Below are 72,089 nucleotides of genomic sequence, written 5' to 3' on the forward strand. Positions count from 1 at the left end.
CACCCTCCCTATGAATAACTCCCTGTGCTCTTTTGAGCATGCTCAGATGGAATCTGCCATCAGTGTGGTAGAACTCTCTTCATAAGAGCATATACAAATTGGGGAGTCTGGGTGGGGCAGTAGGTTAAGGGACCAACTCTTGGTTTTGGCTCAGAGCATGATCTTGCAGTTCATGAATTTGAGCCCCGCATTGGGCTCTGCACTGACAGTGCAGAACTTGCTTGGGATTTATTCTCTCTCCCTTTCTCTCTGTCCCTCTCCTGCTCTCTCTCTCTCTCTCTCTCTCTCTCTCTCTCTCTCAAAAGAAATAAAATTAAAAGAAATAAAAAAAAACAAGTATATATATATTGAAGGTTGAAATTAACAAATATTGACCAAGTTCGTGGCTGTACAATTAGGATGATAATTAAATAACGGATGTGTGAAGAATCAGGCAAGTACTTATTTGGCATGAACCCAATAAAGAGGTTTCTTGGTAAGAAACAAAAAAGTTTGCCAGAAATGAAAGCCCATAGCAGTGCTACTATAGCCTGATGTATCACAGCAAATAAGCACACACACATGCACAAACAAAAGGAAGCCCTCTTTACGCTAATGCCCCAAAGTACTTTAATGGGTCTTTGGAACGAGCAAAGTAGGTTCATGGGTGTCCTTTATAAGTTGGGTCTACCAAACAGGCCTGGTTACTAACAGAGTAAGAAAAGGATAGTTCTATAACATGAGTAATTGAATGCTCAAAGGAGTTCTTAGATGGTGAGCAAATTAGTGGATAAAAAAATAAGGTAAATTTGTTACATTTTTCTTCCTTGTTTACTATAGTAGAAAACATATATAGAAATACAAAGCTGCAGAGTTCTCAAAATCTGGGAACAACACCCTCCTATTCTCCTTTAATTTAGGACTTTATTGTCCAAAATCAATGAGCTGTTTATCTTCACTGACTGTTCTACAGGACACAAGGCATTTCTGCTAATCAGTGAAAGTATTTTGTGAGTATCTCTGGACTGAAGTTTCAAGACATAGATTGAAAACATGAAGTTCAGTTGTTTCTCAGATAATTTTCCTTTCACTTTAAAATCAAGTTATTTATAATACTTACCAAAGAAAACAACACAAAGAAGCAACATGTAATAAATCTGTTAAAAGAGATGATTTTTTCCAGTGAAAAAATATGAGAAATTTATCCTTACAAATTCACTATCATGAAAATTATATATGTCCAAGAAATAGAAATATTTTACATTGACCTTGAAAAGGGTATTCAAGAGCCTAAAGTCATACACAAATACACAGACATGCACACAGAGACATTGAGGAGACAAATGACAGACCACCCTGAATCCCCTTTTCTAAATAGGTAAACAGCACTCTCATTCATGAGAGAGGCCTATTGGACAGAAAACACCTTCACGAGGGCAGAGAAAACCTGCGGCAGACCACCAACTCCATGAACTCTAGTTCTTTATGTAAATAAATAAGTAAATCAGTAGGTAAGTAAAGTTGAAAGAAAGAAAGGAATAAAGGGAACAAAAACTGAGAAAACCCGGGCAAATTTATGAAAGCAATGAAGTGTACAAACAAAACCACAGACCCCCAAAGGAAACAGGAATAATTCAGGGAACTAAATATAATTAAGTCAAAAATAAAATAAAGCAAGTTTCTGAATTAGAATTATCAAAACTTGAGAATTTATATCCACACAAAAACCTGCCCAAGGGTGTTTATAGCAGCTTTATTTATAATTGCCCTAACTTGAGAGCAACCAAGATGTCCTTCAGCAGGTGAATGGATAAATAAACTAGGGTACAACCAGACAATAGAACGTTATTCAGCACTAAAAAGAAATGAGCTATCAAGCCATGAAAAGACATAAAAGAACCTTAAATGCATATTAATAAGTGAAAGAAGCCAATCTGAGAAAACAACATACTGTATGATTCCAGCTACATGACATTCTGGAAAAGGCAAAACTATGGAATCAGTATATAAACATCAGTGGTTGGCCAGGGTGCGAGAGACGGGAGAGATGACTGTAAAAAGATTAGTGGTTTCCAGGGATTAAAAGGAGGAGGAAGGAATAAATAGACACAGTACAGAAGATTTTTAGGGCTGTGAACTACTCTGTATGATATGGTGATGTGAATATATATCATTATACAGTTGTCCAAGCCTACTGATGGACACCAAGAGTGAACCCTAATGCATACTAGGGACTTCGGGTGATAGTGATGTTTTGGGTGATAATGCTAATTGTAAGTTCATCAGCTGTAACAAATATACCACTCTGGTGGGGATTGTTGATAATGAGGGAGACTATGCATGTGTGGTGCAGGGGATATATGGGAAATGTCTATACCTTCCATTTAATTTTGCTATGAGATTAAAAGTGCTCTAAAAATGTATTTAAAAAAGAAAAGGAAATACAAAAAGTAATTAATCAAGCACAATTTGAGAATGTAACACTTATATTACTCATAAAATACTGTTCACTTATATAAACAAAATCATAATCTATAATTCATAATCTATTGTTATTAGATATAATGTTAAGATACTGAGGCAATATACAGAGTTAACAGAATATTAAGATATACAGGAAGGGTGCAGAGCAAATCTGTATGTCTACATTGTGTAGAAGTTCTGTGGTTTTATTTTTCAACACCCTTAACCTATCCATAGAATTAGAATTTCTGGGAAGACTCTCTCCACTTGATTTCCAGAATACCACACACTTCTGGGATTTCTTCCACTTTTCTGGCACCCCTTCTTCACCTCCCCTGCTGTTACCAACTCATCTCTTTAATCTCTAAATGCTGGGCTGTTCCTGGCTCTGTTCTTGCATTCCATCTTTTTCTTTCCACACTTAAATTCTCTTGATGATCTCATCCAAGTTCATAGCTTAGAATATCGTTAATAATAATTACTCTCAACTTTTTATCTCTAGCCCAGACCTCGCTCCTGAACTAAAGTCTCATATATCCAACTGGTTACTTGACATCACTACTTTGTTATTTAATAGGCCTTTAAAAGTTAATATACCCTCCAAACAAACACACAGCTAGCCACACATGCTCTTCCCATAGACTTTCCAAAACAGGAAAGAGCATTTCCATTCTACTGGGTATTCAGTTACAAAATGTTGTGACTTATCTTTGACTTTTTTCTTTCTCTCTTCTTTCACATCCAATACACCAGCAAAATGTGTCCATTCTATCTTTGAAGTATAGCTAGAATTTGACAATTTCCTACCACTTCTGCTATTGCTACCAGGATTAAGCTCTCATTGTCTCCCACCTTGATTATTATCCTCTCTGAAATCTGTTCCCAACACAGTGGCCAGGCAACCTTTTGAGAATATGAGTCAGATGAAGTATGTGACTTCAGCGTCTTCCCCTCTCACTCCGAGTTAAAAGCTGAAACCCTGCAAAGCTGTGCAAAGTCCTACACGACTACCCTCCATGTTTATACTTGACCTCTTCTCCTCCACCTTTACTTTTTCTCACTCTGTTCCAGACACTGTATACTCCTTGGTCCTTGATACTCCAAAAATATAGTAGGCAAAATTGTCACTTGCTGTTCCCTTTGCATGAAATGCTATTCTTTTCAGTATCTATATAACTTGTTCACTCACTTGTTTAGGTCTTTTCTCAAATGTCACGTTCATCATGAGACTGGCTTGCAGCCCCACTAATACTTCCTACCTTCCTAGAAGCCTCCCCTCTAGTGAATGAATGCAGTGAGCAATATCTGACTTTAAAAGTAAAACATCAGCTTTGAACACTTGTTGAGGGATGGTGTCACTAGTATATAAATAAAAGAATTAGAAGTTTGGACCTTACCATTTACCATACATTCCCTCAGGGTTTTGCTGTGGTGAATAAAGAGCACAATTAGATGGGACTAATTAATAGCTTAAATTTATTAGGATCACAAAACTTCCATAAGAGAAATGTGATAAAAATTGTATCTGAGATCCTTAACAAAATATTAGTAAATTGAATCTAAAAAGTATAAAGGGAACCAAGTGGGATTTATCCCAGGAATGCAAGGCTGGTTCAACATTCAAAAATCAATGTAATCCATCACATCAAAAGAAAAATCACATGACCATATCAATACATGCAGAAAAACCATTTGACAAAATACAGTACTGACTCATGGTAAAAACTCTCAATAAATTAGGAATAGAGGGAAACTTTCTTAACTTGATAAAGACTATGTGCAAAAACCCTACAGCTAACATCATACCAAATGGGGAGAAACTTAAAAACTTTCCCACTAAGATTCAGAACAAGGCAAGAATGTCCTCCCTTAATTCCTTTTCAAAATTGTACTGAAAGTTCTTGCTAATGCAATAAGGAAAAAAAAGAAATAAATAGTGTACAGATTGTGAAAAAAGACATAAAACTGTTCACAGATGACATGATCATCTATACAGAAAATCTTAAAGATTTGGCAAAGAAAGAAAGAAAGAGAAAGAAAGAAAAAGAAGAAAGCAAGGAAAGAAAGAAAAGAAAACACACCCTCCTGGAACTAATAAGACATGGGAAGGTTGGAGGATCCAAGGTTAATATACAAAAGGCATCTGCTTTCCTATATACCAACAATGAACAAGTGGAGTTTGAAATAAAAACACACCATGTACATTAGCACCAACAAAAATTAAATGCTTTAAATACTTTAGTATAAGGGGTGCCTGGGTGGCTCCATCAATTAAGCATCTGACTATTGGTTTCAGCTCAGGTCATGATCTCATGGTTCCTGAGTTTGGGCCCCACATGGGATTCTCTCTGTCCCTCTGTCTCTGCCCCTCCTCCACTCATGCTCATGTGCGCTCGCTCTCTCTCTCTCTCTCTCTCTCTCTCAAAATAAATAAACTTTATAAAAAAATAAATACTTTAGTATAAATCTAATAAAATATATACAAGGAAAACTGAAGAAGTGATTAATGAAATCAAAGAGTAAACAAATTGAGATATTCCATGTTCATGAATAAGAAGAGTCAAGATTGTCAAAATGTCAATTCTTTCCAACTTAATCTGTAGAAATTCAATGCAATACCAACAGAAATTCCAGGAAGTTATTTTATGGATATCAGCAAACTGATTCTGAAATTGTTTTGTCATCGTCGTCGTTGTTGTTGTTTAGAGAGAGAGAGGGAGAGAGCCCAAGCAGGCTCCACGCTCAGCGCAGAGTCTGATGCGGGGCTCAATCCCACATCCCTGGGATCATGACCTGAGACAAAATCAAGAGTCAGACACTCAACTGACTGAGCCAACCATGCACCCTGATTCTGAAGTTTATGTGGAGAAGCAAAAGACCCAGAATTGCCATTATATTACTGAAGGAGAGAACCAGATTAGAGGAATGATACTACCTGACTTTAAGACTTACTATAAAGCTGCAGTACCAAGACAGTGTGGTATTGGTGAAAGAATACATAGATCAGTGGAATAGAATGAGGAGCCCAGAAACAGACCCTCATAAATACAGTCACCTGAGTTCTGACAAAAGAACAAAGGCAATACAATGGAGCAAAGATACTCTTTTCAACAAATGGTGCTGGAACAACTGGACATGCCAAAAAAAAAAAAAAAAAAATCTAGACACAGATCTTACACCCTTCCTAATAATTAACTCAAACTGGACCATAGACCTAAATGTAAAACACAGAAGTATGAAACTCCTAGAAGACAACAAAGAGGAAACCTAAATGACCTTGGGTATGGCATTGACTTTTTAGATACAACACCAAAGACATGGTCCATGGAAGAAATAATTTAATTTAGACATCATTAAAATTGAAAATTTCTGCTCTATGAAAATTGCTGTCAAGAAATGAAGAGATAAGCCAGAGTAGGAGAAAATATTTGCAAAAGACATATCTTGTTAGGATGGAGTGGCAACATTTTAAGCTCCTTACACGTGGAACTGCTGTAGTTTACTTTGGTGTTGGGTATGAGGTACGGACCTAACTTTATTTTCTTTTAAATGGATGTGCAGTTTTCTCAGCATCAATTTTAATGATTATTTTTAGATATGTAGATTACAGTTTCACTTAATCATGATCAAACTTCAAGACGTATTTGAAATTATTTGTGACATACTTTTCTGTTTATGTATGTGTCCATTCATGTAGTAATGCCATAATGTTTGAATTGTAGTAGCTTTATAGTAAATTACATAGCTGCCTATGAGTAAACAGATGCCTTCTAATAAGATTTATTACTTGTACCTGAATGCCTCCCGATTATATTCTTTTTATCAAACTCTTTACTATTTACTCAATTTAAATTCAGAACTGATACATATTAAAAACTGAACTAAAATGGCTAACATGTTTTAGTTTTTCTTTATATTCCTAGATTTAAAATATGGAAGAGTAATAGAATGCAACATTTTTAAAACCTCTAATGACTCACATTTCCTATCTCTAATTAAAACAAAATACCCTGTGGAATACCTTTGCATCATTTACCCAGTTTCATTAATTCTGGCTACCAAAGTTAATTTAAATTCACTCTTGTAAAATGAGAGCTCAGTATCAGCTTTTTTTTTTCTTTTTTAGCATACTCAGAGAGACTTCCAAATAGTTATCTGCTAGGTGGTAAACAGGAAACAGCCTTGCCTATTAGAAATAATCTTAGCCAATAAATGTTATTTATGTTCCATGTAGGAATAAAGATGTTAATCTGAGATCACAAAAGGATCTTTTTGTTAAAGCTAAAAGCAGTTCTTCTGTGATTAGTTGCATATCCAAATATTACCCAATTTCTTTCATCTTCTCTGACAATTGTACAGAAAGAAAACTAGATACAAGAATGCAAGTCAAATCCACTATAAATGAAACTGCACTACAGCCCCTGTATCTTCAGTGATTTCTAGATGATTTCTGTGCTCAAGCCTTCATTATATCCTTTATTCCTAAATAGAATTTTAAGAAGTTAGCCAAGACCTAACGAGAACAACTGATTTTGATTTTGGCAATTTGAAGCCAAATCCCAAATTTGCATTTTGATCATTTAGGAAAGTGCCTTCACTACTATACTGAGCCTCAGGGTCCACATTTGGAAAAGGGTAAAAATAACTGTTAACATGGCTTCTGTAAGGACTGAAATGCTGATACATCTGGAAATACCTGTCATTCTGAGTGGGTATTTTTAAAATGTTGACTACAATTTTCATACATAAATACAAGAAAGAAGCAGACAAAAATGTCCCATCATCATTTCATTACCCAGACAAACCTCTGTGGTTTGCTGATACGAAAACAGCCTTTTCTCTTTAAGTAATTTTCTTTGTTCTGGTTTCTGAACACTCCCTTAAACTGCTTTTGGAGGTAGAGGATGAGATTTCAGGAGGTTTTATTCAGATTCTTTATGCCTTTACTTTGGGAAAGAATAGTTGTTGTGCTGAGCCCTGCCAGGTCAGAGTATTGGAATATTCTCTCTTCCTCCTCCTAGATGGCCACTGAGAATTGGTATGGGTTAAGCCTTTCTTTGATTTGATTGTGGTTAGTATATTTGTCTCCTGGATTTCTAAAACATTTTTCATGTTTGCTTGTTCAGACTGAGAGGATTGGGGGCTGTATTTTTAAAAGATAATCCCTTCATTTCGGAAGACCTTTTCAATTGTGATGGTGGATGAGCACTGGGTGTTGTATGAAAACCCATTTGAGAATAAATTTTATATATATATATATATATATATATATGTAAATTGCGATGTTGCATATAAAATAGTTAACATATTCTGGACTCTATATTTTGTTTTTTAGCTTTTTTCCTCAGTCTCTGGACCAATAATGGCTAAGAGTAAAAGGAATTCTGATCCAGATACTATAGGAGTATATAGGATATGAGGAAAAATGAAAATTGGAAAATTTTTTTTCTCCTTCTCCTTCTCCTTCTTTTTTGTCACGTACCTCAGTCACCTCACTTTGTTTTTCGAGCATGGCCTCAGAAAAACCCTAATTTGATTGACTGCACAGTGTTGGAGTAGTTGATTGCTAGGAGCAACCAAGATCTAGACAACCTTATGTAGAGGCTACTTGAAATTATATTCAAGAGGAATTGTCCAGCCAGTCAGTCTTCTCACTTGCATTGTAAAATGAATTCCTGATGCCTAAAAAAAATGGACTTATGTTCACTTGGAATAGAAAATGGCTATTTACCCCAGAGCATCTGTCTCTCTCTATGTATTTTTAATGCCTAATGGGAATATCTTAAATGACCTCCTATCTTCTTGTTTTTTCCTTAACTTTACTTAAAATTGTGACCATTAAAAAAATAAGTTTATTTATTTTGAGAGAGAGAGAAAGAGAGAGAGCAAGGGAGGGACAGAGAGAGAACGAGAGAGAGAGAATCCCAAGCACTGGCAGTATGGAGCCCAACGCAGGGCTCAAACCCATGAACCATGAGATTGTGACCTCAGCTGAAATCAAGAGTTGGGTGCTTAACTGACTAAGCTACCCCAGGAAACCCAGATTGTGATCATGTTTTAACGTAAAAGAGGGCAATGTTAAAAACTAATGAAAAAGACATTCTCAGTAGTCTAAGGTTCAGGGTAACTTGGCAGAAAAAGAACCTGAATGGTAAAATTGTATACTGGTATGCTTGGCTATTGTGACATTTTACATATGAGTTTCTCTTACTTGAAGTTACAAGATACTACATGACTAATAATTAGTAATTTTCTGCTTGCTAACTATATAGCCCATTGAAAACCATTTTGATTAATTATTTGAAAGTCATAGGAAGGAACCCCCATGATCTAACTTTCGAACAAGTAGAGTTGCAACATAAAGCTATGACTCAAAATTAAAAAGGAAATTTGAAATTATGTGTTCATTTTGGCATCTGAGTCCAGGTGTATGTCAGTAAAATGAGTTGTCTTTAAGTGAAATGGGTGGTCAGCAATATATATATATTTTTTAAGATGAGAAGCTGAAAGACACTATTGCCAAACAAAACATCTGCAGTGTTAACATCTATATTTGAGCATCTTTTCATTTTCCCAAGGGGTGCAAGTGATAAGAAGTAGGAAAGAAATCCACTTGAATAAAGCTTTTCAAGATGGATGGAACAGAAAACATTCCCAGAGGCAGGTCAAGTTCAACCCAAGAACAACTCTCTGAGTGCTTTCACAACTAGTTAAAATACAAGACCAATAATACCTGAGCTCTCAAATCAGTGCTGAGATCCAGCAGAATGTTGTTAATATTGATATGGTTAATATACATCAAACAGGATTCCTTTAATTTTCTGAATCGAAAAATTCTCCACAGTGTTGACATTTCCTTACTGAACTCCCAGGATTGTTTGGTTTCAAAGGCTGTTGGGCTCAAGACGCATTTTGTTTTAAATAATCCTTCATAAAAAATTCAGCTTTCAGTCTAATATGATTGAAACTCAGCTTGAGTGTGTTTTATAATGCATTGAACTGGAAAGACTATGGGCACTGAATTATTCAAAACATGGTAGGCGAAGGAGTGATATGTGTTCTCATATGGGGAGGAGGTGATCAAAGAAATCAGTGAGACTTGATATGTCTTGTTATCTCATTTTATTTACCTTTTAGAACTCCTCCAAATATTAGAGGAAAGAAATCAATATCAATTTTCACCTCTGTCACGTTCCACACTTCCATTATTAATGAATGTCAAATTTGACCACAGTTCTCTCTACCACCTGCTCTGCAATAATATTTCTGAGCCTTTATTAAAAATGTAAAATTGTCATTGAATTTCCAAATATGATTCTCCAGTGGCTAATTCAGCTTGTTTTATTAATAAGCGGGTTCTGATGAGTAATACTAATTTAATATGCCTGCATGTAAGATTAAACTATAAATTATTCCTGCTGAAGGTGATGAGATATGACTGCTATGTGGTTGTTGGGCAATAACCTTCCTGAGTTAACCCTGCAAGCACACAATTGTTGGAAGAAACTGTTACTTCCTGTTGTAGCAAACCTGACATCACGTATGTTTAGCAGAAGAGTATGTACAAACGCACACAAACATATGGTGGTATGTGAAAAAACACATATGCACACTGTACATGCTTACATGAATTTCCAAGTACAGTCCTCCAGAAAGAAAAGACTTTACTAATGATTCGAATTTTTATAGTTTACTAATTTTATCCATACTAAAATCCTTCATGAAATCACTTACCCTTTTGTTATTCACGCAGTCCTTTGAATTTTGAGATGCTAAATATAAATGAAACAATTATTAGAGTCCTAGTCCACAAAAGACTCTTGGTTACAAAGAACCTGGTGATTAGAGGTCAAAGCTGCCACAGAATAATTCCATACTCCAGAGACCATTTAAATACCCCCTTAAGGATAGAATGTTCCTATCAAGAAACTAGCTATCTTTCATTTATACTAAAAGGACAGAACAGTGGGGGGCTGTGGTTTGGTGAGTGCAGGAGACTTTCTCTGCTTTGTACAATAAGCCACAAACAATACATGGAATAGCCTGAGGCCTTTTATTTGTCTTTTGTACCACGCTCTTTCATATAGTGCTCCTGATCAATTACACTTAAATCAACAAGAGTTGCTTGAACATTTGACAGTTGTGTTCTCCATACAACCTACCATACCCTAAAGCATTTTTGAGGGTTACTGAGACAAAACTAATTCAAAAAGTACTCCCTCCAAATTTTTTCAGGTGGCATCAATGAAGTAAGTTAGAGGAAAAAAAACTACACCTTGATTTCCTGGCCTGCCAATCTAAGGCCAGGCAAGCATACACCTTTATAGCAAAACAGAAGTAGTTTGTAGTTGAGAATTTGATTTCCGTGGTCTTATATAAAAAGTAAGTAGAGACTTTATTTTTCTGTAATCCTTTTTTAAAGAGTAAATATAGTTTATCCATAAGAGATCATAAAAATTAGTATCTTTAAATCTCTAACATTTTATCAAATGCTTAGCAATTTTTTGTTGAATAGATGGAATACACACACACACACACACACACACACACACACACACACCCTACCATTCACAGCCCTAGAACTTACGCATTTACTTTACCTACCAAGACTAAATGGTAGTTTGATCTGTAAATACAATAAACCATCAGATCACAGTAGAATCATAACATATTTGATATCGGAATGAATTCATTGTTCTTGTGTAAAGAGGGAAATACCTTTGTTTTTTCTCTTCTTTCTTGTATCCAATAACTGCATCTTGGATGGAGGGGTTTTTCTTGTTTTTTTGTTTTGTTTTGTTTTTTACAGTTTGCCTATTTATTTTTGAGAGAGATCTGTGTGTGTGTGTGTGCACAAGCACACGGGAGAGGGGCAGAGAGAGAATCCCAAGCAGGCTCTGCTCCACTAGGGCAGAGACAGGTATAGGGCTTGTACCCAAGAACCAGGAGATCATGATCTGAGCCAAAATCAAGAGCCAGTGCTGAACCATTGGAGCCACCCAGGCACCCCTCCTTGATTTTAATCTAAAGGAGAAATGTTCACTTTTGTTAATTGGAAATCGGTAACCTCAGGAGGCAGAGCCAAGTACTGTTTTTATTCAGCTGAATTTGCATTTCCAGTGATAATTCAAGGTTTAATAGGATTTCCTCTGCCACTCCAAAATCTAAAAATAAGCTTCTCACCAAAGTTTCTTGATAGTCCGTTACCTATTCTATGGCAAGGCAATTCAGAACTCAGATACAACGATGTCTAATGTCTTCTATGATTTGTTAGTCAATGGATAGCTATTGAGTTAAGACAGAGTCCTATCATTGCTTAGAAAAATATTTTGATTATGAAATTTAATATAGACCCCCTTTTATAGACTAACTTGGAAGTTTAGTATCAGAGGATTTTATGAATGTACCAAGGAGAGAGGACCCAGGGTTAGCCCATTCCCACAAGCCCATAATAAATATTTGCTCCATGGGAAAAAAATAAATAAATGAAGATATAGTGTAGGAGAGACACTTGACAGATGATTGACGTTACTGGGAGGTAGTAATGCCCAAACTCATCTGTGATCAAACACTTTGAGGCATCCTTTTAAGGGTAAACTTCTTACAAATAAGAAGGGAAATTTCGGTTATGAGGATATGTCCAGTTTCAGCCGTGACATGCAAAAAGCTTGTAAGTTGTCATTTTGTCCTTACAAGACAAAGGTGGACAAACTGACTTACTTTTTTTGGACCCATAGGAGAACTAAGTTTGTAGGATAAACTGCCAGTCCAGAATCTAGAGAAACAGACAACTCTAGAAAGTCACAGGGGAGATCTGCTGATCTAGAGCAGAAGTGCCGGAACTATAACACTTAAATAATAATCTTAAAACTCACTGGAGGCTGAGTATGGACTAACACAAAGGTGAGAAACTCTGGTGGCTGCAGTCTTTGGAGATCCCCCCACTTTTGTGGGCGCTGCTTCTGGGAAGTCCACCAGGTCCTCCCGGTGAATGAAGATGAGAGGAATATCCTCTCCCGGCTCTGGCAGCAGAGGGGAAGATTAACCATTATCAGATACACCCAGAGATTTTTCCATAGCAAAGGCCCACTCTTCAAGACAAAGACTTTGTCAGAGCTTCAACAGAGTGGGGGTTAAGGGCCTTCCTCCACTCCAACCCCTTCTACACCTCTTTCTCGCCTAAGGAGAGAGGCTCATAGTCAACAGGAGTCAGAGAAACACTGCAGCCAGAGAAGAGTGAGGGATGGAGGTTAACACAAAACAAAACAAAACAAAAAGCTTGTATCACTGGGTATACACCTGTGAAGGTCACATCCCAGAGACACAGACCTAATGAAAGATTGAGATGCAATCGAAAGGTTAAAGAATAACCCCTCACCCTCTCACCTTAGTAGCACACTAACAGCCTTCAATGTAATAACTGTGGATTACAGCTGAAAGAGCTGCGGGGCGTATACACTGCCTCCGAGGGAAAGTTCTCAGGGAAGCCCAAGGTCTATAACTGGGAGACAAAACCAAGGGCACTAATGTTGGAGCCTTGAGCAGCTACAACTACAGCAAATGTTAAACACAGCACAACTTCTGGCCAGATTAGCATAAATTCTCAACACTAAAGGCTCATTTACCTCAGCTCATATTACTTGACCCAGCATATCTGGTTTCAATAAATAATTACAAGACATACCAAAGGGCAAAACAGACCAAACAAACAAAAACAGTGTAAGGAGACAAAGCAAGCGTCAGGAAAAGACTCAGAGATGATACCAATATTGGAATTATCAGGGAATTTAAAATAACTGATTAATGTGGTAAGATTTCTAATGGAAAAAGTAGAAGTGGTGAGTGATACAGAGAAATGAACACTCTAAGAAAGAATCCGAGGAAATGCTAGAAATAAAATTACAGTTACTGAAATGAAGAATGCCTTTGATGGCCTCATCATTAGACTTCACATAGCCAAGGAAGGAATCAGTGAGGTTGAAGATTTGTCAGTAGGAATTTCCCAAACTGAAATATGAGTGTAATACACTCGGAATACTAGAAGGACAAGAGAGAGGAAATATTTGAAGTAAAAATGGCTGAAATATTTCCAAAAATAATGAAAGACACCACACCATAGATACAGGAAACTCAGACAACACTAAGCAGGATAAAAAAGATAATAAATAAAATAAAATAAAAATAAAATGGGAAATAACCCTACATGCCTAGTCATTTCATATTTAAACTGCTGAAAATTAAAAACAAAGAAATAATCTTGATAGAAGCCAAAGGGGGGAACACTTTATCTGTATAGCACACAGGAGGAAAAACTGTTTTCCCTCTACCTATCCTGGGTCATTCATTGTTTGAGTCCCTGATTAACAGACTGACAAGGGGCACCTAACTAGTTCAGTGGGTAGAGCATGCGACTCTTGATCTCAGGGTTGTGAGTTCCAGTCCCACAATGGGTGGAGAGGTTACTTAAAAATAAGACCTTTAAAAAATAGATTTCGCAGGATACAAAATCAATGTACAGAAATCAGTTACATTCTTATACACTAATAATGAAGCAACAGAAAGACAAATAAAGAAACTGATCCCATTCACAATTGCACCAAGAAGCATAAAATACCTAGGAATAAACCTAACCAAAGATGTAAAAGATCTGTATGCTGAAAATTATAGAAAGCTTATGAAGGAAATTGAAGAAGATATAACGAAATGGAAAAACATTCCGTGCTCATGGATTGGAAGAATAAATATTGTCAAAATGTCAATACTACCCAAAGCTATCTACACATTCAATGCAATCCCAATCAAAATTGCACCAGCATTCTTCTCGAAGCTAGAACAAGCAATTCTAAAATTTGTGTGGAATCACAAAAGACCCCAAATAGCTAAAGTAATTTTGAAGAAGAACCAAAGCAGGAGGCATCACAATCCCAGACTTTAGCCTCTACTACAAAGCTGTAATCATCAAGACAGCATGGTATTGGCACAAAAACAGACAGATAGACCAATGGAATAGAATAGAAACCCCAGAACTAGACCCACAAAAGTATGGCCAACTCATCTTTGACAAAGCAGGAAAGAATATCCAATGGAAAAAAGACAGTCTCTTTAACAAATGGTGCTGGGAGAACTGGACAGCAACATGCAGAAGGTTGAAACTAGACCACTTTCTCACACCATTCACAAAAATAAACTCAAAATGGATAAAGGACCTGAATGTGAGACAGGAAACCATCAAAACCCTAGAGGAGAAAGCAGGAAAAAAAACCTCTCTGACCTCAGCCGCAACAATTTCTTACTTGACACATCCCCAAAGGCAAGGGAATTAAAAGCAAAAATGAACTATTGGGACCTCATGAAGATAAAAAGCTTCTGCACTGCAAAGGAAACAATCAACACAACTAAAAGGCAACCAACAGAATGGGAAAAGATATTTGCAAGTGACATATCAGACAAAGGGCTAAGTATCCAAAATCTATAAAGAGCTCACCAAACTCCACACCTGAAAAACAAATAATTCAGTGAAGAAATGGGCAGACAACATGAATAGATACTTCTCTAAAGAAGACCTCCAGATGGCCAACAGGCACATGAGAAGATGCTCAACGTCGCTCCTCATCAGGGAAATACAAATCAAAACCACACTGAGATACCACCTCATGCCAGTCAGAGTGACTAAAATGAACAAATCAGTAGACTATAGATGCTGGCGAGGATGTGGAGAAACGGGAACCCTCTTGCACTGTTGGTGGGAATGCAAACTGGTGCAGCTGCTCTGGAAAACAGTGTGGAGTTTCCTCAAAAAATTAAAAATAGATCTACCCTACCCTATGACCCAGCAGTAGCACTGCTAGGAATTTACCCAAGGGATACAGGAGTGCTGATGCATAGGGGCACTTGTACCCCAATGTTTATAGCAGCACTCTCAACAATAGCCAAATTATGGAAAGAGCCTAAATGTCCATCAACTGATGAATGGATAAAGAAATTGTGGTTTATATACACGATGGAATACTACATGGCAATGAGAAAGAATGAAATCTGGCCTTTTGTAGCAACATGGATGGAACTGGAGAGTGTTATGCTAAGTGAAATAAGTCATACAAAGAAAGACAGATACCATATGTTTTCACTCTTATGTGGATCCTGAGAAACTTAACAGAAGACCATGGGGGAGGGGATGGAAAAAAAAAAAAAAAGTTAGAGAGGGAGGGAGCCAAAACATAAGAGACTCTTGAAAACTGAGAACAAACTTTGGGTTGATGGGGGGTGGGAGGGAGGGGAGGGTGGGTGATGGGTATTAAGGAGGGCACGTGTTGGGATGAGCACTGATTGTTGTATGGAAACCAATTTGACAATAAATTTCATATTAAAAAAAATAGATTGACAAAAGATTAGTGAAAGACAAAGATGTGTATTAATATGTACATGGCTCACATACTTGGGAGTACTCAGTGATTAGTAACTCAAAGAGGTGGTTAGAATTTGCGTTTATATAGCATCTTACCAAAAATCCCCAAATTTGTAGAGAAATGGCAAGACAAAGGAAAAGAACTTTGAGTATCTAAGGCAACATGTTGTGAGAGGGTAAATGTATAGGGAAACTAATGATAGACAAAGACTAGTTAGTATGTTATGTGGATTCCTCTGCTGAAATCTCTGGGTTGTTAGTTGCCTTTGATGATTAACTTCTGTCTTTCCTGGTAGAGATACGGGAGGGGCACCTTTACAAATTTATGTCCTGCTTTTAGGCAATTGGAGGAGGGCAGAGAGCTTTTCTTGTGTCTGTTTCTTCTCAATTACCATCAGCTGCAAATAATCCTGTGACAAAGTGGCGTGTTTTGGGGTGGCATATTCTGCTACCCTTCAAGAGAAAAAAGGAGAAAAACTATAGGGACTTCTAGTCAGAAACCTTGCAAGCAGGAAGAGAATAGAGTGACATATTTAGAATGTTGAAAGAAAAAAAAAAAAACAAAAACTGCTCACCTTGAGTTCTTTACCCAGAGAAATTATCCTTCAAAAATAAAGCAGGAATAAAGATTTTCTCTAACAAAAATTTTGAGGGAATTCATCAGCAGACTTGCCCTGTGAGAAATGTTCAAAGTTCTTCAGAGAGAAGAAAAGTGATATGGATCAGAAACTCAGATCTACATAAAGCAAAAGGAGCATTGGAGAAGAAATAAATGAAGATAAAATGCAATGTTTTTCTTAATGGACCTAAATATACCTGTTCAGAATAATAGCAACGATGTATCAGATGGTAAGAAAAATGAAGTTACTCTGTTTAAAACACCTGCACTCTACCTGAAGCATTTATAGTGTCAATTTGAAGATGGGCTTAGATTAGTTAAAAATACATATATTTCAAACTCCAGCGTAACCACTAAAGTTTTTTTTTTAAAGAAGTATAATTGATACAGTAAGAGGAGATAAAATAGAAATATAAAACATGCTCAGAGAAGGCAGGAAGAGGGGAAAATTCAACTGTGCAAAAAGAGATTGGAGAAATGAAAATTTTTAAATAAGAACAAAAGCAAGTTGAATAGAGAAGATGCAAAATTGGAGTGAAAAGAATGCATTTCCTTTTTTATATTTTCTTTTGAGAGTCTTTCAGTTTATATAATATATTACTCTTTTGTTCTTTTCTTGCCTCACAGGATGGGGTATAAGACTCAGTCACCCACAAAATACTTTGTAATCTTTTGATCAGAAACCTTATGAAAACAAAGTAGCATTTTGATACCAGTTGCTGGCTCCGGGGTGGGGAGGATATGTAACAGGCAGAAAAATTAAAAGGAAAAGAAAAAGAAGGAAAATTGGAAGAAGGCAGAATCTATAAAACTAATGCTAAAGACAACAAAAGCTATGTCCACTTAAAACATTATGTGTACTTAGAAAGTGGAAGTCCACTCAAGCTGGTTTTTTAATCTTTGCAATGGCAAACTTCAAACATGACTGTTTTCATTTGCCTGTCTGGTAGACTGAATAGAATCATAGACTATCTCGTTCCCGTTGAAACCACTGAACTGGTTGTTCATGTGGACTCAAGCACGATTTAAGTTGCTTGAGTGCTTATGCAAGTCCCAGAGGGTGGGGGTTTGAAGGAGAGAATAGCAGAGGGCAAGGCTGAGGAAAGGGAATCCCACTGCGTTGCTGGAGCTGTGGGCCAGAATAAACAATGTGCTGTGACCTATTTAGCAAATGAAAACGCAAACCAGAGAAAGCGGCCAAGGTCAGGGACACACGTCCCCTCCTGCTGAGATGATTTGGGATGTTCAGAACAAGAAAATGAATAGCTCACATAAGGGAGTTTCCTTGAACTCCCCTGGGCAATAAATCACTGACTATAGTGAAGTTTCTGCTTTTCTAAAACTTCGTTAAATAAATGGCAGTGGCAAGCTGGGGTTTAGTTTATATGTGGTTTCTTTTTTTAGACTAAAGGCAAATCTGATGAAGAAGAATTCTTCCCCGGGTGGGCCTGTTTATGTTCAAGCCTAGATTGCCTTCCCCTCTGCCTGTCTCCCAAGGTCACCAGAAGGCTCTGAAACCAGACTTCAGACACATCCTGGTGAAATCCTTGGACTTGATGCTTATTACACAGTGCATATTTTCTAGGTGATTTTGTATCCTGAAGTCATTTAATTGTAGTCTGGGCTTTATGCTTACCAGGAAGAAGAGGAAAAGAAGTCAAACTCAGTATCCCAACATCATGGACAGCCCTTAGAATAAAGTAAAGAAAGATGGTTTTGGTGGATATCTATCTTATCTATCTATCTATCTACGTACTTACCTACCTACCTACCTCTCTGTCTATCATCTGTGGGTATTTTAGTCCTAATTCTCATAACATAAGCATAGAAAACTAATCATTGGAAATTGGATTTTGAAAGTGTCCTTAGGAGATGAAATTATAAGTGATAATTCTCTTTTTTATATTTTGTTAGTATTTTCAAAGTTTCTAACATTTTATAGCAGTGATGTCCAATAGAAATAAAAATATATGAGCCATATATATTATGTTAAATTTTCTAAAAAAAAAAAGAATTGGGTAAATTAAATAATATAATGCATATAACTCAATAAATCCAAAATATTATCATTTCAGCATGTAATTTGCACAATGTTATTGAATATTTTCAATTTTTTTAACAACTCTTCAAAATCTGGTGTGTATTTTACACTTCAAGCACATTTCATTGAGAATTGCCATATTTCCAGAGACTACTGCCTACTGTATTGGGGAGCGTGGTTCGACAAGAAAAATAACAAACTTTATATGTGTAGAATCATATAAATATGTTTATATCATACACACATTCATACACACACACAGAAAATGAGGATGTGAGGATGACAAAATAACATAGACATGTGTTTCCTAAGCTGTTTTATGAGACCCTAGTAATTTGATGTCAAATGAGATGTTATTGGATAGAGAACGCATTTAAAAAACATAATTCTTCCAAAATCAAAGAAATTTGGAAACTCTAGGATACTCAAAATTAAATCCGCCCACCCTTTTTAACTATAGGGCTTCTCATAGCTTTAATATGCTAGTGTGCTTTATAAATCTCTAATGAGGAACAGGGTGTACTACTATTTCATGAACTTTTAGACAAGACCCCTTTTTTTTTCATGGAACATCTTGCAGGACATGGAATGGTTTTAGAAACTCTGACATAGAAAAGTTAGTAAATAAAAGATGTATAAAAATATACAGTGAGTTGGTGTTGAAATGCTACAGTTCATTGGAAATACTGTGATTGTGTGTGTGTGACTCTGATTATTCAGTGTATTTGTTTAATAATTCCTCTTCTTCCATATATTTGCACACGTGCTATTTTAGCTTCACAATAGTTCTGTGATGCAATGTAAAATAAGTAAACTAGAGATTGCCGCTTCTATTTTACATAGGATCGAAGAAGGGTCTCCGCATGCTAAGTGCCTATTGTCACACTGTTAATTATTTGCAGAATCAGGAATTTTGAATTTAGAATTTATCTATCTTGCTTTAGAAGTTTTCTCTTAAACTAAATTATGTTTCCTCTAGATTCTCATTGTAATGTTTATATTGACATAAATTGAATTCAATGGCTTCATAGTAGAATGGGGCATTGCTGTTACTCTGTTGCCCAGATGATGCCTTAATTAGATAATAAAATGCCTTTAGCTTCTGAGAAAACCACAAGCTGCTTGCCATTAATTTTATGTAGGACTTCTTGTATCATTAATAATTGTTCCTCTTCCCCTCTTTTTTTTTTTTCTACAAATAATCTTGATCTGTGAACCTGGTTTTTCTCAAAGAGGGTAAGCAGAAATAAAATGCAGAGCCTTAAAGAAGCTCAAAGCTTGAGCCAAAAATGTATATTGGGACTAAGAAAGCTAGCATAAATAGAAAGGTATTTATTATATTATTATATTTTCAAGCAGAATGATTTTACAAATTGATGTGTTGGAGAGTTGGATTGTCCTCAGGTCAGTGCAATGAAGACAGTAGTCTTGTTTGCCCAAGGAAATAATTTGAGCCAAGTCAGGAAGTGGTCCTACCACAGATATGTAAAATGAAATCTGAAACCATCATTTTAAATGTAAGTGTGCATTAATTTGCATTTAGCAACAGCTGCCCCTGAACCATGCCAGGGATGAGCTGGAAATGTTGACACAAAATGAACAAACCTTTTAGAATGTCTAAAATTAAGAAAGAGTTGTATTCAAGCCTACATTAGGACAGCTGCCTGGGAAACATTTTTTCACAGGGAAGAAAGGGCTCTGGAGAATGATCAGTTTTTACAGGATTATATACTTTTTTACGTCTTATAAAAGCTGAAAAGATTATAGATTAGCATGTAGGCAAGAATCATGAGTTTTACCATGAAGGAATGCAGGGAATAGAAGCATCGATCGATGTCTTAAGGACAAGATGGTTTTCCTTTAGGCTACGCATTCACAAAGCAGATGTACAATGCATGCGTGGTGGGCCATCCATCAGTCTTTTGCTTTGAACAGAGTTTTTGTACATTCGTGCTTAGAAAGAATTCTAAAATGGCTTCCCCATATATCAGGCCCTTAGAGAGTTTTTCTCTCATCAGAAAGAACGTTTAAAGACCAACTGGACAATTCCTTCAGGAAAAAATTAATTATATTTGCCGAGTCCCTTCCAACTTTTATTTGCCTTTTTTCACACTTATCTAAACTTAAGTGAGACTAGACTTGTTTGGTTGGTTTTTGGGATTCAGATACCAGTTTTGTTTTTTAAGACATATATGTTCTTGATTCTAAAGAAAAAATATGTTCATTGCTTAAGAATTGAAAAATACAAAGAAAAAAATAAAAATTACCCAAGCCACACCTTCCTTAGATAAGGAGTATTATTTGATATAATAAAACACCGTAGCCTTTATAAATATGCACACACACATACAGAGAGACACATTGGAAGATAGCAGTTTTGCATCTTGCTTATTTCAGTGAATATCAGTGATTTTTAGTGACATTAATAGTTTTGAAAACTATTTCTAAACATAGCTGTATAGCTTTTCAACATAATTGAATCATTAATTTTATTTAACTATTTTATGATTGTTATGTAATTTCAAAATTTTCACTTTTTATAAAAAATACTGCATTGGACATCCTTTTATTTGTCCCTATTGATTCATATGTATATTTTTAGTAGATGCCAGGAGATAGGAACTGCTGCATTTGCCAATATCAAACGTGAACTTTCATTCATTTTACTGTCTGTGATGGTTAGTTGTATGTGTTAACTTGAGTAGTTTAAAGGAGACCCAGAGAGCTGGTAAAACATTATTTCTTGGAGTGTCTGTGAGGATGTTTCTGGAAGAGATTAGCATTTGAATCAGTAGACTGAATAAAGAAGATCCCTCTCACCAAATGAGTGGGTATCAGCCAGTAGATGGAGGCACAAGTAGAACAAGTCAGAGGGAGGGGAAATTCTCTCTCTTCTTGAGCTGGGATGTCCATTTTCTCCTGCGTTCAGACATTGGAGCTCCTGGTTCTCAGGCCTTCAGACTCAAGACTGAAGTATACTACCTGCTTTCCTGCTTCTCCAGGTTATAGAGGGCATATTGTTGCATACTTAGCCTCCGTAACCACCTGAACCAATGCCCATCCACCTCCTCTTCCATATCTCTCTCTATCCTATTCTGTTTCTCTGGAGAACGCTGACTAATATACTGTCCTGTTTAGCACAGGAGCGGCTGCGTCACCCGTGGAAGCCTCCACTTTTACATCCCTCTGCTTACATCCCGTCCTCTCCTACTGCCTACCTCCTACCTTTTCTTTTTCAGTTGCTTTTCTCTTTTGAAGTTTCAGACGTTCTCTCTCAAATATGCCCTTCCCAGTAGTTTCTGAGATCTGCTTCAATCTTTCCACCAAAAATAAATACAAAGCAAAAACTCAAAGTTCTCACCTCAACCACTAGTCCATCTCTAGCTACTGACTAGCCGACTGTCTCTTCTGAATTCCACTGAAAGAGCTGCATTTTGGTAAAGTCACTGTCTAGTTTTATTTATCTTCATCATGTTTGCTAAGTAGTAGCTCTTTTTGCTGAGCCCGTTTCTTCCCTTGTCATTCAGAAAATGCACCTCTGTTTTTTTTCCCAACCGCTCTAGCTATAATCTCTTTGTCCCACATGAAAAACTATATTCTTCTAACTGACATTTAATGTTGGAATTCCTGATGGCTCAGTTCTAGGCTCTCCTCCTCTTATTTAATAGTCTCTTTTCTGAAACCTCGCTCCAGCCTACATCTTGAATTACTACCTGTACGTAGATGACTCACATTCCTCTCCCTTAGACCAGAGTTCTTTTCTGAATACGTATCTACTTGGTATCAGTTTTTCAATGATTCAAAGGGAAATCACTCTTAACCAGTCTAAAATGAACTTAGTGTCCCCCTAATGTAGATTGAAGTATTGGTGTTTGGATCCAATGACCAGGAAAATTCTTGAAATGTTTTTGGTGCAAAAAGGTGGTTTTATTAAAGCACAGGGACAGGACCCGTGGGCAGAAAGAGCTGCATTATAGGTGTGAGGGGTGACTGATTCTATAAGATTTTCTGTCCTATGGAGGGGAGGGTGATGTTAGCATTCCAGGAAATTGAGTCTATGGGTTTCTGAAGGTTTGGCTATTGATAAGATTGCTTTTTTCCCTTGTAAGTCCTTAAGACAGTTGCGAACTGATGGAGACTCCTGTCCAGCATGACTGTGATCTCCATTGGTTAACCACTTGTTTTTCCCTTTCCTTAGTTCTTGGGCAGCCAGGAGGGCCTGAAGATTGTCCCCCATATCCCACCTGGGTAGGTGGCTGTGGGGTGTTAGTTTGTGCTTTGCCCTCAGCTCACCTTTTGCTCCCTCATCACTGCCCCCACCCCCCCGCCACATACACGCACCCAAGATGTGTGTTTTGTATCTTCTATTGTGTATCAGAAGCATTTACATCTCAGTGAATGACACCACTGTGTGTCCACATGTCCAGAACTTTAGGATGGCATCATCTGTTTTTCATCATTCATCTGGAGCCTCTATTATTGATGCTATATCCTAAATATCTCTCAAATCTGTCTACTTCTGTGTCTCGCATCCTGTTTTGAATTCCTGTCACTTCACATCTGTAATACTATACATTCATTATTGCATTTTTCCCATTTGTTCCCTGTACTGCACTTGGGAGTGATCTGTAAGAAACACAAATGACCATGACACCACCCTACGTAGATTAGAAATCTTCAGTGACTTCCCCTTTCTTTTAGGATTAAATTGAAGCTCTTTAACAATGCCTACCTAATATTTTTGACTCTGTTTTTCTTGTCTTCTACTACATTTCTCTAAGTCTCTCTGATCTAGTCACTCTGGATCAGGGTTTTGTACTCCCCACTTCCAATCCCGTGAATGTGAACTTCTGATACTTTGACCAGGCATTTCATCTAGTTTAGGACCATTTGTCCTTCAGACAGTAAAATTCAAGTATCACTTCTTCAAGCATCTTAAACTAAGCCAAATCCCTATTTTATAATTTCAAAGCAGCAGTCTGTCTCTTTCATAGGGCTTATCACAGGTGTAGTTATTACATTTATTGGAGTGACTATTTGTATCTACTTCTAAACAAACTACATGTGGACAGAATTCTATCTGATATGTTTCCTTCATCTAGCTAAACCCAGCAAAACTGGCACAGAGCCTACATGGATCGATTCGATACTTGGAGAGTACATAACTAAAAAGAATCCTAAAAGTGGGGCTATTCAACCAAAGGATGTGACTGTGTTAGGGTTCATGACGCATGTTACCACCTTGGTTTCCGGAAACTTTGTAGGAATGTACTGATGCAGTTTTTTAAGGGTATTAGTCGGATTATTTTATGCAATAAAACAAACTGTGTAAAGTGTTCAGAGTGTAAAAAACCAGCCCAGCAGGTGATCCAGGTGTGATAGTCCTTGCTACTCACCCTCCCAAGTCCCCAGACACTTAAATCAAGCAAACAATGCATAAATAACAGATTTAAAGTTGAAAGGGACCTCATAGTTTGCTCAGGTTACTGGTAAGTCTTGCCAGACTCTGTGGAATATTTTGATTCTGGTTTTCAAAACAGTATATTTAAAAGTTAGTTTTTAATCTGGTTATTCCCCATGGCATAGTGAAGTGATTTAAATCAAGGATTGCAAATATCTTTCATCTCACACAAAAATTCCTAATAATTGCCAATGATGTCTAAAGATCTGTGTTTGGGGAATTCTGGGGCTCTCTGGGGAGTATGTTCTCTGGACAGGAAAGGTAAGAATCAATGTGCAGATGCCAGGATTTGCCATCCTTTTAAGTCCTTTGAGGTGAGTGATGTTCGTTTTCCTTTTTTTTTTTTTTCTTCATATATTCAGTGGGGTCTCAGAGATTGTTGGGGATTGGTTTGGCCATGCTAAATATTTTTAATCTCCGAAAAATTATTTAGACCAGAATATACTTAGGAATTTTGTTGGAAATTTGGCATCTATAAATGTTTTGTTACAAACTCTCCCTTAAGACAAGTTTAATGATTTGTTTTAAAATCAATACTATGATTTGCATTCCCCCCTCCCTGCTTTTCTCACACAAATATACAGTCCCTGTAAAAAAAATAGTAAGTATAGGTAAGGGGATGTAATTTCCTTTCTACAATGCAGCTATCCTCTTTTCATGTTGTGGTGTGTAATTCAAGACTTGTAATGGCAAAAGGTCACACATTTTTATTTGCTTCATTTTTATAATAAAAGATGTCTAGAAAGTCAGATTATTATAAAAAAAGATTTGACTGAATTCTAGGTAAATCAGAAATTTTCTGTGTTATTGTATTAGATACAGATAAAGCAGTTTTTAGATACATAATGGAGGAACAATTAGCAAATGTATTATTCAATTTCTGTATCCAATTAAAAACATCTTAGGCTTTGATGAAAGTGATAATTTTCTGGTAAGAAATGTAAGGTTTGTCTAAACACATTATCTGGTGAACGCTAGATCTGTCAATGCTAGTGAACACTACGTTTTATTTTATAAATGATTACACAGAGCCCGTGATGAAAGCTATACCTTCTGGTTAAGAACACCATTGGTTGCAAAAATATATGGATAATTCTTCCATTCAGATTTCTGTAGTAAAGATTAGTGCATCCATCACATTTGGCTGTGATGTTTTTTTTTGTTTTGTTTCGTTTTTTTTTTTTTTAGAAAAAGAGAGTGTACCAGCAAGGGAGAGGGGCAGAAGGAGAAAGAGACAGAGAGAGAGAGAGAGAGAGAGAACCAATCTCAAGCAGGCTCCATGCCTGATGGGGGGCTCAATCCCACAACCCCTGGGATCATGACCTGAACCAAAATCAAGTGTTGGTTTAACAACTGAGCCACCCAGGCACCCCTAGCTGTGACATTTCTAAATGAAGATAGCTAAATATGATGAGATAGGAGTTTTGGGGTCACTGCTGTTCATTTTTGCAAATATGCTAGTGTTTCCATTGCCCAGATACCAGTAACATAGGCCAGAGGTACAGGAACACAGTTTGGGGTCATAACTCTCTATGTATTTTAAGGATCCCAGGCTTCCCTAGAGAAAACTTCTTGATGAACTGAGCATGATTGGTAATTAACTTGAAAGCTCATATGAGTGTTCTCTCAGCCATCAGCTATAAGCACATCTGTTTTGGGGGGCCTCTCTTTTCCTCTTAAGGAATTTCTGTGTTTCCCCTGCTCATACTCCTGGTTGCCAGCACCTGCTTTCCATTGATTTCCAAGTAGACAGTGGTAAAACATCTGTAAGAAAATGACAGTTAACCTTTCCTGATGAGAGAATTGTTGACCGATACTTGCACGTTGAGTCACCTCACGATTTATTGTTTAAAATTGTTCTTATTCTGACTCTCAAGGTACCTAAGAGTTAGTTTCTGTGCTAGTATACTCAAACTTAGCATCTTAACATAACTCTGCAGTTATAAATAATATTTTCCAATAATACTTAATGTTCTATTCTGATTATACATGTCTGAAATCAATGTTGGCCACTCTCTTTCCATATTGTGATGTGAAAGGTTGATCTAGATGTTTTATATTGCATTTCTATTTCTAATACTCTTTGAATTGATCATTCTGTTACTCTGTTTTACTGTAGCTGTATTATTGGCTCCTTTATTTTTTTTTAATGTTTATTTATTTTCAAGAGAGAGAGGGACAGAGCGCAAGCAAGGGAGGGGCAGAGAGAGGGAGACACAGAATCCAAAGCAGGCGCCAGGCTCTGAGCTGTAAGCACAGCTGACTGAGCCACCCAGGCACCCCTGAGCTCCTTCAGATGCGTATGGTGTATCTCCCCAAGAGCCTCATGTGATGCAGTTAAACAGTTGGAAATTATTGCTTGATTTTTTTTTGATTTTCCTAAATCACAAGGCCCAGCTCAAATTCTCTCTTAAATAAATTGAAGAAAAGTGGCCACAGCTTTTCAAATAACATGATTATTCATAGTACATTTTTCCAAAACAACCTTTTTCTGATAGGTCTGAAAAACATTTTAAGATTGAAACATGCTCGGGACACCTGGGTTAAGCGTCTGACTCTTGATTTTGGCCCAGGTCACATCTCACAGTTCGTGGGATCAAGCCCTGCGTCAGGCTTCACGCTAACAGTGCAGAGTCTGCTTGGGATTCTCCCTCCTTCTCGCTCTGCACCCCCCCCCCCCCACTCGTGTTCTCTCCCCCCCCCCTCACTTTGTCCCCTCTCTCTCTGTCTCTCTTTGTCTCTCTCTCTCTCTTTATCAAAAATAACTAAATAAACTTAAAAAAAAATGATTAAACCGTGCTCATCGATACTGTGGGGCTGGTTGGACTCCAGCAAGGTGATGTGCCTCACACCTCTCTTGTCCATTTTAATAATCACGATTGAACCGGTCCTGTTATCACCCGCCTTGGGCATGGGGAGCTGAAATAATCAAAGTGCATTCCAATTACTTTTGTGTGTGCAGGTGCATGTGTGTGTGGGTGTGTGTTCATCTAAGCGCAGATGTTGCTGTATAAAAGAGAGATGGCGTTGTTTCATGGACCATCAGGTAAATCTGGTTGTGGGAATGGTAACAACAAAATTTGAGGGTTCAGTCACAGAGCTTTGGAAATCAAGAATACTTCTATGTGCCAATCTTAGTGTTGTTTATTCACTTGGCATGGAGAATTGAGTCTCATGTCTCTCCGTGAATTCTTTCTTTCTTTCTTTCTTTCTTTCTTTCTTTCTTTCTTTCTTTCACGGGGCAGTGGTATTGGTTTGTTGTTGTAGGCACACAATAGTTGCGTTAGGAATAGCATTTTGAAAAAGCATCCACTCTCTAGAACTACATAATGGCTACTCCCTTGTCTGTGACTGAATTTGGTATCTTTCACCATAAATTACCATCAGTAATCAAAGAGGAGATCAATTTGCATCTTAAAATAAATGACTCACTGTGTACAGGAGCTTACATTATGCCCCATATCTCTTAAATATGTTAACCAGAGTAATTTCAGCAATATGTGGGTATCCGGTATTATCTTCCCTTCCCTCATCACCACCAACTTATCCTTTATTTCACCTACAAAGGATACTTTTGGGCTAACGTGCAGAGAGGAAAGAAAGATTTGAGAAACTCTCAATCTTTTGATTAGTTCTCATACTGTGAGAACTCAGTGATGCTTGAAATATAGCTGGGGTAGAGGTGTGGTGGAGAGCAGGGCTGTCCTTTCCTCATAGTAAATATAAGTGTGGTTACTCTGAGAATCAGGTTTTCACAGGACTTGAAGGACTTTAAACTGTTGGGCTGAGACCTCACTTTGTGCATTGTTAGCAGACAAGTTTCATGCCAGTGTCTCCTACATAAATACCAATTGAGTTTTGTTGAAATTGGCCACAAGTATATTTCATTCCATTATACATATAATAGAAACAATGAAAAATCTTTCTCCCTCTTAGGCTTTTCTATTGCTGATCTAAAATACCTGGGAAAAAGCCTATCTAAATCTAACCATCTAATCTAAGAAAAGATTGGTCTCTTTTACTAGTTTAATAAGGGCAGTTTCGGTGTTCACTGATGCTGAGCCACTATAATGATGTTAAAGGAGGGATGTGATATCAACAGGAAAATTGCACATATACATACACTTGCACACACACATATGAACGTATATAAATCTTAGCCACTATCTTCTGATATTTCCCATCTCTTTTTAAAGGATCCCTCTGTGAAATCAGATGGATAAATAGACAGATATAAATATATATCATGAGTGCTATATCTTCATATAAATACCATGTGTCAGTGATATGCGTGTATATGTGTAGTGTGTGTGTTTGCATGCATGTATGTGTATTCATTAATTCATGACTTTTATGAATGAAACAATGACTTTCCCACCTTCAGCTATATTATTTATTTTTAATGTTTATTTTTGAGAGAGAGAGAGAGAGAGAAAGAGAGAGAGAGAGAGAGAGTGCTAGCAGGGGAGGGGCAGAGAGAGAGGGGGACCGAGGATCTGAAGGTGGCTCTGTGCTGACAGCGGAGAACTCACGAACCATGAGATCATGACCTGAGCTGAAGTCAGACATTCGGCTGACTGAGCCACCCAGGTGCCCCTCAGCGCTACTATTTTTAAGTAGCAACGTGTTTCACAGTAACAGAAAGACCATAAAGCTGAAAGAGAGGGAAAGAGTTGCTATTGTAATATTTGCAAACCTACGAATTGGTGTGTTTACCTTTTTGGTATATATCTTCTTTATGAAAACGTGTGCAAAGAGTTCACCTTTGGGCACACGCCTAAAATTATTTCTTCTTTATCAAGGATATGATTTGCATATTCCCCTCAGAGAAGCTCCTCAAAATGTAGGAGTAAATCCATGATATCACTTTGCGTTGATGCCACTGCAACCCAGAATTGATGATTCTTTACAGGAACCAGAGGGAATGATTTCTTTTGATACCTTAGAGATTATTTGATGAGGAATTATTAAAACCAAACAGTTAGTTAAATTCCCCAGAGTGAACTTCAGCTCCCTTTGACTTGTGAACCTCTCCTCGAGCTCAGAAAATTCCCCTAATGTGGATAATTACACTGATGGCTGGCCTGAGAAAATAGGCCACTGAAATGGGCTTTGTGTGATTCTGTTAATTGCTGCTGTAGACAAGCAGCCTGGCCCTTTATTCATGCCTCGCAAACCTTTCATCAAATGAGTAGATTATTTCTAATGCATATTAGATAGGATGAACTCATCTTCCAAGAAGGGCATTAATATCTGGTATCTTTTTTTTTTTTTTTTTTCTTTCGCCTCACTGAAAGAACTCCCTTTAAATGCAACTTCAGCGTTGGGTTGGTTTTGCTAGAGATGTGCCTTAACATTCTTAGCATTCTGCTAACAGCCAAAGAACAAAACAACTTATCGGTGTATGGGTTCTGATTTGATGCTGGTGTGGTTATATCACGTCAAATAAAAATAATTGTTAAGATGGCAGCATGTGTGTTTTACCAAGGTCATTTTATGTAAGTATTGGACATGTAGCTTCTGTTTTAAGATCTAGAGAAACACTAATGGTTAAAACAGCAGACTCTCAAGTCAGAGGTCAAGGTTGAAATCATAAAAAGAAAAAAATAAAATCGTATATTAAAGCTTGGGCACACATATTATACCACTTCCTGCTCTAGGGAAGACTGAACAGGCATGACAATGAAATGATCTTTCTCACTGAGAGGAAATATGACTCTCTTTGGAAGATAGCGTATGACTAACAAAACGTAACTGATGGCAATAAGACTGGTAGAGGCTGTAAGGTCTGCAGGTCCTAATGCTCTCATGATTTTCTAAATTGAAGCCACAGGTTATTTTTGTGATCTGGACTTCTCATGATAAGACAGAGTTATACATTTCTTTGTTTGTTCACCTGTGTGCATTTGACCCAGCGGTACACAAAGCAGCTGTCAGGAGCAGCCAGAATCAGATTCCTCTCTTCAGTCTACATAACGGTAGGCAGCTACCGAAGGTACACCAAGCAAGGAGAAAAAAATGACTGAGCTCTGTCCATGATAATTTATTAGAAATGTTAAATCCCCAAAACATCTACAGTCCCATTTACTTCTTTAAATTTTTACACCACAAGCTTTTCAGACATACAGAATTACTCATGTTTTTCTCCAAACTGGGATTTGGGGGAGAGGGTATAGAAAGACCTTGCACAAGGAGGGTCAAGGAGAAGAGGACCGGAGGAGAAAAGTAGCCAAGAAGAAACCTGGTGGCAAATTTTGGAGCCCTGATGCCAACAGAGATAGGTTTCAAAGTCTTTTTAAGGCTGAAATTCTTGGGGCGCCTGGGTGGCTCAGTCAGTTGAGGGTTGGACTCTTGATTTTGGCTCAGGTCGTGATCCCAGGGTCATGGGATAGAGCCCCACATTGGGCTCTGCACTGAGCATGGAGCCTGTTTGGGATTCTCTCTCTCCCTCTCTCTCTGCCCCTCTCCCCTGCTCATACTCTCTAAATAAAACAAACAAACAAAACCCTCTGCAATTCTTGTTCAATAAGAAGAGATAGAGAAAAAGATAAGCCAAATTACATTATGTGAGCACATTTATATTAACATTAAATGTGTGTGTGTGTGTGTGTTGTTTCTAACCATAGTGTTAAAGCACTAGTAATATAGGTAAACTTAGAGTTTATGTGAGTTTATGTGCCATAGATGGATGAAAACATTTCTCATAACATCAGAGTTACAAAGAACATCAGAGTTCATATACATTGAAGCAGAAATATTTGGAAACAGAAAGATTTCATTTATACAGTTTGCAATACAATTGCTATATAATGTGCTTATCAAAATGATTAGTCTAAGAATAAACTTTTATGTATTTGTTTTTTAAAAAGTGGGGAAATATGATCTTTGTAGGTCTGTTTTATTTTAGAAATTTACCAGAAATAAAAAGACCTTGTTGATTTCCTGGAAAGAAGTGATTGATTTTCCTACTTCACAGCCAATCCACAATGAAGATTTTAGGGCAGAGGCTGAAAAGTCTCCATAACTGCAGATGGTTTGGTGAGGAGGAGCTTAAAAGTCAGAGTTGTAAGATACACAGAGAAAGATTGAATTTGATGATGCCATTCAGTGGAACCCCTCAAAATTTTCAGGGACTTAAGAGTCTCAGTTTGGGTGGCATTATTTCCTAGGAGATAAGTGGCAGTACGATTTGTGGACTGGCTGTTATACTCAGACTTGCCAAAGACTGTTGCTCTGCCTTCTGTCTCGGTCAACTGCAGTCAAGAACATTTTGTCTGCAGCTTCATAACCTTGAGCCTTAACTTGGAAAAACTGAAGCAAGATGATAATACTTGCCTAAGTTGTGCAATCTAAAAAGGCAACATAAATTGTTTTAAAACTCATTGTAAAACTCAGTGGAATAGAATAGACAGCCCAGGAATAGGCTCAAATACAAATGGAGTTTATGAAAATCAGTAAAAAGGTAGTCCTTGACATCAGTAGGGTAAGTTGAATTGTTCGCAAGGCATTGTTGGAACTAGACAGACACTCCTCAGAAGAATGGAAGGTGGATCAATGCCTCACTCTTTGCAACAAGAAACATTCTAGCTAGGTAAAAAATGTGAAGGTAAGAAATAAAAGAATGTACTAGAAAAAAACATGGGAGATTATTAAAAGACAGGGTGGGCCTTTATCACATTACATAATACATAAAATCTAAAAACCTTCAAAGAATTGCAGATTAGGGGCGCCTGGGTGGCTCAGCTGGTTAAGTGTCCGACTCTTGGTTTTAGCTCAGGTCGTGATCTCATGGTTCATGAGTTCAAGCCCCACATTGGGCTCCATGCTGACAGCATGGGGCCTGCTTGGGAATCTTTTTCTCTCCCTCCCCCTCTGCCTCTCTCCTGCCCTCACTGCCTCTCTCTCTCTCTCTCTCTCTCTCTCTCTCTCTCTCTCTCTCTCTCAAAATAAATAAACTTAAAAAAAGAATTGCAAATTAAGAGAAATGCTCATAATGTGCCCAACATCTATTAGGAACTCTATTTTAGTAGATAAAAAGGTCTAGATTCTAGATTCAATCAGCCTGACAAGTGAAGAGGCCACAGGTGTAGAATATGTTACATTTAAATACCACTTAAAAATGAAAGTTGGGTTGCTGTAGGCTACAATGTCCGTGCGTGTGTTTGTACATTTATTTGTGGATAATGTATAGAGTTTTGTGTATTTATGTGTAAACATAGTTGTATATTATATATATTGTATAATTATATACAATATACGTAAATATATATGTGTATATTTCAATCACTCTTCATCCACTTCAGCTTCTAAGGTGGTCAAGTGTGCTCACTAATTCAGCATAAATTTATTGGAAAGTTTCTATGTGCCAGACAGTGTTTTAGGTGCTGGAATGCACAGCACTAAACAAAACCCCAGCCCTTATGGTCCTTTTATTCTGATGATAATAAACCACTTTTCCTGAGAGGTGCTGTAACTTCACAACATAGGTTGGCCTCCCTTCCTTTAGTGTCCCTCCTTAGTATTGTCAGAACTAACGAAAGACAGTTTTATGTATATGCGTGAATTGTTCCTTATTTTTATTACACCCCAGCACAGCTCTGGTTCATGCCCACTGCCCACCATGGCATTGCCATCATGCCCTATCTCTAAGAAAGGATATCTATGCCAGGACTACCATCTGATGCTTTCAAAGAGAACTTTGAGATAACTGTCTCATTTTGGATTCCTCCAAAAGATCCAAGACAAGAATATGGATACAGGGAGTTTATTTGGGCACCGATCTCAGAAAGCATAATAAGAAAGTGCTGAAGTGAAACAGGCAAAGGGAGGCAAGTCACTAACAGGTACCTTAAAGGGCTGCATGCATCATTGTACATGTAATGAATGTGCATGAATATATATTACAGCTAGATACTGTGATGAGTGGGCAATAGGGGTGCACTGCCCCTGAAGATCCTCTGAAACTGGGTGAAATGTACCTTAGAGTTACCCAACTGAGGGCAAGAAAGGTAATGACCTCTAAGAGAGAGATGCAAGAGATCATTTGCATCTTCTGCAGGGGGCCATCCATGGCCACAGAAGACTTTGGAGTTGGGCTGTGGGAAATGGGCGGGTCATCCACGGAGCAGAGCAGCAAAGCCTCTCTTCTGCCTGTGACCATGCTGAAGAGCAATGACATTCTCTTTCCAGTCCTCTGTGTCCTGTCCTCCATTATCTCTTGAATACCAAAGCAGTGTAGTTCGGTTCTTGTGCCCCAGAGAACCTTAGATGAGAACAAGGCTGTCTCTCCTTAGGACCAGAGAAGAAGGGACCTTGGGTGGCTCAGTCATTTGAGCACCTAACTCTCCGTTTTGGTTCAGGTCATGATCCCAGAGTCGTGGGACCAAGCCCCATGTTGGGTTCCATGCTGAGCATGAAGCCTGCTTGGAATTCTTCCCCCCCCCCCCCTCTGCCCCTCTTCCCCATGCACATGCTATCCCTCTCTCTTTCTCTCTCTCTCTCTCAAATAAAAAAAAAATTAAATTAAATTTAAATTTAAAAAAGGATCCAGAGAAGAATTCCCTGGGGCTGGACATAGGAAACGGCACCATGCTCCTCAACCCCCATTATAGTTTCTTTCCATCCCTCTATTGTGAAAAACAAATAGATGTCAGCCAAAAAAAAAATAATAATAATAAAAAGGAAAGCTTAGTTATTATATTTCTTGTGCTTCCACTGCTGTTTCACAAATATATCTGGACGGCATGTTTGAGTAAAAGTTTAGGATAGAAATTGGACCTCAGTGTAATGTGAGTGTGTGTGTGTGTGTGTGTGTGTGTGTGTGTGTGTGTACATGTGAAAGGCAAAAATTATATAGAAGGTGAATAAAACCCTATTCTGTCTTACCATTAAAAACTGAGAAAGAACACCAAATTGTAATCCATAACAGATACCATTTCTCCAAAACTTAATGCACTGTAAATGATTTCTTTCTTGGGAGAATTTTTTATACTGAGTAAAGTTTAAAAATGAGAACCTTAGCTGTTGGCTTCTGCATAATGGTTTGACTTAAGCCCCCCCATTTAATTTATGATCTTCAGTGAAATTTCTGGATTTCTGCTTTCTAAAAGATGCAGCACGAATAGCTTTCTGGAATTTTTAGTATAATTTTTCTGGACACTTACATGTACTCTAGCTCTCAACTCACAGTGAAAAATGATCTCAGAAAAAGAGAGCTATTAGCCAGAAGATCAGGCTTGCCAATTGCTCACCAGCCATCCAAGAGTATCGAAAATCTAGAGTGCTCAAGACTTCCTTGCAGGCGGATCCCAGGCATGCAAAAGGGGAAAAGATGTCTCCTGGGACAGGAGGAACGAGGAGTTTGTAGGTCAGTGGGATTCCAGTCTGTGCATTTGGCTTCTGGGCCCTCATTGGCATTCCTATGGTCTCAAAGAGGGAATGCATTTCTTGTTCTCTAAGAAAAGCAACCCCAAAAGGAGCAGCTGAACATACTCCACAAAAAAAGGAATCTGCAGCCATTCAATATTATTGGAGCATTTCATTTGTCTCTCTTTGGAAAGCAATTAACCCAGCAGACACTCAGAATTTCCATCTGAGGTAGAGCGTGTTGTTAAAAATGACATCTCTGTGACCCTGAATTCAGAATGTGTGTCAGAGGCAGAGATGCCAACTGATTGTCATTCCCAGAGAGAGAAATTTGTAGTAAAAGAGTGACTGAGTGGGCTTCAAAATTAGACCTATCTGAAAGCTTTGGAGGTGAATCAGGAGAGTGTAAGTTTTGTTTTGGAGAATGAAAACCATTATTCAAACCAAAAATAAGATACTTCCATTGACTGGCAGTGACAATATACAGTCAGAGTGTATAATATGGTAAGATACAAAGTCAGAGTTTATATGTTGGGTAATGGATTCAATTAAAGACTGTGAATCCTTACAATTCAAGTTAATTTCCCTGATGGTCAGCTTCACCTCTTTTTGGTATATAAATATAAATTGTATTGTGGCCTTTATCTCTCATTCTAATTGTTTATGTGATTGTCCATCTCAATTGCTACAGAGATTTGCATGTTCCCTATGTGTCTTATCTCCAACCATTCTTCCTCTGTCTCACCATCCTGCAGGTGAGTTGCTCTAAATAAAGTCCTTGACTGAACCAGTTTTCCCACTTCTGGTCATGATGTTTTCTCTAACTAGATTAAACTTCCCTCTGTATCAAATAGTTTTTTCCTATTTTATCTCAGCTTAAATATCACCTTCTCAGAGGCTTCTCTAATCAACCAATAGCTTATCCCCCCTATTTGATGTTTCCACACGCCTATTTGTTGTACTTCCCAGCATTGCATTTATACACATTTACTCATACATTTTTGTATGTACTTGTTTATTGTCAGTCCCCTCAAGTATGTTGTCTGGTCCTGGAGAGCAGGATCCATGCTTAACTCATCTTGCACCATTGAGTCCTACTCAGTGTCAGGTGTATGCTCAACCATTTAAAAAAAAATAAATCAGTGGCTAACTGATTTAAACTTTCATATAACTTGTGTTCTCAGAGTCCTGTTGCTCTCAGCTCTAGACTGTGGTCACAGTGTCCTCAGTCCCTTACGTGTAGCTGTTACTTCATAAATCAGCATTGGCGCCAAACCCTGCATATATACATTTGTCATCAGCCCAGATTCTGCTAATGGAAGAAATAAGAAAACAGGTGCCAGAAAGAAACCTGGCTATTTGAAACTTCCTGGATCATGATACTGACAAGATACAAGAGCAGAAGGCAGAAGGAAGAGTCACAAAAGAAAAATTTGGGTCTAGATGGTAGTGGTCCAGAGAACTGGATCCCTGGCTGATCTTGAAATCCTGTCACGTTGCTTTGTGTCTCTGTCCGTGCTTCCTGTTTGCCCCTTGGATCCTTCTCACGAGTTCTATTTCTGGCTGTTCTTCCCTGCTCACCCAGAGGCCTGTTGAACTCTAGACTTGTTATTTATCCTCACCTTTTAAAGATGAATTATTCTAAGTTTTCTGACCTCAATATCCAGATCTCCTTGATGAGCAGTTTGTGTTTATATGTTTTTAAAAAACTGTCTCCTTTAATATTGTTTATGAGTATTTTTTCTCTTTTTTTTTTTTTAATTTTTTTTTTTTAACGTTTATTTATTTTTGAGACAGAGAGAGACAGAGCATGAACGGGGGAGGGTCAGAGAGAGAGGGAGACACAGAATCGGAAGCAGGCTCCAGGCTCTGAGCCATCAGCCCAGAGCCCGACGCGGGGCTTGAACCCATGGACCGCGAGATCGTGACCTGAGCTGAAGTCGGACGCTTAACCGACTGAGCCACCCAGGCGCCCCAGAGTATTTTTTCTCTTGATCCTGACACAATTTTATTAGCTTTCAATTACTTATGCATCACATTAGGAATTTATTATATGTATGTGCTTTAAGTGTGTCAAAATGAGGGTGAATGGAAATTCCTTCTCATTTTAAGAAGTGTATAATATTCTGGAATCAGTATTTTAATAAAAGAAAGGTAGATGTGGATAGAATGATGGTATGATGTATAGACAGAAAAATTGATAGCCTATACAAAGATAACCCAATAGATAGATTAATAGATGTATAGTTATATAGACACAAAATTCAGAAAGAAAGAAAGAAAAAGAAAAAAGAAAGAGAACAGAAGGAAGGAAGGAAAGAATGAAAGAGAAAGAAAGAGAAAGAAAAGAAAAAAAGAAAGAAAACCCATGATATATGAATGGTACCAACCAACCAAGTGTTAAAGGGTTTTATTGGGAAGGGATGGATTTCGGACTTGGAAAATGAGAGATCGCATGGAAAAAAAATAGAATTTTGTTCTTGGTCTTTCAGGATGATTTGTTAATCCATTCTGTGTGGGATTAAAGCATTTAAGGATGAGGAAGCTGTGAATTCAGTCCTAAATGCAAAGGGCACCACATCCAAAACGTATAAATATCTTCTTTCTATGAGGCTGTCTTGAATGAAGGGGAATAATGAGAACTTTGGCTGACTGAACTCTACCTAGTAGGTAAAAGTGGTGAGAGGTGGAGAGGATCACACTGAATACTTTTAAGTAAGAGTGTGCCACTAAGTTGTGCTTTTGGCATAATAATCTGAAAGAGATGTACCTAAACTATGTTTTAAGAGAGGACAGAAATTGTGAAGAAAGAACTGGTGGGACTCGGCAACTAGAACAGAAAAAAGACAGTCTTCACTTACGGAATATTGGGATGATGATAAACTTATTGTCAAAATAGGCAAGTCAGAAGAGAAGAGGGTCTTCAGTGTAGAGGACAAGTTTGATTCTAGTCTGCTGAATTTGAAGCCAGTTATCTGTCTTAGAAGTAACATTTCATCAGCATCAGGAGAGAGTTTATACTTATAGGTGCAAAGATGCAAAAACACGAGGTAGAGGATAGAATCATAGGGAAGGAAGACTTTTTACAGAGGACCCAGATTAACAAAAAGAATCAACAAGAATTCTTAAAGATGTGGGAAGGTCAAGAGAGATGGGAACCAAGATTAGATGTTTGAACTTGTTGATTAAAAGTCACTTACGTTCCTGAGGAAGCCATTTCAGTAGAATGATGGTGGTTGAAATTGCAGAATAAGGAGGTAGTTGGAAGAGAGGGGATGATGATAATTGGAGGCAGAGGGCATTGAATACTCTCTCAACATTTGTAATAAGTGGTAAAATGCATACAGGATGAACAAGGTTCAGTAAGGATATTAGTAGGATCTTTGTTGCTGTCCCGGGCCTCTATGTATGTATGGCTAGGAAAATGATCTATACCTATATTCTTTAAAAAGTTTTTTAATGTTTATTTATTTTTGAGAGAGAGTGACACAGAGCATGAGTGGGGGAGGGTCAGAGAGAGAGACACACACAGAGAATCCAAAGCAGGCTCCAGTCTCTGAGCTGTCAGCACAGAGCCAGATGTGAGGCTCAAACCCACAAACCATGAGATCATGACCTGAGCCGAAGTCATCACTCAACCGACTGAACCACCCAGGTGCCCCTAGACATCTATTCTTTTAAAGAATCTAGTACTATTCCAGGGATCAAGTCAATAAATAGGTGGGTTAGTTGACATTAATATTGGCCCAATTCTAATTGAGTATATATGAATTTATTGATAGACTTAGGTTAAAGGCTATTGAGACAATCTCAGAAAGATTTCCCTAAGAGAGATTTCTGAGCAAAGAGTATGGTTCACATAGTAACTCTGCTATTACATAGCACATTTTTCGTTTAAAGGTTGCTAGGTCTCAGGTTCTTTACCTATAAAACAGGGGAAATGGCATCCGACCTATATTACTGAAGTGAGGATTAGATGTATTAATGCATCTTGAAAGCATTTTGTAAATGGCAGAATATTGTAACAATTACTAATAATAAAATAGTGGTGAGAAAATATAAGGCTAGACATGGAATTTTCTTTTTAGGAGTAATTTTTGAACTCCAAATATTTCCCAGTTGCATTTACTCAGTATTTATAGACCACTCAAATCATGCTCGGTGCAATGTAGGACACAGAGGTCAACCTAGCTTCTACCCAGTGGATTTACAATCTGCCATGATGCTAGCCAAGTTTTGTAATTTTATGCTCAATTAACATCTGGTTAGAACTTGTTCAGTTAACAAAGTGCTTGCCTCTGAAGATAAATCATGGGACTCTTTCGCTACAGCTTGGAATCTTTCTGATTTGGGATGCTTTCTGAACATAAAGACATTCTTTTCCACCTACTTTGCATCATCCAACTGGGTTCCTACTGTGAAGTGTCATTACGATGGCAGCTCCCACTGAGAGAAACACCAGTCCCACTAACTGAATGGGGTGATTGAAGCAAACAGTCATTTTTGATCACTGCTTTGAAAATGTGCCTTTTACAAATTCTGTGAGTGTATCTTCGTGTAATTAATATTTGTTTAACCACAATGAGTTTTTAAACAAAATTCGCCTTCAAAGATTGTTTGCCTGCAAGTATCCAAAAAAACTTAGAAAAAAACCCCCAAAAACCTGTCATCATCTACTCAGAACATGCCTCCCCAATGCTAACACGCAGCTCACTTTAGTGAAAATTAGGAAAGCAAGACAGGCAAATATTCTTCGTCATTCTGTAATTCAAAAACAATTGACTGCTTTAAATACCTTTTAATTCGGTTATGATGACATTCAGGAAATCACATGTCTACTGTTTTTTAAAACAACACACAGATGGAATTGGTGTAAGAACTTGTGATGCTTTGTTTCAATGACTGCACACGCAGTCTCCTTGATCATGAAAGATACAGGGAGATTTGAGAATCAGATGTAAAGAGATAGAACAATTTTTAAGGTCCAATAAATTCTCTTTGATCATAATAATGTCCAGAATTATTTTTTTTTCAAAACTTGGACTAAGGGAGGAAATTGGTTAATGAAATGTGAAGCATATCAGACAATGTAGATCTGATTGGTAATTCTGTTAACCTTGCCTTCTAAAAGAAGCGATGCTGCTAATTTAAGGAGACATTCCCTTTTTGAACTATCCTTTTTTCTTTATTAGCATTGACAACATTTGTTCTTCCTGGTTCTTTTTGTTCATGGAAGTATCATGGGATTCATTACTGAGGCATGTTCTGCCTTCAGTATTAGCTGTTATGGCTGATCTTTTCTTTTTGTGAGAATATTATTCAGTGTAACCTATGATGAGAGTCTTTCCTTTTTTGATATTACTTTAGGGATTTCTTCCATGAAATGATCTTCTCATCATAATGGATGTTTTGTTCTTTTTGATGCCCCATAACCTCTGCATTTTTTATTTATCATGTTTTCGATTATTCCTTAAAAACTAGAAAAATGTCAAGAAATGGGCAATTGTAGCACAGGTTTTGGATATATTCCCTCTTCCATTCTTTTTATATTGCTTTATAACTCAATGGAATTTTCCATGCTAATGGATGCAACCTTTTAGAAAGCATTAATAAAAATAACCATGAAACACCTGCACTTAGGACATCAAGCTTATGGTTTTCCTATTTCTCTGTGTTCTGCTTTTGGGAATGTCTCAGGTTAGTCATATAAGAGGCAAGTATTGCCAATCATATTGTGTTATTTGCTCCCAAATATGTGTATTTTTCCATGTATCTATTGCCTGTCTCCATATGGAGTACAATAAGAAGAAGCGAGAAAGGGTGGTAAAAATAGGATTTGGTGTTATCATGACCAGATGGAAAGGGGCAGGGACCTGGTCTACTATGCAAGTACACTTGTCTTCACTTTGTCACTGTGTTCAGCACTTACATGTGGCAAAGCAAAGACAAGGTCATCTCGATTCACTGTTAATTAAATGTTTTGGCTGGAAACCATTTCTCCATATGGTAGAATACACCAGCTTGAAGTCAGCGCTTCAAATTTGGCCACATAAAACAGCTGCCCACAAACATATGTAGTGACTCACTAGCAGTCTCAAAGAATTTCAATTTAATGTGGAAGATATTTGGCTCTTCTGAAGCATGCAGATAACCTCAAATATACATCTGCCCACACTATAGCAGATGTAAAACTCAGAGGAACACTGGAAAAATGGAAAAATGAAAATGTACCCAGTATAGGTCATGGAATGTATTTGGTTCAAATTCAGAAATAGGTAAGTGATGTCAAGGCAATACATTCGGTAGCCCTGGATTGCAAATATATGACTCACAAGCCATATTTTTTAAAGTTCGATCTTCAATTGCTGTAGTCAAATCCATGAATAAAAACAGTCCCTTTCAAGAGATATCACTTAGGGATATAAAAAAAATTATTAAAACTTCCAGAAAGCTAGAGGATGATGCATGAATCACAAATCACACTAATTCTCCCCACCTTTTGGGTTGAGACGTAAAGGCTGATCCATTTTAATGACTGAGTAAAACACCTAAGGATTGATGAAAGACCATTAATTTGCAGATGTTTAAAGTTTATTTGTGTGTGGTAAGCACTGGATTCATAGCCTCTGCTTCTGCCCTTTTACCAAATAATACAGTTCAACAAGGTCACCTGACCTTCTCTCTTCGTGTGTATGTACCTTAGAAACATAAGCTTTATTAACCGCCAACATGGGCCTTAATAGACCCTGGTATTTACACACAAGAGTCCACCCGAACAGTGTTTCAGTTGGGCTTTCCTTTCCCTTCCCAGATAGAAAGGACCATCCTAAACTAATCCCTAGCACTTTTAGAGTGTTGCTTTATTGGGATTGTCCAGTATGCACATCTATCTCATTATTTCTATTCTCTGCAATTGCTTTTGAAGTCCTAGATTGTATATTCACAATTTATGAATCTATTACTTGTCTAATTGTCTGCCTCTGCTCAGTTCAACCTTGTTGTAAAGGGTCGTGTGTGCTTACCAACAGGACAACTTTTTTCTTTGATGATAAAGTCGAACAGTGAAAGAATTATCTTCCTCTTAAAATTGCCTAGCAGCCATTACTTAAAATATGCCTGACTGGGTACGTTTTCAAAAATGGGGAGTCATTTTCTGCTAAAGCCTCCATTCATGATCTCTCTTTTTCAAAAACAAACAAAATAGGAAACCCTTGACAACATCCTTATGAAAGCCACTAAACCATAAGAACACTAAATCATACTTTAATCCTGTTGAAGGAAATTTGTGCTAAAATTACCTTGAGATGACATGTTTTTAAAGAATATACATGGTATAAAGGTATAAAGCAACCAGCTTTGGGATGATTTGGACTGTCAGCCTGCAGTCACTTGGGCAACACAGGCATTACATTTTTGACATTTAGTTATCCCCACTTGCAAAACAAAAATCACAGTTACTATCATATAATTAGCTTTACATTGTCAACATTGTTCAGAACATTTCAAAGAATTTTGGTAAAACAGAGAACACAGGCTATCTCCATAGCTTATTTAAGCCTTTTCCTATAAGCTTTTATTATCTTACAAAAAAAAAATACTAGTACTATGTAAAGTTTTTCCAATTAACTGGTCCTATCATCTTATTATTAAAATATGTAATTCAGAAATATTTCTACATCAAGGATTGATTATAGTAGTTTTAAATAGAAGTTAAGTTATTAAAGTGGTTATACTGATTCACCTACTAGCATGGTTATCAATAAAACATTTTAGCTATTAATTTTATCAGAGAATTGACAAATATGGAATGCATGTAAATCAAATATATACTTAGTAACTCATTTGCAGTTTAACTTAAATATGATTGAATAACATTGGCAGCATTAACAGGCTTGGGCAGAAATACATTTTTAGAGCTACCCTAAAACATAAGAATCTAGTTTCTGATATGTTTCTAATTTATTATTTAAATTGAATTTTCCACCCTTGAGCTAATTCATTTATGGCTTATTTTGGAACATTTTGCTCAGTGCAACCTTTTAAAAAGGAATGTTTATTATGCTTTCCTTTTTTTCTTTGCCAGAGATGAATATTTTAAAAGTTAGAATATGAAATGTTATATAATTTGATGAGAACATTGAGCCAAATTCAAAAAAGGAATATAACAGATATATAGATTTCTCATCTAGTTTTAATAAATAAACCCTTTTATTATTTTGTTGTTCACTGACAGCATAATGCAATTGATGTTTTTATCATCATTCATATTGAAGATCTACCTAAATAATTCACAGTTGATTATGATCAAGCCTGTGTATCTGCTCTTAAATTTTAACCAAGGTATTTTACTCAAATCTCTTTTTTAGAACATTTTCTTAACACAAATATGGTATTTTTCAAAGTTTCCAGGTTGATAGCTCTGTTGAATGAAATCCTCTGTTGATTCACAGATGAGCCATGCTATGGGGTGCAACAACGCATAATTACCAAATTTTGTACTCGGGGAGGTGTGTTTGCTTCTCCACACATGCAATGTTGGCAAATTCCCTCACAGCCGCTGGGGGTTACATAGCTGTAAAGAGAAAACTGACTCATTACAATATTGCACACAACAGTTGCTCTGTTAGCTCCCAGGGTCAGGAACAAAGGGCAGGACATTGGAAACAGGAGCCCTAGGCTGGTTAGCACCTTGTACATGACAACTAAATTTCTCATGCCACTGTTTTGGGCTCCTTGCAGATTTCCATCTAGAGGTAAAATGTAAACACTGCAATAAACAACAGTTTTCAGATGGTCAGCCTACTGTGAGAGAGTAAATGTTTTCCAGCAAAATACTAAAACTAAGAATTAATCCCCTCCTCTAACTGCAATTGCTATTTATTTTATAATATGTCAACAACAAGAAACATCTTATTCATTGTAAACAAGGCATTCTAATTGAATTTTCATGAGGCAAGCACAGTAATACAGTAATATCTGGTAGAATCCAATATCTACTAAAGACACTGAAAGACCCTCTGAATTATAGAAATAGGACCCCATTCCAAACTTTCAGTTTCAAGTGACTCAACCCTCATGTATTAAAGGCCTACTAGGGACAATGCACTGTGCTTTGTGACATAATCTCTGAGGACTCAGGAAGTAATGGATTAATTTAAGTAAAAAAAAAATCTAGATTAGATTGTAGAGCAAGATAATTCAATGAGTGGTACAATGCATTTATATATTTATCTATGGGATTATTCTGCATATATCTATTTGTAATTGCATAGAATGGAAAATTCCCAGTGGGACAGTTTGGGACTGGCTAAGCTACCTTTGTGATCTGCCTTACGAGAGATGAATTTCAACAGTCATTTCTATATAGTTAGTAAACATACATTTTGGGACAGTCATTCTATACCATTCATTAAGCTGTGAGTACTTTTTGTTTCTGTGCCTGAAATAGGTCTGTGTGACAGACTATTTGAACAGAACATTGAGTGATGAACTACCCTCACCTCTGGCGTGATGACAACATAAGATGACCTTTATCCAAATTCACTGAGCAGTACATCTAAGATTTGCATGTTGTACTGCATATTAAATTTCACTGAAAAGATAAAAAAGAACGATAAACAAATATTGAATTCTAGTTAATGACATGCATGCTGAAGTATTTGGGAGGTGATATGCCAATGTCTGAAACTTACTTTGAAGTGCATTAAAAAAAACAAGATGGATGGCTAGAGGGATACAGGAATGACACAGCAAGTATACTAACATGTTAGTTGTGAAATCTAGGTGATGTGGATTCACTGTACATTTCTTCAGTTTTTCTTTTTGTTTGATAATTCTCATAATAAAACATTGCTAATGAGATACCTTTATAAATATTTTGTATACTCTATCTCAATGGCTGGGTCTGGCTAGGGCCTAAGAAAAAATATTTTGCAAAAGACCTCCATTGAATTATATGTAAGGTTAGGTTTTGGAGCCATGGTCCAGACATACATTTCAACTTTAATCATTTTTAATCATTTTTAATCTTAATGCCAAATTTTAGTATTGCATAATACTAATATATCTCATTCTTGTATTTACTACTTTCCCATAATCCAAAACATCAATACTATAACAGAATAAACCCTCATAATTCCTTCTTCCTATACTCAATGAAATGATATTTATATCTTCATACATTAGGATGCTTCCCTAGGTAACTATTTTACTACATGAAGTACTCTCCAAATATATCCTCAAGAAGTTTTATTAAAATATGAGAAAGTAGATATACTTTTTCCTTTTTGATTTGCTTTAGGAGCTAAACAAAATATTATTGAAAAGGTTATTTTATTTTTTACTTTTTTAAACATTTTGTTTTTAAGTAATCTCTATCCAAGGTGGGGCTTAAACCCACAACCTCGAGATCAAGACTCACAAGTTCTATCGACTGAGCCACCCAGGCACCCCTTAAAAGGTTGTTTTAAAAGTCAATTTGCTAGACAAAGTTTGTGTTTCCCAGAAGAAATGTTGGTAAGACTTTCAACTTTTTTTAACTTAATAAATTCTTTTGGATCAAAATTTGGCTTCCTCTAAGTCATGACTCTCAACCTTATATCCATCTTCAAATAAAAATAATCAAAAGTCAATATAGGAGAGGGGCACCTGGGTGGCTCAGTTGGGTAAGCGTCTGACTGGCTCAGGTCATGATCTCAAGGTTCTTGGGTTTAAGCTCTGCATCGGGGCCTGGAGCCTGCTTTGGATTCTCTGTGTGTGTGTGTCTCTCTCTCTCTCTGCCCCTCCCCCATTCATGCTCTGCCTCTCTCTCAAAAATAGACATTATATATATATATATATGTGTGTGTGTGTGTGTGTGTGTGTGTGTGTGTGTGTGTGTGTATGTATATATATGTATATATCTATATCTATATCTATATCTATATCTATATCTATATCTATATCTATCTATATCTATCTATATCTAGGAGAATCATAAAACATTTCAGAGAAACAAAAAACAAACTTGTAATCCTAATGGCCAAACCTGGAGCACAAGGGGAACAGGGAGACCTTTGGCAGGGTCGGGCTGATGGAGAGAGGGTTAGTGGGGCTCCAGGTGAGCCTTTCTTGCCTCAGTCCTAGAGTTGCCTAGAGTGGACACTGGTGCTCCCTTACTCCCTGAGATGTTCTGAAGAAGCCAGAGTCACATAGTCTGCACAACCTCTGTGAATGCTCCCCTCTGAAGAACATTCAGGGGGTGATTTAATAACGAAACTTAGGATTTTTAAGGATATGTAAAAGGTCAGTATATTGTTAAAGGGTGCAAATACTTATCATTAAAAATTTGTTTTTATTGTAACTCAGGTGCACAATTTGTTACTTTTCAACTTGAACCCCATCTTTTTGGGTTTCTATGAAGGCTTCTACATAGGCATGATGGATTAAACCACTGGCTATTGGTGATTGATTCAACCTTCTGTCCCTCTTCTCTCTCAATCTCTGCTCCACCACCCCCCCACACACACACACCTCTCTCTCTCTCTCTCTCTCTCTCTCTCTCTCAGTCTGGGAGTGGGACTAAAAGTCCCAACCTAATCACATTGTTGATTCTCCTGGCACCCAGCCTCTATCCTTAGGTGTGGCCCCACAGTTGCCTTATTAGCATAAAAAAGACCCTTTTGTAGCTCTCAGCACTTAAGAAATTCCAAGAAATTCCAAGGGTTTTCGGAGTTCTGTGCCAGAAATAAATAAATAAATAAATAAATATATATATATAATTATATATATAATATATATATAATTATATATATATAAGTATATATATAAAAGATAGATATATCTTCATACATATCTTCATATATATACATATATATCTATATATCTTACTATAAATCACATATATATTATCGTGATTTATATCACTATAAATCACAATATCATAGCATCCTTTCAAGAAATGTTTTAATCACATGCATATGGATGATGTTTTCTTTTTTTCTTTTTTTAATGCTTATTTATTTTGGGAGAGAGAGAGAGCAGGAGCATGAATTGGGGAGGGGCAGAGAGAGGGAGAGAGAGAATCCCAAAGAGGCTCTTGCTGTCAGCGCTGAGCCCAAGGCAGGGCTGGATCTCACAGCACGGAGCCCAATGTGGGGCTCGATCTTACAACCATCAGATCATGATCTGAGCTGAAGTCAAGAGTTGAACACTTAAGACACTGAGCCACCCAGGCACCCCTACATGGATTTTTGTAGTTACAGGTTCTTTTTTTTTAATCAGTTTATAATTTCATAGCATTATAGAAAAAGAACATTGTATGATGTTGAACCTTTGGAATTTATTTTGATGCTTTTTCTGAGAATTACTCTATTAATGACTTTTGTAAATGTAACACGGATGCTATAAACCAAGTGTATTTTCTCTGAAGTATAGTCATTCTCTCTCTCTGAGATTGTGTATGTGAGTAAATATATATGAAATATTATAATAAAACTTTTCTTGTTCTTTATAACAGTTTTGTTGTTTTTCTGCTTTCATGTACATTCTGCTAATGTAAAACTCTGCTTGTTGTATTTGAGTTTATTATGTCCCGTATATCTTTTTCCATCTTGTCAATCTCTCTTCGATTTAAATTTCTCTCTTGTTGACAACTTATTCCTGAATTTTGGTTTTTATCTAATGTGAGACTTTTCTTTATTTGATGAGTTAAATTGTCATTACTTTTATGGTAGAGATTATTTCCACTATCTTGTATCATGCATTCTATTTAATGTAATTCTTTCTCTCAGTTTATTATTCATACTTATATGATGATATACTTCACTTTTCTTTTAAGTGATAGTGCAACTATGAAATTGTGGGGTCAAAGATCTTTTTATTTATTGTCAGCAGTATGCAACTAATTTTCTATGCCCTTTTCATTTACTGTAGTCTTTTGGTATGTCCAATATTTTTGCTCTCTAGATGCTTTCAGAGTTTTTTACTTTTATTTGACATTATTTTAAATTTTACTAAACTCTGTGTGTGTGTGTGTGTGTGTGTGTGTGTGTGTGTGTGTTAACCTGTCCTATTTGGTATTTTATGAACTCTTTCTTTTTTAAGTTTATTTATTTATTTTGAGAGAGAGAGAGAGAGAGAGAACAAGAGAACACACAAGCAGGGGATGGGCAGAGAGAGAGGGAGACAGAGAATCCCAAGCAGGCTCCACGCTGTCAACACAGAGCCCCACACGGGGCTCAAACTCACGAACTGTGAGATCATAACCTGAGCCAAAATCAAGAGTCAGATGCTTAACCAACTAAGCCACCCACACGCCCCATATGAACTCTTTCAGTTGGAGGTCTTATGACTTTAATTCTGAAAAATTATCTGACATCCTTTTTCAAATATTTTTAAACTTCCAAAATTGTATTTCCTTCTTCTGCTCCTCTGGAAGGTTTTTAAAATATGTATAAAAATATGTACTTCATTCCTATCTATCTTTTATTTTTCACTCAATATTTCCATCTCTTTATCCCAGATGAGTTTGGAAGAGTTTTTTGACATATCAGTCAATAGCGCATTTTCTAGCTGGAAACATTCTTCTAGTCAATACCTTCACTGAGTTCTTTATTTCAACAATTACACATATTTTTCATATCTAGTAGTTCTACTTTGTTCTTTTAAAAAAAATTACAACTGCTTTCTGATTTGTTTTATATTTCCACCCTTTATCTCTGTAAAAGCAATTATTATGCTTAAGTGATGTTATTATTCTGTCTGGTCCATTAATTCTGCTTTCTCTGGTGTAGATTACTCAGTTGTTATTTCTTTCACAATGCTTGGGTCTCATAGATGTTTATTTTACAGATATACACTATGCATACACAGAAGCTCATGGACCCTTGGGATTTTTCATTTCACAAGTTATTTTTATTTTAATCTTCAGTCATTATCAATTATTATCAGTTATGATTACCTTGGCTGGTGTTATGTATTTGGGGCCAAGCAAAAGCCCTGGGTCCTTACATGTAAGTGAAGTTAGGGAGCAAATTTGAGGGTGCATCTAAGGGAGTGTAGTTTATGATGTTGTACTCTTGGCTGCTTGCTATACACTGTTCACTTTACCCACCTTATGACCCAAATATATTTTCCTCTAAGAAATGAAGTTTGTGGAAGGAGGTTTGAGAAGATAATGGGGCACCAATAGCCTGGTCTCTATTATATTTTTTCATCCCAGCTAGTTTTTAATATTCTTCTGAAATTAATCTTGTTTTCAAATAATTCTGGATGGCTTTGCTGTTTCTTGACCTATGTGAACAGGTTAGGCAGTTCTTATCCCAAGGTCAAATAAGGAAGGAAAAAGGAGACAGCTAGAATAATTTCTCTCAGAAAGTCGCTGCTTATGTTTTCTTGCTGTCTTTGTTTCTATGTTGACAATATCCTCTACCTAGAGACCCAACCATCTGTATCTCTGTGAATGTTTCTACTAGACTTTGTATTTAGTTCTGATTAAAAAAAGAAAATCAACCTCTCTTTTGCCTTAGTTCATAGCCAGAGTTGACCCCAAAATCCAGAAATCACGTGTGGAATTCAGGGATTTAAAAATTTCCTTTTGCTTACCTCCCATTATCAATTTTCCTCTTTTTGTTTTTGTTCTTAGAAATACACTAAAAAGCCAAGATTATATTGAATCTTAAATAAATCTTAAATCTTAAAACAAGATTTAAAAAAAATAATTGGTCTTCTAAAGGTCAATTGTAATTAAATTTGGAAGTAGAAATAGTGGAAATTCAATTGCCATCACTAGGACCAAGGAGACAAGGGAGGAGGGAAATTACTGGAGCCCAGTGAGAATTGGAAGATGGAACCACCAAGGAAGAAACTACCATCGTGAAGGGATATCGCTTCTGTCAGAGCATCTGCACTGAATTGGGGAGGGAGGGAGAAACGATGCACCTGTACTCTCCCCTTCCACACTCCTGTCTCCTGCCAGTCCCAACTCTTGTGAACCCAAATAGAAGCCAAGATGCTAAAGGAGTCTAGAAAAAAGTCCACAGAGGCAACTTTTCAGAGTTCAGGACAGGTCAGAGAAAGTTGAAAAATAGATGTGGGAAGAGGATAAATTTAGTATTAACAGCATTCTAACCTCTCTGCACTTATATTCCACCATCGCTGCTTTGCACCTTTCAAAATAAACTGCTGCAATGGAGAATTCTGGTAACTTTGTCATAGATGCTGTCCTCCCCCTTGTCTCCTTGGAAAATGAATTTTGGTCCTATAACACCTCACTCTATCAGCAGCACCTCTTTGAAAATCTACCTAATCCCATTCCTGAGTTCACTGATCTCACACATTTACTACTTACTTTCATTACAACCATTTTCACCTTTTGCCTTAATTAATTATTGACTTTCTATTCTTCCTCTCATCTCCTACAGAACATCCTTTGTTATCCTTATATCCCTGGGGCCTCCCATTATTACTGGCAAATGATGAGTGCCCAGAAAATTTTCTGATAGATGAATAAAAGAGAGAACAAGTGGATTTGAGAGAGTATCACCTCCACAAGAAAAGGAATGCATGGGTAAGTGGATCACAAGCACACAGGAGCTTGAAAAATACGTACTAGTATATAAGTGAGGACAACTTAGAAAACTTAAAGTTAAGAATGAAACTCAGAATTGGTCCAAAACTTAAGTGAAAACAGAATTCAGGAAAACAAAAAAAAAATAAACACAAAAAATCCAAAACATACATTTAAAAAATATGCCATCCAAATAAAATAAAGTTCACAAGCATTCCCTGCAATTGGCAAGAAAAAAAAAATCTAATTTAGAAATGGCTTTTCTTAAGGTGCTGAAAAAAGGATTTTAAAATCAATTCATTTGGTTCTTTGATTTCAGCAAAATCAAATATTTTCTAAATCAAGGGTAGAGTGAGGTTGGCACCATTTCAAAAATTTGTACCCATATTTTGTCTTAGCAGCGAAACAAAGTTTACATTTAAACTTGGTATTTGTCTATAGTTAATAAGAAGGAAAGAACATATGCTGTTGTTTAAGAGCTCTGGTGAATAATTTTCCCTTATTTCTAAAAACATAACTGATATTTAAAGACTGACCCACTCATCTAAAGTTTAGATAACTCAAGGCAGATTTTAGAAGTATTTCTTCACACTCAAGATTATTATATATGAAAGAACATATGTCCATTGAAAATTCATAGTACTCGTTTTACTAAAATTCATTTTATATAGTGCAGCCAAGACAGTACAACACTTTGCTACTTTGATAGTAGTTCATTTAAATACTTACTGGTTTCTACACAGGAAAGAGAGAGGGGAGGAGAGAAAGAACAAAGAGGGAAAGAAAGACAGTGACAGAAAGAATGAGTTTTAATAGGTCTTATTATTATTCAGCTATGGTAAGGCCAACCACTAAGAGTACTGCCATTGAAAAGATAGTTTGTTGTTCATGAATCCCAGGAGGAGGGGGCAAGCCACACCACTGGAGAGCCACACAGGGAAGCACTGGGTAGGTGAGGAGGCAGAGCAAGGGGGAAACTATGGGCCTTCACTGCGGTTTCTTTGGGAAGGAACAGTTGAGGCAGGGTAAACAGGGTTAGGATTGGTTAGTTTGAATACTTTCAGTGGCCTCTGGGCCACAGGGACTGTTCATGGTTGTCTGGTACCTGGTCCAGGGATGATAAGGGAAAGTAGATAGTGGACCTGGGAATATTGAGAGCCTGATAGAAGACTCTGTTGGAGGTATAGGCCAAGGATTGGTTGGTTTGCATTTGAAAGGCATGCTCTAGATGAGTTGTTTATTGTCTCTAGGAATTGGTTAACCCTGCAATCAGCTGACTCCTTCCAGAGTCAGTGAGGCCCCAGAATGTCACAGCATCAAAATACAGAAAATAAACACTGTTATATAAGAAGGAAGGAAGGAAAGAAAGAAGGAATCAAGGAAAGAAGGAAGGAAGGAAGGAGTTTTTGTTTCATAATATACTCAGTGTGTAGAATATGAGAAACCATAAAGTGATATCCAAGTTGGAGAAAAGATATCTGACATTCTTTTTCACTCTGTTCCTATAAATAGCAATGGTGTGTGGAATTTAGAGCTCTGACTTTGGATTCAAAAGGAAGTGGGTGAAACTTCTGGCATTTAACACTAACCATGTGATCTTTCTGTGAGCCTTATATTCCTGTAATGTAAAGATAAAAGTACCTTCTTTAAAGGATTTTAAGATTTAAAGGTAATAACATGTACACAGTGTAGTAAATAAACACTAGCTGCTTTTCTTTTCTTAGTATTTGTTTATGTTTTGGAAGAGTGCAAGAGGGGTAGGGGCATAGAGCGAGAGACAGAGGAGCTGAAGTGAGCTTTGTGCTGACAGGCTGATAGTAGTGAGCCTGATGTGGGGCTCAAACTCACCAACCATGAGATCATGACCTGAGCCTAAGTTGAACTGAGCCACCCAGGTGCCCCTAGCTGCTTTCCTTTAATTAGTATTGCCTAAATACTCACTTGAATGCCCACCTGATACAGATGATGAGATCATGTGTTAGCTTTCCAAGTGAAGCTACATTATTACACATCGAAGAAAAGAGTGGTATATGTCTTATGTTGCACCTAAAAATGTTTCAATACATCTTATTTATAAAGGAAGGAAGGGAGGGAGGAGGGAGGGATGGAGGAAGGGAGGAAATTTTGTGAAGAATGAATGAAGAGCAAATGAGTAAGCATTTCTTTTAGAATTCTGATGAAAGACTAACAAAAATGTATACTTTTTCATCCATAAATATTTAATAAATTTGTTGCCAGATAAAAATAATAGTAATCTAAAATAGAATGTTTTGGCATAGAAAACCTCAAATGCTATTATATTTGTAATTTAAAGTACAAGATTCTCTGAGCCATGAATTCATAGAAATTGATTTGCAAACTTCAATTAATGACCTTGGTTATTTGTCAATAAGAAGAGAGGGAGAGGTTATGTGAGTGCAAGTAAATTAACCTTTCATTCCATACTCTACTGACTTCTTCCACACTGACAAGTAATCAAGATTGTTTGACAGAAACAGCAAGTTGTTTAGCTTCTCAGCTCTCCTGCCACTAAAATATGATGTCAGATAATTTGTTCCTGTTTAGTTCTAGCTTGATTACTTCTGGTTCCTTGAGATTTGAATTGATGAAGTTTTACTTTAGTTACATGGCAGTGTTAATAAATGCTGTCATGTTTATTAATGAGATGCCAAAATTGTATTGTTATATTTAGAGGACAGAGTCAAGTTCATGTAACTTAAAGTAGTTGAATGTGATAAAAGGTTAATTAGACTTCATGACCTGTTTAGAATATGTCTTAGGTCTCAATATCAAGATAACTTCCATTGCAAAATACCAAAACCCAGAATTAATTTATACGTTAACTATATAATAGTCTGTCATTTAAATAGTAAATAATTCTAACAGCTCCTGGAGAAATTATCTGGATTTAAAAACAAAAATTAACAAACATAAACAAAAAAACAAAGCAAAGCAAAAGATCTACCAAGGTTAGCCATGGTGATATTTCCCTCTATTGAACTGTTAACATATTATACAAACATTTTACCCACGCTATAGTCCCAAGATTTCAAATTGTTTCTATTGAAGAAAGAATCCTTGAACTGTCTACAAATTACTTAAAATGCATACCATAGGAATTAAAAATGCAATGGAATAGCAGAATATGTGCTGCAGAAAATTTCTCATTCATCATTACTCATTCTTGACTGGAGACAAAAAGATTATTATCCTGAAAGACCAGGCAGAACACCATCTAATAACTAATGAAAATTTTCATAGGTAAGAATAAATCTACACAACTGAAGTGCGATATTGAAATTATAAAATAAATTTTTTTCATCAAATGAAAGATATCACTGAGAACATTAAGATTATTTATTTATTTATTTATTTATTTAAAGTTTATTTATTTTGAGAGAGAGAGAGAGAGAGAGAGAGAGAGAGAGAGATTACAAGTGGGGGAGGGCCAGAGAGATAGGGGGAAAGAGAGAATCCCAAGCAGACTCTGCAATGATAGTACAGAGCCTGATGTGGGGCTCGAACTCACATACCACGAGATCATGACCTGAGCCGAAACTGAGAGTTTAGAAGCTTAACCAACTGAGCCACCCAAGTGCCCCTTCATTTTTCAGGCAAACAAAACACAGGATAAATCCACACCTAGACATATCGGGGTGGAATTTTTCAAACTTCTGTGACACTAAAAATAGCCAGTGGGCTTCTAGTTTGTTTTTTTTTTAATTTATTTTTTATTTTTTTAAATTTACATCCAAATTAGTTACCATATAGTGAAACAATGATTTCAGGAGTAGATTCCTTAATGCCCCTTACCCATTTAGCCCATCCTCCTTCCCACAATCCCTCCAGCAACCCTTAGTTTGTTCTCCATATTTATGAGTCTCTTCTGTTTTGTGCCCCTCCCTGTTTTTATATTATTTTTGTTTCCCTTCCCTTCTGTTCATCTGTTTTGTCTCTTAAAGTCCTCATATGAGTGAAGTCATATGATTTTTGTCTTTCTCTGACTAATTTTACTTAGGATAATACCCTCTAGTTCCATCCACGTGGTTGTAAATGGCAAGATTTCATTCTTTTTGATTGCCGAGTAATACTCCATTGTGTGTGTGTGTGTGTGTGTGTGTGTGTGTATACCACATTTTCTTTATCCATTCATCCATCGATGGACATTTGGGTTCTTTCCATACTTTGGCTACTGTTGATAGTGCTTCTAGTTTTTAAAAAATATTAAATCAGTTTTGAAAAAGCAGGTTTGGAAACAAAATGAAAACACAACATTCAAGAGGGAAATTTATGCATAGCTTATAGTAGTAATTATATCCCAAAATTTCTTACCTTTATGGGATATAGAAAAAATGACTTTAAAAAGGGGTACAAAAATTTTATTGAATAGAAGACATTGTGGGCTTCCTAATGTTACCTTCCTGACTTGATAGTCATATTCAGGAGAATAATCACCTACTTCAAAATAATATTAAGTCTATGAAAACTTCTATGAATAAGAGATTTCTGTCATGTAATTGAGCACTCTCCTTTTACTGAAATTTCCACAATAATAGTGTAGATTTTTGAGTATCGTCTAAATTTCTCCTTGAGTGAGATTTGGTGGTTTAGTCCTTTAAAAAATTTGTTTATTTCATTTAGGTCGTTGAATTTATGGCCCTAGATTGCTGATAATATTCCTCTGTCCTTTAATGTCCTTTAATATCTCTAGGGTCTGTAGTGATGTCTCTTCATTTATTCTTGATATTTGTAATTTGTATTTTCTCTCTTTTTCTTGGGCAGTCTGGTGAGAAATGTATCAATTTTATTGAACTTTTCAGAGCCAACCTTCTGTTTGATTGCTTCTCTTTTTTCTGTTCTCAGTTTCATTGATTTCTACTTTTATTTTTATTATCTTTTCTTCTCTTTGCTTTTGGTAATTTGTCCTTCTGTTTTTAGTTTTTTTTTAAGGAGGAAGCTTAAATTATCCATTTGAGATATATTCTCTTTCCTACTGTAATCATTAAATATTGTAAACTTCCCTCTAAGAACTGCTTTAGCTGTATCATCAAATTGTTGATGTCTTCACTTTCATTTAATTCAAAATATTTTCTGACTTCCCTTGTGATTTTTGAAACAATGATTATTGAGAAATATGGTGTTAATTTTTTAAGTAAATAGAGATTTTCTAGATATCTTTCTATAATTTTATTTCTAGTTTAATTCCATGATAGCCACCCCACAGAAAGAAGAGAGACCCCTTCCAATTTGTGGGCTGGATGCTGAGCCTGATGATGCCACACACACCAAAAGAATTTGGAATAAAATTTATCATTCTCAAAAGGAATTCATGGAAGAGTAGGTCACATGCAGTTTGGTTCATAATGGCAAGAATTTTGCGGGGGGGTGTTGTGGTGTGATTGCTTGTTTTTGACTCTAGGTAGGGTGTGGATCTGGGGTGAGGGTTTCTTCATGTCCCATGTTTATGTACTTTGAACTTTCTATGGGCACCAAGGGGACTGACTGATTTTCTTTATTAGTTTGCCCAAATAAGAGGCAAAAGGGGAAGGGAAGGTATGTGGCTTGAAAGGTGTCAGTCATCAAAGACCAAAAATAGAGTCAGATATCTATTACAATTCACTCCAATGTCTGATTGATGATGGAAATGTATTGTGTCTCATTTATTGAATTTGAATTTGTTTAAGCATAATTTTGGAAGCCATATGCCTATGTGGCAAACTACAATGAAAACAAGGAGCCCTTGGATAGACATGTGTATCCAAACATCTTAGGCAGTTGTTGAGAGCCAAGAAAAAAATGTTAGTAGGTGTCTGGAGTATTTACTCACAAAATTGAGTGGTATTATTAACAAACTTACCTTGTTTTATTTTGGGGGTTATTTGAACATCTTTTCCCATAATGCCTATCCACATGTAGCCAGAGGTACTTTAAGGGCTCAGATACCCTCCCTGGCTGGAAGTAGATAGGCTAAGGCTTGGCAATTATCAGCAACTGAGGTCACTAGGAAGCATTACCCCTTACTGAGGGCATCCAAAGGATTGGCAGTTTGTCACATGTGTTTAGAGGGGATTTTGGATATTTCCTGGTTAGTATTAATGATATGCATTTTCTGACTGGATTATGGGTCCCTAGGGCAGTGTCAGTGACCCCCAAGACTGTAGGTAGGGCAGGCATAATATGCAGGATTATAGTTGTTTTGTATCTACTAAGGTTGAAAAAAAGTAGAATAGAGAACTGAGAAGCCAAATTCGTTGTTATATTGTTCAGTTCCTCTATATCCTAATTGATTTTCTGTGTATTTCTTGATTACTGAGAAGGATGTTGAAGTCTTCAACAATAATTGTGGCTTTCTCTCCTCCTTTTTTCCAGTTTTAGAAATTTTTGCTCTATGTATTTTAAAGTCCTGGTGTTATATGTGTGCATATTTAGAGTGGTTATGCCTTTCTGATGAGTTGAAACTGTTATCATTATGTAATACTCTTTTCTATTCATAGTAATATTTATTATCAAAGTCTACTTTGATGTTATATTGTGTGTGTGTGTGTGTGTGTGTGTGTGTGTGTGTGTGTGTGTGTGTAATTATTTTCTGAGGTCTGGGAACTGTGGTTAGTATGTTGATTAATTTTGGAAAATTCACAACCATCATGTCTTCAAATAATTTTATCTATCCCCCCATCACTTCTTTTGCAATTCTAGTAACATGGGTATTAGAACAGTGTATATTGTTCTACAGCTCTTACATACTGTGTTTTTTTTCCACTTTTTTTTTACTCTTTATGTTTTATTTATTTGTTTATTTTTTAACATTTATTTATTATTGAGAGATAGAGAGAGACAGTACATGAGCATGGGAGGGGCAGAGAGAGAGGGAGACACAGAATCCTGAGCCATCAGCACAGAGCCTCACAAACTGCGAGATCATGACCTGAGCTGAAGTTGGATGCTTAACTGACTGAGCCACCCAGTCATCCCATACTCTTTGTGTTTTAATGTGGATGATTTCTATTGACATATTTTCAAATTCACTAATTATTTCCTTGACTTTGTGAAACATAGTAATGAGTCTACTGGATGGCATTATTCATGTTTGCTGCTATGAGTTCCATTTCCATTCTTTTTATTCCATTTTATCATATTATTTTTAGATCTCTTAACATATTAATCATAGATATTTTAAATTCCTTGTCCAATAGTTCAAACATTGGGATCAGATCTGAGTCTGGTTTTATATATTGCTTTGTCTCTTGACATTGTGTTTAATTTTTTCCCTTGATTCTTTGTAATATTTGGTAGAAAGCTGAACATTTGTTGTAAGACAGTAGAAACTGAAATAATTAGTACTTATGGCTAGAAAAGGGCATATCTTTTTAAATTTAAAATAATTTTTTAATTTTTATTTATTTTTGAGAAAGAGAGAGTGCAAGCAGGGGAGGGGCAGAGAGAGAGGGAGACACAGAATCCGAAGCAGGTTCCAGAGCCCCCCCTCACCCCCCCCCCCCCCCCCCCCCGCCATGGGGCTTAAACTCACGGACCACAAGATCATGACCTGAGCAGAAGTTGAACACTCAACCAACTCACCCATTCATTTTTTTAAACTGTGAGTTAATCTAGTTAAGATTTGAGTTAGTTTTGGGTTTTGTTGTTGCAATAGTTACCTACTGCACCCCAGTTTTGCTGTCTCTCAGAGATTACCTACCTCCTTGCTCTCGATAATTTTCCAATTAGTAGCTTACATGGTGTACATGTACCACAGCCAAACAAGTGTTTATTTCCTTTCTTTCCCTGCAGACTTTCCTCTTCCCTTGGGTTTCAAGTTAATTGCTTGCCTACAACCCCACCTTTCTCATGGTTTCAGTGGACATTTCAAATTTTCAGATTATTAAACTTTTTTATTATAATGGTAGGAATGTTTCTCTTTCAACATTTTAAGAAGGAGTCAAAAGTTAAACATGTTTTTAAAAATTGATATATTTCCAAAAAAAATTGATATATTTCCTAAATGATAAAAAACTTACTGTATTTTTTGAAATACAATCTGAATAGTATTAAGACCTTCTAAATGACAAGTCGTGAGTCTAGAATTTATTTATTTATTATTTTTTTACATGTTTATTTATCGAGAGAGAGAGAGAGAAAGAGAAGGAGCATGAGCAGAGGAGGGGCAGAGAGAGAGGGAGACAGGATCAGAGGTGGGCTCCACACCGACAGCAGAGAGCCCAGTGCCGGGCTTCAACTCACAAACCTAGAGATCATGACCTGAGCCCAAGTCAGATGCTTAACTGACTGAGCCACCCAGGTGCCCTGAGTCTAGAATTTATATCATGATTCTGGGTACTGTTCAACAACTCCACAAGAAGTTCTTTTTCTTTTTTTTTAAGGTTTTTTTTTTTTTTTTCTTTTTGAGTATAGTTGACACACAACATTGCATTAGTTTCAGGTGTACAACATAGTGATTCAACAAGCTTATACTTATGCTATGCTTACCGCAAGTGTAGCTACCATTGGTCACCATACACTGCTATTACAATATCATTGACTATATTCCCTATGCTGTGCCTTCTTACTCCATAGCTGGAAGCTTGTATCTCCCACTCCGTTTCACCCATTTTGCTTATCCCTCCACCCCTCTGGCAGCCATAAGTTTATTCTATTTATAAGTCTGATTCTGCTTTTTGTTTATTCATTCATTTGATGGTTTTCTTTTTTTTAGATTCCACATATGAGTGAAATCATATGTTATTTATCTTTTTCAGTCTAAGGAAGATAAAAAGGATGAGATTGTGTCATTTATGACAACATGGATGGACTTAGAGAGTATTATGCCAAGAGAATGTTTCCTTAATGATTCTTTTTTTCTGAATTAATTTGGTACATTGAAAGAAGACAAAGAATTTCCTACCAGAATTTTATTTTAATTTAACAAATAGTGAGACTATATTCTGTGAGTGGCTCTGTGATAGTTGGCAGTTCTGGTAATGAGTTGATATTTAATTATTTTCTAAACATAATAGAGACTTAAGCTATAAATGTATTTATTTTCTTATCTTCATAGAAAAAACCCAGTACAGAATAAGTGTTTACCAAAGGATTTATGGTCATCTAAATACTTTGGTAAGATGGATGTTAGTGAGAAAGTTTATATTTTTCAGGTTACATGTGGGGATCTCTTCTGCCAGCCGCAACTTTGAGACCCACAATCATGTCTTTCTATATCAACTCCTTCAATGTCAAACACATATGACACACAGTGGTAGGACCATGAACCCATGTACATGCTAGACAGAATCATTCCTCTAGTCCAAGTTAGAACTGGCATTTGACCCAACTGAACCAATCTTTGTCTCAGTCCCTGATATTTGGAATTGGCTTGCTGGGATTCTCCTCTGTTGATATGTGACTCGGGATCTGGGAGCATATGTATCATATCTCTTAGAAGAAATAGGTAAGGTGGTTGGTTTATTAACAGACACCATTGTTTTCTTAAGTTCATTTAAAAGGAAATTTTTTGATGCTTTTAGAAAGCAGAAGGGATATTTTACTAATGTGTTAATGTTCTTTGTCATAGCAGTCGAGGATTATAAATCAATGCTGCAAGAGTAAACTATGAGACAATGTGTATGAAAAGAAAAAGAAATAGATTTTAACTGATGAAATCCTAAGAGGTTATTAAAAATAAGAGAGAGAGAGAAGTAGAAAGGGGGGGAAACCCTTTAAAAGAAAATGTAATAGATAACACAGAGGGCTATTATTGTCCCAATCCTGTTTGTCTAGCATCTTAAACCTCTTGATGGGCACATCTACTCTTAAAGCTCTCTGGAAAAAAACACTGAGATTATTTAAGTCTCTTCTTACTCCATTCACCTCTTCACATTTTAGAGGCTATAACAATTGGCCATGATTGAAATCTTTCTAGGCTACATGAACAATAACCAAATACAATGACAATGTACATAATGGGCATAAAAGAAACATCATTGTTAAGTTTTCATGTGATTTGAATTGAGATGTTAATTCTAATCATCTGCTTTTATAAAAGGTTTGTTTGGATCATTTTTGTCTGTTTTTTCTTCTCCCAGTGAATGTTGTTTTCTTTTCATTACTGTGCATGTTTTATGAGTTGTGATTTATTTGTGTGTGTTGGATTTGATTTATTTCTGTGGTACTCCACAGTTTTTTAAAATCTGATTATAAAATGAGATTCAGGATATAAAATTTGTGCCCTGCATTGTCAGTCCTCCCACCAATCTTTGATGACCTTGACCAAACAGAGGTCTAATGGTATTCATTCATGTTCTGCGAGCACATATAATTTGGTACCACTGTTTTATTCCAGAGGCAGAATAATTCTCATTCTTTATTATGTATGTCATATTTTGTAGTTTCTTTTTTTTTCAACTTTTTTTTTTTTTTTTTAATTTATTTTTGGGACAGAGAGAGACAGAGCATGAACCGGGGAGGGGCAGAGAGAGAGGGAGACACAGAATCGGAAACAGGCTCCAGGCTCCGAGCCATCAGCCCAGAGCCTGACGCGGGGCTCGAACTCACGGACCGCGAGATCGTGACCTGGCTGAAGTCGGACGCTTAACCGACTGCGCCACCCAGGCGCCCCTGTAGTTTCTATTCCTCAGCATCAACATATACGAAAATGACTTGTTTGAGGCAATTAAAGGACAAAAATACTCCAGCTTTCTGAAATTATTTATGTACAGATAAGGAGATAAAAGACAAATAGGCAGCCAAGGAACATTACTTGTTTTTAATGATCCAGTGTTACTTTTTGTACCTTTAACTGATGTAGTTATCCTTCTAGACAGCAATAAAGAATGACTTACAAGAAAGGGGGGAATAACATATACAGTATCAAGTCCTCTTGGTAAATTCATCAAAGATTAGGAGAGGGCAGTCTCAGGAAAATTTACATGTGAGCAGAAAGTTCCGTTAGATAGACAGTCATACACGTGTTTGTGTAAAGCATGTGTGTATATGGATCATTCATCCATGGGAAGACTAGAATAAGAAAGGTCTGTTTCCAGATCTGTTTCTCAGATCTGTTTCAAGAAAACAGACTCCTCCAGAAATCTATGTCTGTGGTGAGTGTCAAGATTTGTGAGCCAAGGTTCTTAGTGGCTCTAATTTTCTAATTTCAGAAGAAGAGGCTGCAGAACTAGGAGAGAATCCAGTTTCAGTCAGTACATACTGCGAGAAAACAGAATAGAGAAAACCAGTGAGAATTCACATGGAAACACACACACATACACACTTCTCTTTCTACATATATTTCGAGCTGTCCTCTACATTTCTAGCTTAGAAATGAGGACCAAAACCAGAAAAGACATTAGAAGAAAGGAAAACTATAGACTAGTAGCTCTCACGAATATAAATGAAAAAAATCCTCAACAAAAGGTTAACCATGTAAATCTATCAACGTATAAAATAATTATATGCTTATGACCAAGTGGGATTTATTCCAGGTAGGCCAGGCTGACTCAACATTTGAAAATCAAGTCATTCAATTTTTCACATCAAGTTGAAGAAACAGCATCTGTCCTGTCAATAGATGCAGAAAAAGCATTTCGCGAAATTCAAAATCCATTCAAGATAAAGAGTCTCAACAAACTTGGAATATAAGGGAGCTTCCTAAACTTGACAAAGAAAACATACAAAAAACCTAATCTAACAGCATACTTAATGGTGAAAAACAAGACGCTTTGTCCTAAAGATCTGAAATGATGGAAAGAAATTCCCTCTCAACATTGCCTTTCAACAGTCTGTTAAAAATCCTAGCTAATTCATTTAGACAAGAAAAGGAAATAAAAGTATATGGGTTGAGAAGGAACAAATACAATGGTCTTTTTTAAATAAACAATGTGACTCTCTATGTATAAATACCAAAGAATCAACAAAAACTCTTCTGGAACTACTAAGCATTTATAGAAGTTTACATGATACAGGGTTAGTATAGAAAAGTCAATTGCTTATACCAGCAATGAACAATTCGAATTTGAAATTTAAAAACATGATCTCATTTACATTAGGACCAAAAATTATGAAATAATTAGATACAAAGCTAACAAAATACACAAGGAACTATACAAAAAAAAGTTACAAAACTCTGATGAAAGAAACCAAAGAAGATCTAAATAAGTAGAGAGAGAGCCTATATTTATGAATAGGAATATTCAATATTGTTAACTTATCAATTCTTTCAAACTTGATCTGTAGATTCAATACAATCCCACTTAAAATTTCAAGAAGTTCTTTTGTGGATATTAATAAACTGATTCTAAAGTTCATATGGAAAATCAAAGGACTCAGAGTGGACAACACAATGCTAATGAAGAAGAACGAAGTCAGAGGACTGACACCAACCAACTTCAAGGGTTAATGTAAAGCTACAATAATTAATATAGTGTGGTATTAGTGAAAGAATAGACAAATGGATCAGTGAAACAGAATAGAGAGGATAGGGTGACTTTTAGCGTAGTAGAACTCTTCTGTATGAAACTGTAATGGTGGATACATGACATTATGCAATTTGCAAAACCCATGAAACTGTACAAAGGTGAACCTTAATGTAAACCATGCACTTTAAGAACTGAAATAATGGATTTATATTATGAATTAACTATAACAAACATGTCATATTAATGGACTACATTAATAATAGAGGAAATTGTGATCGGGGGCATATGGAAACTCTGTTTTTTGTTCTGTAACTTTAACACTTCTTAAAAATGCAGCCTATTAATTTAAAAAAATATGAGGGCATGAACCCGCAATGTGGTTATTATTCTTTTTATTTTTTGAACTTTTATTCAAATTGTAGTTAGTTAAAATATAGTGTAATATTGGTTTCAGGAGTAGTGATTCATCACAGATATAACACCCAGTGCTCAATAGGACAATGCCCTCCCTAATACCCATCACAAATTTAGCCCATCCCCAGCCCACCTGCCTGCCATCAAGTCTCAGTTTGTTCTCTATTGTTAAGGGTCTCTTATGGTTTCTCTCTCTCTCTCTCTCTCTCTCTCTCTCTCTCTCTCTCTCTCTCTCTCTCTCTTTCCCCCTGGGGGTTGTTCTTAATAACTTCCTCTCCATGTTCACTCTCCATTCAATCAGTTCAAAGATTCAGTGTCCTAAATTACTTTCAAATTCATTTGCTTTTCTTTTTAACTCTGTGGCCATTTTCTACCCAGATCATCATTAGCTCTATATGGATTTTACAGTATCTTCCAAGCTGGTCTCACTGGCCTCCTATATTGCAGTCTTCCAACTCATTCTTCACAATGTTGGCAGAGTAGTATTTCTTTAATACAAAACATATCATGTCATTACACTGCTTAAAACTCTTCACTGGATTTCTGTTTCCAACCTTCTTTCCAGGTCTTAGAAGAACTTTTATTATCTAGATTGTTTACCTTTCAGTTACCTTCTCTGACTGCACTCTTTCTTGTCTTCTAGACTTGACTTATACCGAACGTTGCATAGTGCTACCAGTGCTATGCTCTGTACCACCTTCAGTCTTAATATCTGATCATCCCACTGCTTGAGTACTTTCCTTGCCATTTTTTTTTTTACCTCATTTATATTTTATCCTTTGGAATTTAGCTGAGATATTACACCATCTAAGAATCTTTCTACTCTCCACAAACTGAGCTTAATATCCCTCCTGAGTTACTTCAATGTTTCCTTGATGTGATGTGCAAACTTCTTGCTGTCTTCTCAGTATCTCCATTTGACCATTACCTCTGTACAGAGTCACATCTACATTTTGTATTGAGGTTATCCCCAAATCTGTAGTATAACAAGCTCTCCCTTTACATATTTGTAAAATGAAAACTATTTGGAATTTGCCCAAAATAATGTCTCACAGTTGAATTCGTGTCATTAATAAAAAGATAGCCCATATATTTATATATATATATTTTTATATATATATATTCATATATATGTATTCATATATATTTGTGTATATATATGTTAATTGGATGAGTCTAATAGAAGAAAAGAAATAAGGACTAAAAGAATAGGATCAAGGATTATAGTATTAAATTCTTATGATTTTCCAGGACACTCCTAATATCTTGATTGTATTGAGATACAACTCACATTTTATATAATTCACTCATTTAGATCATAAAATTCAGTGGTTTCTTTTTAGTATATTCAAAGTTGTGCAACCATCACTGCAATCAGTTGTAGAACATCTGCACAACTGCTCTTTAGCCTTACTCCTCAATCTCTCACGTCCCCAAACCCTAGGCAACCATTAACCTACTTTCTGTCTTTATAGATATAGGTATCTTGGACATTTCCTATAAATGGAATCATAAAATAAAATACGTAGTCCTTTGTGCCTGGCTTCTTTTACTTGGCATAAGGTTCGCAAGGTTTCTACATGCTGTTTAAGTAACTTTTGACAGTTTTAGCTCTGCATCTTGAAAGTTTTCCACAACAGAGCTACCAAAAACATATTCAAATCTAACCTAATCCATTATTTGAAACAATTTTAAGTATCGTTATTGACGTTCATCCTGTTGGCCAGTGGTGCATTTTACCATATATATTTTACATGAGAAAATTTAAGGTTTGTTGCCAGTTATGAAGGACTTTATTCTTTAGGCTAGCCTGTCATTTTGGGCTTTGTAAAGTACATTATATGCTATAAATAGGATGCACATTTTTCTTCACTGGAGTTTAATTCAGTGCACCATGGAATAGAATAATATCAAATAGGTTGTGTTGAGTCTGTAAATATATCTATAGTTACTGAAACTGACTATTTAAATGTATGTGTCAGGAATATTATTTGACTGAATCTTACTCCCTTATAGAAAGAGTTCAGCATGCTTCTGAAAACATAAAGGCTTCCTTTGTTTGACACAATTTGGTATTATCTTCTTCCAACAGTTTGTGATGAAAACATAGGGAATGGTTTTAAAATATTGATGAAATACACATTTATAGTTTAGAGCACTTGTGAACAGTTGATTTACTGCTAATAAAAAAAATATTAACAGCCCAGTTTGCTTTATTATGTGTGCAGTAAGGTAGCTAATGTTCTTTTCCTTCCTTTTGTAGAAATGGTAAATGAAGATTTGCATTCAGGGTAGAGCTTCCTCTTGGGGAAGCAATAGAAGCCTAGACTGACATTCCCTAAGCCCCAAACCTTGTTAAAAGTGGTTTCAGTCCTGGGGACCTAATGCACTGATTGCTTCCCTAGAAGGAGTCTCATTGCTTGCTCCATTCGGTCCTATTACGGAAGGTCTAATTACATCTATTATGCTGTTCAGTTTCACAGAAGGTTGGGGAAGGAAATTAGGGGTATTAGGGAATGGGATTAGGGGAGTGTAAGACACACACACACGCACACGCACGCACACCACATTGTGGGTTTTGAGAAATGAACTGGTGACCAAACTGGAGTATTTGTGAGATCATACCTAAACTATCAAGTGTGTTACTGTAACAAGACAAAATGGAGATAGTTCCAATTCTATATGATTGCTCAGGCAACAGGGAACCAATTACACTGTCAAAATCTGAGATACTGAAGCTTAAAAGCCCCAGAGGACTTTTTTGCAACTTTTTTTTTTTGTCATCAGTAAAACGGCAAGTAACACTTTTTTTTTTTTATCTTGTTGTAAAGTGTCACTTACGTTCTGAACTCCCCCAAATCTTTCTGAGCACATTTCTTGCCTGCATAGTGCAAACAGTATACGCTTATGCTATGCTTTTGTGTAGCCTAGATGAAGACTATTATCATGGCCTAATAGAGCTCGAAATGGAAAGAGAGAGGGGGTGGAAGGGAGGCTCATTATTTTTTAAATGGCTTCACTTTTCCCATAGGAATCCTATAGATCCCACTTAGCAGAAGCTCATTCTAGCACTGATTAAGTGGGAAATACACAGAATCTCAAAAGGTCAGACCTATAATCAGCTGTCCTCAGGGGTTGATATGGAAAACTTCTTAATCCAACTTGAATTTATTGCCATCTTGTAACACAGTGTGGCAGAAGATATGACATTAAGAAGAGAGATGCATATCGTTTGTGTTTATACATATATATGTACAATTCAGCCATGCGTGCATGCATGTGTGTATAATGGAAGATTGCCCACCCAAACTCACAGGAACGTGGTTTACCTGAATTGTTTGGCTTCTTAGGCAGGCTTCCCTATGGTGATTTTACTTTATTTATGTTACTGATTTGTTTTTATATTGCTAGAGACTTTCGAATTACAGCAAATTAAGTTTACATGGAAATGGCTTTGTATTTGTAAGAAACAATTCAAAAATTATAGACTCTAAAGGTGTATGACTAAAAAAAAGTATGTAAAAGAAACAGGATAACAGAAAAAAGAAGAAAACAAATATAATTCTTAATGTGTCTCCAAACTGTGTGCAAGCCTGTGATAAACACTTCTTTGTGGGAAGAATATACTTGTGGAACTGGATGGCTTAAGCTGGACAAAGCTTGGTTTCTTGTCTCTTGAAATACATTTTTACTTACTTTAGTGAAGAATTATTAGTCAATATTTCATTAAAAAATGACTTTGGTCCAAGGCTGAAGGATTTTTGCTCATCACACCTTAAAATGGCATCTCTATTTATGTCCACACATAAATTTGTAGTCATTTCTATCACCTTTATGCTGAGAGCAGCACCCAAATACAAAATGTTAAATCAGTCATGAACCTTCGTGCTTGCTTATCTGTGTGGAAGAAAATAGATTGTTCTTCTCTCCTCTCCTTGTTCCAAGTAGTTATTAAGTTAAGCCTGGAAGAAAATTGACCTTGGAGTTGTCTTGAGCTGCGAGATTGAGAAAAGGTGTGAAGGTGTCTCATTTAAACATCGTTCCATTCCCCTACTTCCTGGGAGACAAGTGATGGCGAGGAGGACATATAAGTGGCAGAGTGGCATTTCTTTTCACTACATGAGTGGCCTTTTCTTTTCTGGGCTTATGAAAGTGGTGTCATGACCATCTTTTCCTACTTCCCAGAGAAGAGGAAGGAAGAAAGAAGAGAGACTCAGAAGTTCAGAACAGGAAGGTGCTTCCTGCTTCTGTTGAGGGGAAAGCCAGGAGACCCATATGCAGCAAATGGGACGATGAAGAAATGAATGTGTCTGTCTTTTTGTAGTTCTGAATATGTCACAGTGAGTCACAGGACTCTTCTGTTTGTGAGAGACACTTAGAGCACAGCAGCGAGGAAGCCGGGGACACTGAGAAGGGGGAGCTGCTCCCGGGGCACAGGAACGCGCCAGCGATGGCATCATTGGAAATGTGAGAATGGATTGGCCAGCAGCGCAGGACAGGAGTCATGTTGCTGGACTTGAATCTCAGCATATGACCCTGGGAAACCTAGTTAGCTGTTCTGGGCCTCATTTTTCTCATCTGCAAGATGGGGATAATAATTGTGGCTGTTTTGAAAGTTTTGAGGGATAGTTAAGTGAAATAATGAATAGAGATTAATGAGAGTGACCAGCACTTAGTAAGTGCTCCTTAGAAGTCAGCTGCCGATCCTGTTCTTGCTGGGCATTATAACAGGTGGTAAAAATTCTTGTCTTGATCAACAACACTGGTGATGAGAAAGTAAACCTGGATGTGCTTGCCAAGAGGCGCAAATGTCTTGCCTACTTGACTCAAACAGGTCAAGTACTTCTGTGTATTCTGGAATGCACCTATAAGGAAATAATTAACCGAAGAAAAAGAGGAATAGGTTGATTGAGATGTCTATGGAGGTTTCATAGAGGTGTGTATTGATCTTCCGTTCCTAACCAAGTGAGGAATGGCTTCTGATGGAAAGATGGTCTTAAGCTGAAATGAATATTTTTGCACAGTTACAAATACCCAAGCAACAAACTAGTTTTATTTAAACATGCGCAGAATTTTCAAGAGTTCCATGGTTCTGAAATGAGCTTAAGAAGTTTGGATGCTGGCTGCGGTTGGTTAACCTAATTCTGCTACAAAGTATCCTTGAAAAGTCCTCAACAGATATCCTCATCACAAAAAAAGGGACAAAGATTCAGCTAGACTCTTGGTTGACAATCTTTTGTATCTAACTGATATGGAGATTTGTCATTTTAAACAACCGTAAAGAATAATAACAGATCAAATAGACCACTTTTTCATGTTACTATTTTTGCCCTGAAAAAGTAATTATCTATGACAGTGTGAGCAGACTGGGAATCTTAAATCAGCAATAATGTTTACCAGATAGGGAAAAAATAATGTACATTTTCTCTAATCCATGCCAATTAGGACAATCATTTGAGGAATCAACATTTGTGAATAATCAACAAATTAGTGAATTACATTTTCATATGTTCTGAAAGTAACTTTTAGTTGTAAAAAGTAAAGAGTACAATGAGCTTTTGTTATTTTATTAACATAGAAAAATTGCTTAAATGCCATTCTCCTTCATTTTAATGTAACATCATATTAAGTATAAGCATAATATATCATAAACAGGTCTTAATTTTCATATATTTCTGAGGGCATACTATGTAACAAGCACTGTGCTGAGTACTGGAATTTAATGGGGAATACGCCTTAAGACATCTTCTTTGCTAATAGAGGAAGACAAACAATAAGCATACAAAGAAGTAAACAAGTAAACAAGATTGTTTCCAATTGTGACGAACATTAAAAAGGAAATCCAGTGAGCTTAGAAGTGCTGCTTTAAGGAAGAGTTTCGGTTTTGTTTCTGTTTTTTAAATTTTTTTAATGTTCTTTATTTTGAGAGAGAGAGAGAGAGAGAGCACGGTTGGGGAAGGGGCAGAGGAGACACAGAATCCCAAGCAGACTCCGGGCTCTGAGTTGTCAGCACAGAGCTCAGCGCGAGGCTCGAACTCACGAACCATGAGATCATGACCTGACCCAAAGTCAGACAGTCAACGGACTGGGCCACCAAGGCACCCCGGGAAGGGTTTTTTAAGGTGCTATTTGAGCCAAGACATGAAGAATGGAAGGATGCTGGTCCTGTGAAGGAAACTATCAGCTTGAAAAGGCTCAATGTGTCTGGAGGATGAAAAGGTGCTGAGCGTGGCTGGAACACAGTAAGGAAAGGGAGAGTAGTACCTGAGGCATGGGTACTGGAAGGAGGCAGGATTACACCAGGTACGTACTGGAAACCATGGCAAGGTTTAGGATGTAGAAGCCACTGGTTAGTGTGTGTGTGTGTGTGTGTGTGTGTGTGTGTGTGTGTGTACGCGCACGCGCGTGAGAAAGAGAGAGACAGAGACAGAGATTCAGGTGGGACAAACGAATTATTGGTTTTCTGGTTTTTTTCAGCCTTATTTTTGCATACACACAGAAGGACACAAAACTGAAGATCTTAGCAGTTGGGAAAAGGACACATATTAGGTGGAATTTCTCTCTTAAAGCAACCATGCTACTTGAGAGAGAGTTTTCACACACACACATACACATCTATATACATATACACATGTGTGACATATCTTTATATTTTCTTTTTTAAGCAGGGACGTGAGGTTCCCTAATTTGTGTTTGAAATGAACAATTTGACTGTGGGCTGAACAATGGACTATAGCAAGGCAAGACTGGAAGCAGAGAAAGCAGTTAAGAAGATATTGTAGTATCCGAGGGAAGAGATGGTAGGGGCTTGAAATAAGGGGGGACGGCTAGGAAGATAGTGTCATATTCATATATATATATATATATATATATATATGTATATATATATATATATATATACATATATATATATAGTATATTTTGGAAGTAGAGTCAATAGGACTCATGATGGATTGAATGTAGAGGTTGAGTCACGAGAAAATTAATGTGGGTTGTGGTACAAAACAGGCAGGGAGCTGGTGGGTGTTTAACATGACAGACCTTTGTTGCAGCAAAACACTCTGGCCTTCCATAAATCACTGTAGCATGCAACATCAGGAATTCAGAAAGACCAAAAAACTCCATTAGCCCTGAACCATAGCATCTCTATAATAGACATATTTAACAAAACGACATTAGTGCTATTCATTTTTCTTGTTATGCATATTTGAGAAAGCAGGCCAGAGAAATACAAAATAGTACATATGGTGTGATCACATTGTTACTGAGAATACAGGAGGAAAAGCGAAGCAAGAACAGGCTGTTTTACTGAGGTGGGAGGCAAGTGCACTCCCTGTTCCCTCAAACCCTCAGATTTCCTGTGCTGAGTTCCAGGCTGGGCTGCAACACGATTTCCGATAGGGTACGTTCACTGCTGTGCTCGGGAGAGGGGGGCTGCTGATGTTTCCTCTGAGGTAGTGTTTTTCAAATGATGGGTGTGACCCTCTCTCTAGTGGGTAATATAATAAAATTAGTGACAACTGACCAGCATTGGAAAAAAAGTTTAATAGAAAACATTATAGTGCTCCTTCTCCAGTATTGTTTTGTGAATTCCTTGTTTTTATTTCATTTATATATATGGATGGATGGATGCATCAATGCAAAATGAGTTTATTATGTTAAAAAGAAAACCGTAGGTCCCACATGGAGTCACTCACTTTAAGACCCCCATATCAGTCAATGGAGACTTAATCTTAACCTAACTACAGTTTCAACCCTCTCCCAACACCCCCAGAAGGTAACCTGTAGCAAGCCAACCTGGAATTTCCTGGTTAGCACTAGGAAATTTACTGATAGACCCTTTCCATTCCCCTTAGGAGGGCAGCCTAGCCTCCAACAATGGATTTTTTGCTAATAATTTCCATTTTCCACTCATTCTCTACCTTTAAAAAATTTTCATTTTCTGCAGCTAGATGGAGCTCCTTTTGATTTGCTAGATAGGATGCCACCTGATTCATGAATCGTTTAATAAAGCCAATGAGATCTTCAAATTCACTTGGTGGAATTTTGTTGTTTAACAAAGGGAGCACCTGGTGGCTCAGTCAGTTAAGCATCAGACAGACATCTGCTTAGGTCATGATCTTGCAGCTCATGAGTTCAAGCCCCGAATTGGGCTCTGTGCTGACAGAGTCTGGAGCCTGCTTTGGATACCATGTCTCCCTCTCTCTCTGCTCCTCCCCAGCTCACGCTCTGTGTCTCTTCTCTCAAAAATAAATAAACATTAAAAAAATTAAAAAAACAATTGTAAGGAGTCTAGGTTAAAAAGAAGAGTTAGAAAGCTTCTGCTCTCAGGTACATTCTCACTGGGAAATCCCCAGTTTCGTGCCTCAGTTTAACTGTTCAAAGACTTGGACTAGAGTTATTTGCTCAATCTCATCCATGTTGTATCTTTTTGGCATGCAGACACAGAGGAATTGAACAAATGTTTTAGATGGACTAGTTGGTGGGTGGTGAGTCTTGGAAAGGAGGTGGGAAATATAAAACCCACCAAGAGACTAGGGAAATGAGATGAAAACACCAGAACTTCATGACAGTACTCAGCAGGTTATCATTTGGGGAAAGGTTGACGTAATAAAGAGCAGGGGTGGGGGGCACCTGGGTGGATTAGTCGGTTAAGCGTCCGACTTCAGCTCAGGTCAGGATGTCTCAGTTCATGGGTTCAAGCCCCACATCAGGCCCTGTGCTGAGCTCAGAGCCTGGAGCCTGCTTCTGATTCTGTGTCTCCCTCTCTCTCTCTCTGCCCCTCCCCCACTTGGACTCTCTCTCTCTCTCTCTCTCTTTCTCAAAAATAAAAATAAACATTAAAAAAATTGTAAAAAAAATTTTATAATAAAAAAACGAGTGGAGGGCCTCATAGGTAATCTTTGCCTCTACCTTTGGATGAGAGACTCATAACTGTCATCTAAAGAATTTCTAGATGGGCAACCTAAATGCTGCCTCTTCCTAAAGGAAAATTCAAGAAATTAGAAATGGCACTATGTATTCGTAGTTCTGCATCCTCATTCCCCTGGCCAAACCTCATCGATTGGACTTGCACTATAGACAATGTCGGCACCTGATTTTTTCATGTCACAGACAGACAAACCCTGGGAGATTGCCGCATGGTCAGAGCAAAGCCAAACTGTAAGGCAATTGTAAGAATGAAAAGACAGAAGCCCTTCTAATTACAGACTGAACAAGTGTCTGCTTCTAATTACAGACTGAACAAGTGACTGAACAAGTGTCCTTCATCTCTCCTGGCAGTAACAAGGGAAAGGGTTCAAAAGTTTTAGAGCAAATAAAACAGCTTTTGGATTTTCCGAACGTCTGCCCAGGACATCTCTTTCAGACAGAAGTGGTTGCAGAAGACAGG

The sequence above is a fragment of the Panthera onca genome, chromosome D4 (genome assembly GCF_046562875.1).
Source record: "Panthera onca isolate mPanOnc1 chromosome D4, mPanOnc1 haplotype 2, whole genome shotgun sequence".
Taxonomy (NCBI): Eukaryota; Metazoa; Chordata; class Mammalia; order Carnivora; family Felidae; genus Panthera; species Panthera onca.